Source organism: Pelophylax lessonae (assembly GCF_965119305.1).
Source record: "Pelophylax lessonae genome assembly, chromosome: 1".
Classification (NCBI taxonomy): Eukaryota; Metazoa; Chordata; class Amphibia; order Anura; family Ranidae; genus Pelophylax; species Pelophylax lessonae.
In genome coordinates, this window is record NC_138768.1 from 417065421 (window position 1) to 417137509 (window position 72089).

Sequence of the window (72089 nt, forward strand, 5' to 3'; positions counted from 1 at the left end):
GAGTGTTATCCTCAATTGGATTGGGCCCCTTGGTGTGGCAGGACACGCCGGGGAGATGTTGTGTGGGGTTTAGATCTCGGTACAAGCTTGTTTATTGCAATAAATTAACTTACGCCGTGCACTTGCTGTCCAGGGTTGACACTTGTTGGTCTGAGATGGGCGTTGTTACTCACTGGCGTATGGGCGGTCTATGGGGAGCCTGACCGTGGCTCAGGTTTAGGTCGATGTGGGGTGTCCCGATTGTGGTCCGGGCTGGCGGTTTTCTGGGTGGTTTCAACGTTGGGAGTTGGAAGTTGAATTGTGGGGGGTACTGATATGGTGATGGGTTTTACTTGGATACTGTGGGTATTAGGCGGTGGCGTTGGTGTGCAGGCTGGTTTTTCAGAGAGCCCTGCAGGTTTGTTGGGCCGTACAAACATAAGGTGTCATGTTTGTGCGGTGGTGGCGGGGTACAAGGTCCTGGTAGGTTAGTATGGTGCAAACTTATACTTGGTAGGGACCCGTCTGAGGTACAGCTCCCAGATGGTGCAAACTTATACTTGGTAGGGACCCGTCTGAGGTACAGCTCCCAGATGGTGCTGTGGGGGCTGGAGGCCTAATTAAGTCGGACGCAGGTACCTCCTTCTTTGATGCCTACCGGGACCTTGAGGCTCCAGTAAAAAACTGGGTTTAACGTGTTATTTACCTGTTATGTATACAGTTTGTTAATAAAAGGCTGCTATGGCCATTTAACTCCAACCTGTGGTCATGTGGTTATTTATAATGGAGGAGGAGAGTGATGGTCAGAGCAGTATGGAGACAAATCATCTTTAATCCCCTAGTCAAGTGACAAATCTTAATCTTCACAGTGCTTCTGGTGAACTTCCACCTTCAGGTGCAATGCTTGCTCGCCTCCAATATCTAACCCCACTACAGAGTCAAATATACCTTTGACCAACTCCTCCTATAGGGGATGCAGCAAGACCTCCTTTTCTTCCCATTCAAAGATGTAACCACTACCTTTTCCTCTTCACTCTGCAGTCATCAGCATATTAAATTATAAAACAAGGCAGAAACACCATAGTGCTGTTTCCCTCATTTCCTAAAATTAATACAGGATTAAAAACACTCGCAAGAAAAACTGGTAAAACCATCAGCTCACCATGCTGACATTGGTAATTGGTGTGCGACGTCACGGGCTTCGGCTCCTCCCACCCATACATGTTACGCCCTCCGATTTGGGTTTTCTTCATTAGGTGGGGAGCCGACCTCAAGCAAGCCATTTTGTAGCATAACTTATATACTGTAACTCTATAGCCATATCTAAAATCAGGAAGTGATGAGGTAGGTATTCGTATTGGATAATAGTCTATCAATCATTACTGAATCCACTCCCATCTCTCCCTCCAACTGCCCCATATACTGTTGTAGTGGTTTATAGTGAACACACTGATAAAGTGTTAGCTGCATTTTGTGCCTGGGTGATAAGGCATATTGATTTGAGCGCTTAATAATAAGGGAGATTGCACTAATTTGTTTTATTTTCTAGTCTTTTATATCTGCCTGGAGTTAAGCTTTATGTTCAATTTTAATACAATCCGACAAAAATAATGTCACAGAGGAAAGAAAACAAAAGTATGACACTGCCTGAATTTGTTTCCATCAAATTTTATTTGTGTAAGGCCCCTTTCACACGGGCGCACCACCCGACGGAGTCCGTTCTGCTCAGCGGGGGATCGATCCGCCGATCCCCGCTGAGCAGGCGGATGAAAGCTCTGTCTCTGCTCTGTGTGCTGAGACGGAGCTGTCAGATCCCTGCTGTCCTATATGGGAAGATCGGATGAGAACGGACCGCCTGTCCGTTCTCATCCAATCTCATCCAATCCGATCCTCCAGGCGGAGGGAAAATAGGGTTTCCATGCATCCGGATTTCACGGACAGGATCGGGATCGGATCGGAGAGTAGCGCGCGTCAGCGGAGAGGTCTCTGCTGACATCCACTGCCCCATAGGGATGCATGGAGCATCCGATCAGGTCCGCCTGGAAAACTGACAGGCGGATCGGATCGCCCGTGTGAAAGGAAACTAACAGAGCTTTGGGCTCCTGGGAAGGGATGTGTAGATTTGTCTGTTTTGCCTTTATTCACAATCTGTTGCCAGTTTACAGTTTAATAAAGTGGTCCAAACTGCAGCCCGGGGGCTTGATACGACCCTTTGCTTGCCTTTATTTGGCCCTTTTTTGGCATTTTCCCCCCACTGACACTAACAATGGGGCATAATTCCTGTTACTGACATCAAAAACGGTACACTATTTACTCCATTGACATATAGAATGGGGCACTATTCCCCTGATAACATTCAACGATGGGGCAGTAATCTCCCACTGACACCAACAACGAGGCACTAGTCTTCCCACTGACCCCTACGATGGGGCACTATTCCTCCCTGTTATGCCAAAGATGCTGTTTACTCCCACTGATACCAGGACAATTTCAACTTCCAATGGCCACAGCCCCCCCCCCCCCCAAAAAAAAAGTCTGAAGGACAGTAAACTGGCCCTTTTGTTTAGAAAGTTTGGAGACCCTTGGTTTAAGGCTCGGTTCACACTGATGCGATGCGGGAAGGCTGCGAATTCGCAGCCTGTTCCCGCATCGCACACGCACCCCCGGCAGTTCACACTGCCATATGCGATCCGCTGGGGGTGTCAATGTAATCTTAACGACACCCCCAGTTTGATCGCATATCGCAGTGCGATCGTGCAGTTCGCACAGGATCGGATCGCACAAGTGTGAACCGCTGTGCGATCCGATCCTGATGCGGCAGCAAAAATGCCTCCTGTGCGTGTTTGCTGCGGGTGCGATGCGAATTTAGCCATACAAACTGTATGGCTAAACTCGCACCGCACAGCTGATCGCATGTCATGTCGGAGCAGTGCGCTCCGACATGACATGCGAACCCCGCACACGCAGTAGTGTGAACCGGGGCTAATACATAAGTACCAAAGAAAGTCATGTGTAAACAATTTTCAGCTTAATTAGTGTAATAAGGGGTAAATGGGAAGTACATAGGGCACTAAACTATTTCAGCCAATAAAATCTAGGTTTACTACAGTCAAGTGAGTTAAACAGTTGGTTGCCATGAATTTTTGCATCTTGTATATCCTTGTTACTCTTTGCACTGTATTATAGGATGAAACCCATTAACGTCAAATAGACACATATATTTTAGTTTTAAACATTTTAAATATAATTGAAGCCTCAATATATGTAAATATATACAAATCGTTTCAAATAGAGGAATACTGGAGAGACACTTTATGGTGGTGGACTGACTGAAATCCTGTTTTACCAGTGTGATAAGCTTTAGTCATTACCATATTACTCAGGTATATATTAACACCAGGATACCGTAATAGTTATTTATTTTATTGCAGAGAGTAAAGATGGTTGTGTCAAAATCATGGACTATGGTGAGACATTTTGAAGGTGCTCCAAAACTGGAAGACTTCAAGTTGATTGAGAATGAGTTGCCACCACTTAATGATGGAGGTAAGAGATCATTATTCTTGTGAAAAATACGTCTTAAGAAAATGTGTTGACACAATAGTAAGGATGTACCTAAATTATATATGGATGTGCTTTTAGATCAACTTTGCTTCTTTGTAGATTACTATGGAAGCCAAAATCTAGAGAAATTTGTTATGCATTTGGTGACAAAGATGTTATGACAAGAGCCCTGACCTTTTCTTTTCCACCTTCTGGCCCATTACTGGGCTTGCTGACTAATTGTTAGGTGCAGGTGACAGGAAAGAATAGACCTGAGGCCATGACCATAGGAAAGCTACTTTGCTATTTGAATAAAAGTACGTATTCGATTTTGTTGGCTTTCATGGCACAACAGAAGAAAGACTGGTACAACTTTACTGTGTAGACACAGGTACATGTGTGAGCTTCGAGACCCAACTGTATGTTGCACAAATATTCTGTACAGCACTGATGTATTACATTGCAGTTTGGACATCAAAGCGTTCAAAGCCAGCACTAAAGTGGTTCTAAAGGCTAGACTTTTTTTACTTTAACCCAAACAAGAGAGCTAAAAACCAGCTCAAACTCTCAATAGTGTAGTAATGAGTAAAACAAAGTACATTTTTTGAACTAATAGAATTGCTAACCTTGAACAGGTGGGTAAAGCTAACTGTAGTAGGGTCAGCAGCAGGTGGTGATGAACATCCAGCCTACATCACAGCCATGTGAGATGGATTACACTTGCCTAGTATAACTGAGAGAATTTGGACTTGTCTGTAACCAAAAAGTGCATTCAGAGCAACTGGGACCGCCTCCTTATGATGTCACTTCATGAGCATGCGTGGTCCATACGCTTTTCAAGGCACGCCGCCTCTTCATCGGGAAGCTGCTGAAGAGGTGCACATGCTTTGAAACACCTACCAGCCATGCATGCTCGTAGAGTGAGGTCAGACAGAGGAGGCTGATGAAGAGATGCGCATGCCTTAAAATGTGTATGAACTATGCATGCTCATAAAGTGATGTCTGATAGAGGAGGTCCCAGTCGCTGTGACCACACTTCCTGGTTACGAACAAGTTCCTATTCCCTCACAGCAATACCAGGCACCTGTAATCCATCTCACTTGACTGTGATGCGGGCCGCATGTCCATCACCACCTGCTGCCGTTCCCTCGACCCTACTATGGTTGCCTTTACCAGACTGTCCAGTGTTATTCTTGTGAGTGTAATTCTATTAGTTCAAAAAATTTACTGAGCTGTGCTGTGTGTCAATTTGCGCACACAGCCCGGCTGAGGATCAAGCCCACAGGTGTGTTGCCGTAGCAAGCAGCTTGCTATGGGGGCACACGAGGAAGAGGAGGAGCCAAGAGCACAGGTGGGGGACCCCAGAAGAGAAGGCTCAGGGTTGCTCTGTGCAATACCATTACACAGAGCGGGTAAGTAGAACGTGTTTGTTATTTTAGAGGGGAAAAAAGCCTTTACAAACACTTAAATGTAACTTCTACGGACAGGTTGCTACAGACATATATTAAAACATACAATGTAATGTTACATAGTTACATAGTTACATAGTAGGTGAGGTTGAATAAAGACAATAGTCCATCCAGTTCAACCTGTGTAGGTGTGTGTGGCTGTACTCATCTCACATACCCCTGAATGTTCTGATCCTTGAGATGTAAGTCTAAGAGTCTTTTGAAAGCCACCATACTACCCGCAGAAACCACCTCTTGTGGTAGAGAATTCCACAATCTTGTAGCCCTAACAGTAAAGAACCCCCCACGTTGCCTGTGGTTAAAACGCTTCTCCTCTAATCGCATTGTATGCCCCTGAGTCCTCATGCAATCCCTTCGAATGAACAGCTTTTTTTCTAAGCTGGGATCCCCATTAAGATATTTATAAATTGCTATCATGTCCCCCCTCAGACGTCTCTTCTCCAGGGAGAATAAATCGAGCGATTGTAGACGCTCTTCATAGTCAAGGTCCTCCAATCCCCTAATTAGTTTAGTTGCCCTTCTCTGGACTCTCTCCAGCTCCAACACATCCCTCCTGAGGACTGGCGACCAGAACTGGACAGAATACTCCAGATGCGGTCGGACCAGAGTTTTATAAAGTGGAAGGATTATAGTCTTATCTCTGGAATACATCCCTTTCTTTATGCATGCTAATATTCTGCTGGCTTTGGCAGCTGCCGCTTGACATTGCATGCTGTTGCCTAATCTATCATCAACCAAGACTCCCAGATCCTTCTCCATTTTTGATACCCCCAAGGGTTCCCCTCCTAACGTGTATTGTGTTTTTATGTTTTTAGTCCCCAAGTGCAAAACCTTACACTTCTCCACGTTAAACCTCATTTGCCATGTCGTTGCCCACTCTGTAATTTTGTCCAGGTCATTCTGTAGGATATCTGCTTCATGCTGTGCAGTTATTGCCCTGGCCAATTTTTTGTCATCTGCAAAAACTGATAACGCACTACTGATCCCGTCCTCAATGCTGTTTATGAATAAATTGAACAAGGTTGGTCCCAGGACTGAGCCCTGGGGCACCCCGCTTACAACCTCAGACCAGTCTGAGTATGCGCTGTTTATTACCACCCTTTGGACACGCCCTTTAAGCCAATTCCGTATCCAAGAGCAAACTCTGCTGTCGATACCTGCAGACCTTATTTTATAAATTAAGCGCTTGTGGGGAACTGTATCAAACGCCTTAGCGAAATCCAAGTACACCACATCCACTGGTCTGCCCCTATCTAGCTCACAGCTTACCTCCTCGTAGAATGCTAAGAGATTGGTTTGACAAGAACGCCCATTTGTAAACCCGTGCTGATTACTGCTGATGATGTTGTTGTCTTTAGCAAATTCTACGATATAGTCCCTTATCATCCCCTCCAGAAGTTTACATACTATTGATGTCAAACTGACAGGCCTATAATTTCCCGGGATATGCCTCTGGCCCTTTTTGAATATCGGAATCACGTTAGCTTTCTTCCAATCCCCTGGTACACCTCCTGTCCTAATACTGTCAGCAAAGATCAGGAACAGTGGTCTGGATATAACCTTACTGAGTTCCTTGAGTACTCTCGGATGTACGCCATCCGGGCCTGGTGATTTGTTTGTGTTAAGTTTATCCAGCCTTTCCCTGATTTCACCCTCTGTTAGCCATAGTGGCAAATCCTGTGTATTACTACTAACCATACAGTCATGGTCAGTGTACCCCTCCGTTTCCTGTGTAAAGACTGACGAGAAAAAAGCATTCAGCACGGTTGCTTTTTCAGTGTCCTCTGTAACCATCCCCCCATCATCGCTAATTATGTGTGCAATATGCTCTGCCCTAGTTTTTTTGCTGTTGATATATTTAAAGAATTTCTTTGGGTTTTTTTTACTATCCTCCGCTATTTGTCTCTCAAAGTTGATTTTAGCCATTTTGATTTCGTGTTTACTTTTCTTATTTGCCTCCTTGTATTGCTCGAAAGCCAATACAGTGCCCTCTGATTTATATTTCTTGAAGGCCAATTTTTTTCCCCTAATAAGTTTTTTAACGCTACGGTTTAGCCAGCCAGGTTTGGCTTTGTCTCTTCTAAATTTATTTCCCATAGGAATGCACTGCAAGATGCCTTTGCCTAATATGTTCCTAAAGCATTCCCATTTTTCCTCTGTGGTCAGGGATCCCAGGGTTTGGTCCCAGTTTACCCTTTCCATCAATGAGTACAATTTTGGAAAGTTTGCCCGTCTGAAGTTTAGGGTTCTTATGTTCCCCACTTGCCTTGTTATATTGTTATTTATACTAAATGTGATCATCCTGTGATCGCTAGAGCCCAGGTTGTCCTGAACTACTACCTCCGAGATTATGTCTGGGTCATTAGTGATCAATAGATCCAGGACTGCATTTTCTCTAGTCGGAGAATCCACCAACTGTGACATGTAATTATCCAGTAAGGTTTCTGTGAATAGGCGGGCCTTCTGTGAGTGTGCAGTCCCCTCATCCCAGTCAATGTCAGGATAATTGAAGTCCCCCAATATGATGACTGATCCCAATTTTGCCACTTTATTCATTAGTGCTAAGGATTCCAGCTCTACCTCCTCCCCTTGGTTAGGTGGCCTATAGCAAACCCCCACAATTACTTTCCCCTTTTCTCCTTCCCTATGGAGTTCAACCCACACAGATTCTAACTCCATGCTCATCCCATCCGTAATGTCACTCCTTTCTATCACCTTTATATTGTTCTTGACATAGAGACATACCCCTCCCCCTCTTTTTCCTACCCTGTCCTTCCGGTACACCGAATACCCTTGGATATTGGCCAGCCAGTCATGTGAGGGGTCGAACCAAGTCTCTGTTATTCCCACAAGGTCTATGTCCTCCTCATGTACTAACATTTCCAACTCATCCATTTTATTAGCTAGGCTCCTGGCATTAGCATATACCCCTCTTAGTTTTACGGAAGTTGAGCGCAATTGGTGGTTATGTTTATTCCTGTTTGGTCTGAGGTTTTCCCGCACAGACCTACCGATTGGCGTTGTGGACCTACTGTCGCTGCTGACCCTATAACTGCCTTCAGTCCTCTGCTCCCTCCTGACTGATTCTACTTCTGAGCCCTCCCCCCTGTCTCCTAGTTTAAAAGCCCCTCCAACTTGGTGGCCATCTTTCTCCCCAAAAGAGCTGTACCGTCCCCATTAAGGTGCAGCTCATCCTTACTAAAGAGCTGGTAGCCGACTGAGAAGTCAGCCCAGTTCTCCAGGAACCCAAACCCCTCCTTCCTACACCAATTCCTCAGCCACTTGTTAACTTCCCTAATCTCCTTCTGCCTCTCCTGTGTGGCTCGAGGTACAGGCAGTATTTCAGAGAAAACCACCTTGGAGGTCCTTTTCCTCAATCTATTACCTAAGTCCCTAAAATCGTTTTTAAGGATCCTCCACCTACCTTTAACTTTGTCATTAGTGCCCACATGCACCATGACCGCTGGGTCATCCCCAGCCCCCCACATCAATCTGACTGCCAGATCTGCGATATGCCGAACGCGGGCGCCCGGTAAACAACAAACTGTTCGGTTCACGAGATCTTTTTTACAGATTGCCCTCTCTGTCCTCTTGATAATTGAGTCCCCAACTACCACAACCTTTCTAACCTTTCCTGAGTTACGGCCCCCCTTCTTCCTGGAGCCGACCCCCCCCCCTGGCAGCTGGGGGAGGGTGCATGCTCCAGCTCTGCCACCCCTGAGTTGATATCCCCCTCAACCTGCAACTCGGCAAATTTGTTAGGGTCTATCAACTCAGGATTGGCCTCCCTGGCACTCCTCCCTCTACCCTTCCTAACAGTCACCCAGCTGCGTACCTCTGCTGCTTGCGTCTCCTCTGTTCCTCCCTCCTCTATGCTGGCCCCTACCAGCTCCTGATAGGCAATGTCCAAGCTCCTTTCCAGGTTGTTGATGCCACGCAGTGTTGCCACTGTGTTCTGTAGGTCCAGGATCTGGTCTACCAGAGCAACAAGTCGCTCACATCTTGCACAGCAGTATTCGCCCTCGATTGGTTCATCAAGGAACGCATACATGCAGCAAGAAGTGCACTGAGTGGCATCCGCAATCCTGTCGGACATTATTACCCTCTACTCTATGGGGATAATATTAACGACCTGCTCTTCCTTACCTACACTTCAGTGCTTGCGCTGCTGAAGATTTCCATAAATACAATCTTAAAGTATTGTTTGTGACCAAAGAATAAATATGTAAAATTCAATATACCACAACACAAAATAAAAACAAACAAATAAAGACATAAATTGTCTCCGCTCCCATGTGAAACAATGTTTCGCAATATTACAAAATAAGTTCAATATTAAGTGATTTCCAAAAACAAGTCCAAAATTCAGAAGATAATGTGCATGTGTTAGGGGCTCTTCACCCTCATAAATTAGGTGCTCCACCACCAAACAAGTGATCCTCCACAAGCTAAATTGCTCGCTCCCCTTGTGAGTGGATCCATAAACAAATACAGGTCAATCAAGCATATCAGGATCACATCAATGGCGCTATAATGCTCCGGCTTGGGTCATCAGCTTGGATCCCTTTAAATATAAACAGCAATCTCGACTGGCCCCATCTCCAACTATTCACGATAAATAGAGACATAAAACGGCCTTATATAGTGTAGTATGCGTCTTTATTGTTAAAAGACTTTCCAATCGCTTAAAAACTACTCGCATTGTATAAAATAAGAACAGCATAAAACTTAGCCAGTATAGGCTCTCACATATGTTCCGAGAACACACCATCCTATCTGGGAATGACGTCACTTGGGTAGTGGCGTAAAGCGTGTAGGCAGAGCTAGGTGACATAATTTCTGGATACGATCATGTGTTCTTGGAACACACAGGTACAACTCATAAAATTAGAATATCATCAAAAAGTTCATTTATTTCTGTAATTCAATTGAAAAAGTAAAATTCATATATTTTATATAGATGTTACACATAGTGGTATATTTCAAGTATTTCTTTCTTTTAAATTTTATGATTATGGCTTACAGCTAGTGAAAACCCAAAATTCCTGGTAGAGGGCTGCGCTGACTTTGGACTTGATAAAACAGAGTGGACCAACAACAGCAGATGACTTGGCTCCCTAAATCATCACAGACTGTGGACATTTTTCCATTTCATTTGAAAATCAAGGTCCCAGAGTCTTGAGGAAGAGTGGAGAGGCACAGAATCCAAGTTGCATGAGGCCCAGTGGGAAGTTTTCAGTCAGTGATGATTTGGGGAGCCATGTCATCTGCTGGTGTTGGTCCACTGTGTTTTGTCAAGTCTAAAGTCAGCGCAGCCCTCTACCAGGAAATTCTAGAGCACTTCATGCTTCCCCCTGCTGACCAGCTCTATGGAGATGCTGATTTAATTTTCCAGTAGGACTTGGCACCTGCCCACACTGCCAAAAGTACCAATACCTGGTTTAATGATCATGGTATTACTGTGTTTGATTAGCTTGATTGGTCAGCAAACTCGCCTGACCTAAACCCCATAGAGAATCTGTGGGGTATTGTCAAAAGGAAGATGATAGACACCAAACCCAACAATGCAGACAAGCTGAAGGCTGCTATCAAAGTAACATGGGCTTCCATAACACCTCAGCAGTGCCACAAGCTGATCGCCTCCATGTTACGTTGCATTGATGCAATAATTCATACAAAAGAAGCCCTGACCAAGTATTGAGTGCATATTATACTGTACATGGTCATACTTTTCAGTAAGCCAACATTTCTGTATTAAAAATTATTTTTGTTATTGGTCTTATGTAATATTAAACATTTCTGATACTGAATTGTGGGTTTTGACTAGCTGTAAGCCATAATCATCAAAATTAGAAGAAAGAAATGCTTGAAAAATATCACTCTGCATGAAAAGCATCTATATAAGATATGAGTTTCGTTTTTTTAAGAGCCTACACAGGCTAAGTTTTATGTTGTTTTTCATTTTATACAATGTGAGTAATTTTAAAGTGATTGGAAGGTCTTTTAACAATAAAGAAGCATACTACACTATATATGGCCGTTTTCTGTCTCTATTTACGGTGAATAGTTGGAGATGAGGCCAGTTGAGATTGCTGTTTATATTTAAAGGGATCCAAGCTGATGACAGAAGCCGGAGCATTATAGCACCATTGATGTGATCTGATATGCTTGATTGACCTGTATTTGTTTATGGATCCACTCACAAGGTGAGCGAGCAATTTAGCTTGTGGAGGATTACTTGTTTGTCGGTGGAGCACTTAATTTATGAGCATGAAGAGCCCCTAACACATGCACATTATCTTTTGAATTTTGGACATGCTTTTGGAAATTCCCTAATATTGAACTTATTTTGTATTATTGCTGGAGTTACACACATCGTTTCACATGGGAGTGCACACAATTTTTTATTTTGTGTTGTAATTTTGGTATATTCATTTTTACATATTTATTCTTTGGTCACAATACTTTAAGATGGTATTTATGGAAATCTTTAGCATTGCAAGCACATTACATTTTTTGTTTTAGTACTTATTACTGTGGGAACACAATGGGTGTTTGCAGCAGCTTTCTTTAGGTTTGATATATTAGAGGTTTTTATTATCTTTTGGCAGCGTGCAGCAGCACTTGGTTTATTTGTGCAGACATATATTGCTACACAATGTTCCAGAGACATTTAACAAACTGTGCTGAATGGGGTCAGGTCAATTCATATTCATAAATATGAGTGACCTATTTAATTTGGGATTTTGGGAAGAATGGTGCGTTCGGCCAATTCAAATGTTTTATTCAATTGAATACATCCATGGACATTTGTCTGATTTGAGATCTGATAGAGAATCTCACAATTCATTATTTCATTCAGGATTCATGGGCAGAAGCATTATTGCATTTGGTACAAATATGCATTTAGCAGAACGAGAGACTTTTGCCAGTTTGTGCGAATGCACATCTCTATCTATGCATATCTGCCAGAGCACAAATTTTATCCGTTTTTTTTTTTTTCTTTTTTTTTTTTCTTGCATTTTTAAAATGAATTTTAGCAACTGGCTGTATTGTATGACCTGGCGACTCTGCTGTTTGTACCCTTTGAAAAATGTAATACATTCATTTGAGAAAAATATACATTTTTTTAGTGTGAAAAATAATTCCCTCCCCAAGATGCCACTCTGACACAATAGGCATTTTTCTGGGCTCCCTTATAGCTGGCATCCACATCTAACAATCTATTTCAAGCAGAAAAAAAGTAAAATCATCCTAGGTTCCCTCCAGACGTTGATGTTAGGGCATTTAAGTGGTGGTTGGATAAGGGTCTCTATAGAATTGTACATTTTTCACCCTAACTGGACCCTTTGCCTTGGCCCACTGTATATCTAAACTTGATCTACTGTGGATCGTTTTTTTTTTTTTTTTTTTTTTATTTGAATCAATCTCTCATATTTTTTTAAATCCCTATATACCCTATGAAAATAATAAGGATGAAGGACAGAGAGGAGGAGTCTCGCTGATTTATGGTCTGTTGCTGGCCTCCTCAGATAACATATCCTATTCGGAAGACTGGGACAGGGATTTGTCTTCTGATACCACTTTGGAAACATGGCATACTCACTTCTGTACTGCTTTCCATGGTATTGTGAATGTTTCCCTCATTAAGGTGAATTCTAAAGTTATTACACAATGGTACCTTGTCCCAGCTCACCTAGCTAGGATGTACAATGGCTCCTCTCCGTGTTGCTTTTGTGGGTGCTCCATGAAGGGAACCATTTATAATATATGGTGGGAATGTCCTCGTATTAGAGGGGTATTAGAATAGGATCTTCTCATTACTTCATCAATGGGGTTGAAAAAAAATAAAAAAATAATCAGGGTTTTTTTTTTTTTTTTTTTACTGTACTGGATAATTATATTTCTAATTTATAGAGTAACAATCCTTAACTGCTTCAGTAAATCAGCCAGATTATATTATTTTTATCTAAAATTCAACAATTGTTATTAGTGTTAGTGTATTACATTTTTATTATATTCATGATTTGAACATTTTGGCTAATTTTTTTGTCTGCCTTGCGTTTAGTACCCCACATTTTTCACAAATTTTTCATTATCAGTATATTAAATTTAGTGCACATAGAATTTTTTTATATCTCTAACTAAAGGAAAAAATATATGTTTTTTTATACTTTCAGAGCTCTTACTGGAATCAGAATTTTGGAGTGTTGATCCATACATGAGGTAATATTAGAAAATTTAGCAGCAGTTTTGTAGTGAATTTATACAATATATTGAAGTAAATGATGAAAAATATATGGGCACTAGATTGGATGTTGGCAGGCTCTGTCACTGATTTGGTCTTACCACCAAGTATACCAGTCACATTACACTAAATATATACATTCAAAAAGTTATCATTGACATATGGTTTGATTTGATAAGAAATGATGATACTATTAAAACCATTTACCAACCGCCGCACGACTATTTACTGCGGCGGTCAGCCCCTCACGTCGCTCGCCTGTGAGGCTCTATGGGGGCGAGCGCGCACCGCTCCCGCCCTAACATCCCCGCGCGTGTGACCGGTGGACCCGATGTCCGCCGGTCACTCGCGATCTCCCCGTGGAGAGGGAGAAAGGAAGGTGGCTAATGTAAACAAAGCCGTCTGTCATTCTCCCCTGTTTAAGAACAGAGATCATACGGTCCTGCTATGTAGGATCGTATGTCTCTGTTGTTACATCACTAGCCCCACCCCTTTACAGTTAGAAGCACGCCCCTAGGGACACGCTTAACCCCTGCGTCACCAATAAAGTTAACCCCTTCCCTGCCAGTGTCATTTTTACAGTAACGTTGCATATGTATATCACTGATAACAGTAGTAATGTCACTGGTACCCCCAAAAGTGTCAAAAATGTCAGTCAAGGGTCCAATCTGTCTGCCGCATTGTCGCAGTCCCGCAAAAAAAAATCGCAAATCGCCACCATTACTCGTTAAAAAAAAAAAAACAAAAATGACAATCTTTCCCTTAGTTGGTAAATGCAATAACTTTTGCGCAAACCAATCAAAATATGCTTATTGCAATTTTTTTTACCAAACATGTAGCAGAGAACAAATTGGCCTAAAATGTTAAAAAATTTTGATTTTTTACATTTTTTGGGGGGGATTTCATATAAAAAAATGTGAAAAATATTGTTGTGTTTTCAAAATTTACTCTCTTTTTTTGTTTATAGCGCAAAAAGTAAAAATCGCACAGGTGATCAAATACCACCAAAAGAAAGCTCTGTTTGTGGGAAAAAAAGGACATAAATTTTGTTTACGTACAGCGTCGCACGACCGCGCAATTGTGCGTTAAATTCACGCAGTGCCGAATCGCAAAATAGGGCCTGGTCAGGAAGGGGGTAAAATCTCCCGGGGCTTAAGTGGTTTATTCATGATCATAGTTTTTATATGCATTACCTATTCTGTTGAAACGGTTCTGTCATGAATTGATCTATCAAATGTATTTTGACTTGACTTGTATTATGACTCTCTGACCTTTATTTGCTTTCTTTACTAATGTACTTGTATCATGAAACACTGATGTCTGATATCTTTCAGGCCATACAGCGTGAGAGCGCTAAAGGATGGGGATGTTATAATGGGAACCCAGGTTGCCAGGTATCACGTTTATTTTCTTTTATTATTAAGTATATATTACACACTGTGCAAACAAAGGATTGGCCAGATACAAGGTCCTAATCACAGCCTTGGACCTGGCAGTGGGGGAAAGCCTACTGGGCACTGTAGGGGTATTTACTAAAACTGGTGAACACATAATTGGGTGCAGCTGTGCATAGCAACCAATCAGCTTCTAACTTCAGCCTGTTCAAATAAACTTTGACAATAAAAAAGTTGATTGGTTTCTACGTAGAGTTGCACCAGATTTTGCACTCTCCAGTTTTAGTAAATCAACCCCTGTGTGTGTGATTGTGTGTAGTAAGAAGAGAGCTAGCACTACTAAAAGGGAACCTAACCCCAACTGTATATTTTCTGTGTGTGTGAAATATAATAAAATTTAAAAATGGGCTTTTTTTCTAGTTAGCATCAAGCATTCCTGATGATAAAAAGTAAACATCGTATTCTCAATTACTACAATGTTGTTTCTATTATAAAGTACAACAATTTGTTGTTTTTTTTTAGAATGAATAAAATGGCATTTTTTTAATTTTACACTTCTTTTCAAATGAAAAAAAAAAAAGTTAAATATTTATGGATGTATTAGCCATTATTTTGCTGCAGATTTTTTTTTTTTTTTTTTTCATCTGTAAAGATGGTAATGTATGGATCGTAATTTGGCTAGTTCCGCAGGGACTTCCGATCCATGTCGGATCCTGATCAGCGCTGTCGGCTATAGCTGGCAGTGCTGATTAGTGTATTCTGATGGTGGGGAATTTTCCCCCCTTTCAGAATACAAAGGCTGAGTGGGAGGTCTTTTTTTTTTTTTTTTTTTAGTTTAACCCACTGGTTTACCAGAAAAAAAAAATGAGTCTGAATGAGCTGCTTAAGCAGAGAGGAGAGGTAAATGAGTTAATTATGGCTAATTAGAGTTTAGTAAGGGATTAAATAGGAGAAAGGCCACAAATTGGGAACCGATGATCTAAAGGAATAGATTTCTATTAACCAGTTGGGCTCCAGAGAAATTGTTTTTCTTTTTCGTATACATGTAAAAATTCTAATTTTTGGCAATAAAATTACATAAACCCCCAGAACATTATATATTTTCTGAAAGCAGAGGCCCTGTACAATAAAAAGGTGATAGTTGCACGTTTTTTTTTCATCTGATATTTGCGCAAATTTTCCGTAAAAAATATAGTAAAATTAATTTTAGTTCAAAACCACGCCATATAATACCCATTTTTGGTTGAAATATAAAAGGTGAGGTTGCATCGAGTAAATAGATACCTAACATTCCATGTTTTAAAATTTAAATTTGAAATTGCGCCCGCGATATCGCCAAAAGCTATGATGCCCAAAAATCACCTTAGGTGACGCTTTAAAAGTAATTAAAGCACATCAATTTAGAGTTAACTAGGAGCTCTTGTGCTAGAATTATTGTTCTCACTGTAACGTTCACGGCGATATGTCACATGTGTTTTTTTTTTTACTTTTTTTACTTTTTACTTTTTTTTTGTGATTGCTATTATAAGGGGTTAATAAACCCATATGTGATAGCATTGGGCAGGTGACAGGTACTCTTTTTGGAGACAATAGGGGTCTAATAGACTCCCAATGTCTCCCTTGCCCTTCACACCATCTAATCAAGCGCAGATCGGCTTGGTTAGATGTGTCCCCTGGCTGTACTGGCCAAAAAAGGGTGCATATGAAACCGGAAGTGACATCACTTCCAGTTTTCATTGTTTGCATGTGAGATCAAGGTATGGATTTGCCTCGATCTCACTGCAGTCTCTCTTTTCCACCCCCACCTCCGCGGTCGGATTTGTTCCCGGGCATTGGTAAGCACGGGACAGCCCGGGAATCACGGGAGTTCGGGCTGCCAGCGGGAGAGGGGACGACGACCGCCCAGCTGACTGTGTGAAAGTGGTCGGCAGCTATGGAGCTGCCGTATCACTTTGCGCTTGAAGCCGGGAGCTGGCTCTACAATACCCGCACAGGCTGATGGCTGCTACTGCAACCATCAGCTTGTGATCAAAGGTTCACAAAGATAAAAAAATAAAAATAAACCTTTCATTCAACCTCTAAATTGATTGAGTTTTTAATTTAAAAAATCCAGAATAAAGGAAATGAAGTGGTGACATTAATATTACACAGGATTTATGTGGTTCCAACAGTTCCCAGTGCTTTACAAAATGGAAGGAGACAGTACAGTTAAAATACAAGAGGCCTCTGATAGCATATTCATTTTTTGTGGTCTGCATAATTGCAGGTGTGGGGGAGGTATGTTCTTTGCCAACATGTCTGTCTTTTTCATCCCAGATTGGTGAAAGGAAAAATGTAGTCAGGTTCTAATGACTTTGACGAGTATGGATGAGTTTGTCCAAGTGCCTACAATAGCCATCACTGCTTATGATGATACAGTAAAAAAATGAATTCAACATTTTTTTTTTTTTTTTTGTTCTTTACTCAGGGTTGTGGAAAGTAAGAATCCTGCGTTTGCAGTTGGTGATTATTATGTAGCACGTGCAGGCTGGACAACACACTTCATATCAGACGGTAAAGAATTGCGTGCCTTACCATCCAACTGGCCCGAATCACTGCCACGGTCATTGGCACTTGGAGCTGTTGGAATGCCTGGGTAAACTACCTTTTACGCCTAAAAACATATTTTATTATATCCCAAAACCTCTACACCTTGATATATTTACATATGTATATTTTATAAGACTATTGATACCTCATCCCCTCCATTGGGCTGCATTCACAGGGAGGAAAAACTTCAGTAAATGCTGACAATTCACTATTTTGAATGCTATATAATCAACTGGTTATTTTTTAATGTTAGAGACCTTTGCAAGCCTGTTTAGGAGCTCCAAAATCATATTGGTGACAAGTGTGCCTTTGTGCGTTTCAGAGTTAGCTAGCATTGCTGACAATGCATTTCATGACTATAAACCTGCACACGTTATCTACTTTGAATATTTACCTATAATAAAAGTGCTTCTGCAGTTGCAAAAAATATGTGGATATGTTTACTTGTGATTTATTTTACTTAAGGTTTCCTACATACTGTGTTTAAGGCTAAGTTCACATGTAGGCGCTTTGGGGCATTTTTGGGGAGTTTTTCTGCACTAGGATCAGCTCAAAAAATGCCCAACAAGACAAATCCTATTCATTTCAATGGCCCCTGTTCACATCTGAGCGTTTTGATGTTTTAAGCAAAACGCCCAACGCTCAAAAAAGTATATGAGCTTCTTTTTGGGCAGATTACAGGCGTTTTTATTTTTTTCCATAGGTCACTAGTCAACCTAAAAAAACGCCTGAAAAAACGCCCATAAAAACGCCTGAAAAAACGCCTGTAAGGCTACATTCACATGTCAGCGTATCGATCGCGGGCAGAATCACCGCGATTCTGCCCGCGATCCAAAAATCATTGCAAATCGCGGGACGCCTGTGCATTGCCCGTGATTTGCAATAGCACCCCAAACGCTGTGCGATGTTGCCGCGATTTCCGCCTGCCGAATCGCGGTAACATCGCGAAAAAAAAAAATTGCGGGGCGTATGACGCACAAAAAAGGTACAAGAGCTTCTTTGGGGCATAATGCGTCCCGCGATTTTTTTTTTTTGCGCGATGTTACCGCAATTCGGCAGGCGGAAATCGGGGCAACATCGCACAGCGTTTAGGGTGCTATTGCAAATCACGGGCAACGCACAGGTGTCCCGCGATCTGCAATGATTTCCGGATCGCGGTCAGAATCACCGTGATTCTGCCCGCGATCGCTACGCTGACATGTGAACGTAGCCTAAATAGCAACGCCAAGATGTGAACGTAGCCTTAAAGTGTAAAAACAAGAAGAAAAATGTAATAGATTAGTAGTCCTTAGATGTGGTGGCTGCATTCGTTTTCTTGCCTTGCCTGTAACAAACTTCCTGCAAGGCCGGGCAAGGAAATTAATCAGAGAAGCCGCCATGAGGCCCATGGTAACTCTAGAGGAGCTGCAGAGATCCACAAATCAGGTGGGAGAATCTGTCAACAGGACAACGATTGGTCGTGCACTCCACAAATCTGGCCTTTGTGGAAGCGTGGCAAGAAGAAAGCCATTGTTGAAAGAAAGCCATAAGAATTTCCATTTGAAGTTTGTGAGAAGCCATGTGGAGGACACAGCAAACGTGGAAGAAGTTGCTCTGGTCAGATGAGACCAAAATTGAACTTTTTGGCCTAAAAGCAAAACGCTATGTGTGGCGGAAACCTGAACACACCACCCCCACCGAGAAACATGGTGGTGGCAGCATCATGTTGTGGGGATGCTTTGCTTCAGCAGGGACAGGGAAGCTGGTCAGAGTTGATGGGAAGATGGATGGAGCCAAATAGAGTCTGCAAAAGACTCACACCTCTCTAGATGTGTAAAGCTGGTAGTGACATACCCAAAAAGACTTGCAGCTGTAATTGCAGCAAAAGGTAGCTCTACAAAGTATTGACTCAGGGGGGCTGAATACAAATGCATGCCACACTTTTCAGGTATTTATTTGTAAACAAATTTGAAACCCATTTATCATTTTCCTTCTACTTCACAATTATGTGCCACTTTGTGTTGGTCTATCACATAAAATACCAATAAAATACATTTACTTTTTGATAGTAACATGACAAAATGTGGAACATTTCAAGGGGTATGAATACTTTTTCAAGGAACTGTAACAGGAAGGAACAGAACACTTCTTCCTTTCTCCATAGCATAGGGGCAGATGTTCTGTAGTACACTGAGAGAACTGAGAACAATGCTAACTGATAACAGTGCAGCAAGGGGAGGGGGTACACAGAAAATTATCAGACAGCTAGATCCACAAGTTGTTTTTATTACAGTTATCAAACAAATATATCAAAACTCTTTCAACTGTATATTTAGCAGACCAAAAGAAAACAAATAATAGTTTATTAATATCTGCATTTACTATTTTTCTTGCACAGTGTCACAGCATACATTGGTCTTAAGCAAATCTGTGATCCAAAGCCAGGTGAAGTGCTTCTTGTAAACTCAGCGGCTGGCGCTGTGGGTACTATTGTTGGACAAATTGCCAAGATAAAGGTAAATTACATGAAACTGCTCTCACTCTGCCTAGTGCTGGACTGTAACTGATAATCAGCAGTGACTCATTTTGTACACGAAACCATATTGCAGTCAGGGCCGGTGCTAGACTTTCTGGTGCCCTAGGCAAGGCCAGCAACTTGGCAGCCCCCCAAAAAAAAATATTAAATTAAAATAAAAAATTAAAACTTCTATAATTTTAAAAACAGTAGCAAATATTAAAACCTCCTAACATGAAATATAGCAAAGAGCCAGCCAAATCAAACAAAGAAACATCCACAGAAGAGTGTGGAGGGGGGAGAGTGTGTGGGGGGGGGGGGGAGAGAGTGATTGGGGGGGGGAGAGTGATGGGGGAAGAGAGTGACAGGGGGGAGGGGGGGAAGAGTGTGACGGGGGGAGGAGTGTGATGGTGGGGAAGGGAAGAGTTTAACAGGCGGTGGGGGCCAGTGTGACAGGTGGTGGGGGGCCAGTGTGATAGGAGGGGGGCCAGTGTGACAGGTGCTGTGAGGGGCCAGTGTGACAGGTGGTGGGGGGGGGCAGTGTGACAGTTGGTGGATGGCCAGTGTGACAGGTGCTGTGGGGGGGCGGTGTGACAGGTGGTGGAGGGGGGCGGTGTGACAGGTGGTGGAGGGGGGCGGTATGACAGGTGGTGAAGGGAGCGATGTGACAGGTGGTGAGGGGCAGTGTGACGGGTGGTTGAGGGAGCGGTGTGACAGGTGGGGGGGGGCGATGTGACAGGTGGTGGGGGGGCGGTGAGACAGGTGGTGGGGGGACATTGTGACAGGTGGTGGAGGGGTGCAGTGTGATTAGTTGGTGGGGGGGCAGTGTGACAGGTGGTGGAGGGGGGCAGTGTGACAGGTGGTGGAGGGGGGTGGTGTGACAGGTGGTAGAGGGGGGCGGTGTGACAGGTGGTAGAGGGGGGCGGTGTTGCAGGTGGTGAAGGGGGGCGGTGTGACAGGTTGTGGGGGGGCATTGTGACAGGTAGTGCAGGGGGGCAGTGTGATTGATTGGTGGTAGGGGAGCAGTGTGACAGGTGGTGGTGGGGGGGGGGGCAGTGTGACAGGTGGTGGAGGGGGGGCAGTGTGATTAGTTGGCAGGGCCGGACTGGGAATAAAATTCATCCCTGGAAATAATTTCATACCAGCCCAATAACATTATTATACCAGCCCAACAGAATAACGTCTTTATTTTCTTGTTCATAATAGGGAAAATTATGCATTTTAAAACACATTTTGAAGAGTTTATAATATATAGATAAGACATATATGAAAGCAAATATGGCTTTATATATATATATATATAAAAATATAAATAGAGCAAACTCCTTTCCACAAGATGGTCAGAGGCTGCGGACAAGTTACAGGAGATGGTCAGAGGCTCCAGACAGGATACAGGAGAGAGTCAGAGGCTGCGGACAAGTTACAGGAGATGGTCAGAGGCTGCGGACAGAATACAGGAGAGAGTCCGAGGCTGCAAACATGGTACAAGAGATGTCAGAGGCTGCGGACATGTTACAGGAGCTAGTCAGAGGCTGCGGACATGTTACAGGAGCTGGTCAGAGGCTGCGGACACAGTACAGGAGATGTCAGAGACCACAGACAGGATACAGGAGATAGTCAGAGGCTGTGGACATTGTACAGGAAATGTCATAGGCTGCGGACATAGTACAGGCGATGGTCAGAGGCTGCGGACATGGTACAGGAAATGTCATGGGCTGCGGACAGGTGGTGGTGTGGGGGCAGTGTGACAGGTGGTGGTGGGGGGCAGTGTGACAGGTGATGGCGGGGGGCAGTTTGACAGGTGGTCGGGGGGGCAGTGTGACGGGTGGTGGTGGGGGGCAGTGTGACAGGTGGTGGTGGGGAGGGCAGTGTGACAGGTGGTGGTGGGGGGCAGTGTGACAGGTGATGGGGGGGGCAGTGTGACAGGTGGTGGGGGGCAGTGTGACAGGTGGTGGGGGGCAGTGTGACAGGTGGGGGGGGGGGCAGTGTGATAGGTGGTGGTGGGGGGCAGTGTGATGGGTGGTGGTGGGGGGGCAGTGTGACAGGTGGTGGGGGGGGCAGTGTGACAGATGCCAGAACTTCACTCACAAAGTTGACCGCAGTGTGACAGGTGATGGTGGGGGGCAGTGTGACAGGTAATGGTGGAGCGCAGTTTGACAGGTGGTGGGGCGGGAAGTGTGACAGGTGGTGGTGGGGGGCAGTGTGACAGGTGGTGGTGGGGGGGCAGTGTGACAGATGCCAGAACTTCACTCACAAAGTTGACCGCTTATGCCAGCTTCTGAGGGCTGCCCTTAAAAAATGAGAGCTGAGGCAGCAATGTGCTTGTTGTCCCGTGGCCAATCAATAGTAGGGGTGGTGACAGGCGGGGGGGAATGGCTGCCTGTGTGTTGTGCTCTCCCGACTCCCAGGGCTCATTGAGTGCCGATTAGAGGCAGGAGGATGACGGCTTACAAATGTATAAGGAGTGTGATCACCTGTCAAGTTTTCCCCACCATGGGGATTGGGGAGTGAGTGAGACGGCCTCCACCCGTTATCAGGAAGGGATTCCCACACTTCCCTTGATCCTCCCCTTTAAAAAACTCTGACAAACGGCCCGGGAAATGAAGGCAGACTGGGGACGGGATGGGGCGCCCACCAACACACCGCTCTTTGTGTGTGTGAGCGGAGCTGAGGTGGTAGTGTGCTGTGCGCGTCCTCTAAACCCAGAGAATTAGGCACTGACTAACTCCGGGTGGAGAATAGGAAAACTAGTGGTCCTGGCTGCACCCTAGGCTGCAGTGCACCCTAGGAGGCTGCCTAGTTCGCCCAGTGGTAGCGCCGGCCCTGATTGCAGTATGAGAATTGTTAGAATACATTGTTCACGTATATTTGTACAACAACTACAGATATATTCTCTAGCCAGTAGATGGCCGTATTTATAAGTTTGTAGCCGCTCTATGGTAAACCCTATGTCTTTTCTCTGTATAATAAAAGTTTCCTGTCTGCAGTTAGGCAGCAAAGCCCATGTGGACTGCCTGTTATGTAGGGCTATATACAGAATTTCTAACAGGAATACAGTACATCAGTCCTAATGTTTAGCATTGAATAATGCTACTTTATTTAACTGACTCTGCAGATAATGAGTGTATATACCATTTTTTACCAAAAGTATTGGGATGCCTGCCTTTACATGCACATGAACTTTAATGGCATCCTAGTCTTGGCCTGTAGGGTTCATAATTAAGTTGGCCCACCGTTTGCAGCTATAGCAGCTTTAACTCTTCCATCCCACTCATCCATGTCTTTATGGACCTTGCTTTGTGCACTGGTCCAAATCATTTGGTGGAGGGGGAATTATGGTGTGGGGTTGTTTTTCATGGGTTGGGCTTGACCCCTTAGTTCTAGTAAAGGGAACTCTTAATGTGTCAGCATAAACTTTGGGATTAATTTAGAGCAGAGACTGTGAGCCAAGTCTTCTCATCCACATCAGTGCCTGACCTCACAAATGCGCTTCTGGAAGAATGGTCAAACATTCCCATAGACACTTTTTTAAACTAGGGAATGGGGGGGAGGGTACAGATGTAGAAATGGGGGCATTAGCGGTAGGGTGTTCGGAGCTCCTAAACCCAGGGTGGGTACGGGGAAAAATCAAGAGAGCAGCCTAAAAACATCAAATGAGGATAAATGTAACCGATCTAAATTACGAGGCTTTTATACCAATGCCAGAAGCCTGGCCAACAAGATGGGAGAGCTGGAGCTGCTGATGTTTGAGGAGGACTTAGATTTTGTGGGGATAACTGAGACTTGGTTCGACAGCTCTCATGATTGGATGGCGACCATTCAGGGGTATTCCCTTTATCGCAGGGATAGAGAGGGTAAAAAAGGGGGAGGGGTATGTCTGTATATTAAGAACAGTATACAGGTAAATATGAGGGATGATATTAATAATGGAGCTATGGACGAGGCAGAATCCCTATGGGTAGAGCTTCAAAGGGAAGGCACGGTGGGGAAGGTAATATTGGGCGTTTTGAGTAATGAACCAGGCTGGGAGTTTTTAAAAGCCTCAGGAATCTTTTGCAGGTGTTTAGAGTTAATTAGTTGATTCAGATGATTAGGTTAATAGCTCGTTTAGAGAACCTTTTCATGATATGCTAATTTTTTGAGATAGGAATTTTGGTTTTTCATGAGCTGTATGCCAAAATCATCAATATTAAAACAATAAAAGGCTTGCACTACTTCAGTTGTGTGTAATGAATCTAAAATATATGAAAGTCTAATGTTTATCAGTACATTACAGAAAATAATGAACTTTATCACAATATGCTAATTTTTTGAGAGGGACCTGTATATAATATCCACAGTGAGCATTTAAGGAAGTTTTTTGGCTTTCTATAGAAAAAATTATCCGGATTGCAAACTAGATTTTCACAGAATTTTTTGTACTAACATTATTTTGTTTTTCCTTATATTGAACAGGGCTGTAAAGTGGTCGGATCTGCTGGCTCAGATGAAAAAGTTGCGTATTTAAAAGAAATCGGTTTTGATGCAGCTTTCAACTATAAGACTGTAAGCTCTTTGGAGGAAGCACTGAAGGCAGCATCTCCAGAGGGCTACGACTGTTACTTTGAGAATGTAAGTAACTGTGAGTTTGTGGCTAATTTCAACAAGGAGTTTTAAGCCTCGTACACGCGCAACGATTATCGGCCGACCGATCGTCCGACTTTTGTCCAAGTTGTTTTGTTGGTTGGAATGTGCCTAGACTGCACACAAATTTTCTCAGCCAACAAAATTCTACTTCAGAAGTGATGTCATGTGTTGGTTTGTTTCCTTTGTGTCTGTTCTTCACTGAGCATGCCCAGACTTGCTCATCAGATTTTTCCCTGTCGAAATCTTTACTGACTGCACGAAAATCGGCCGTTGTGTTGACGGCCAACAAAAATTTTATAGTCTGCACACCAGATATTTTTCGGCCGAAAAGTCGGAGTTGGTTGTCGGAAGCATCATACTAACAAGCCGAAAAACGGCAGATCGGACGTTGGCCGAAAATTCCCTGCCAATTTTCGATGCGTGTGTACGGGGCTTTAGTTATCAGTGTGAAGTTTATTTGCACATGGATAAATATTTGACTTCTGGGAAAACTGAAGTAGCTTATGCGCAAGTACAAATAGTCAAATTGTCAGAAAGCAAAAATTTGTGAATACTAGAACCTTGACTGGAGGAATTCGGCCAATAGTGAATGTACCAATATATATGTAAAGCACTGCGTAAATTAACAGCTCTATAAAAGTACCTGTAGTAATAATAATAATTAATTACAGACCAGTTATAAGACGGAGCTCCTCCTAAAAGCCTATGTACAATGTGCTTAACCACTTAAGCCCCGGAAGATTTTACCCCCATTCCGACCAGGGGGTATTTTGCGATTCGGCACTGCGTGACTTTAACGGACAATTGCGCGGTCGTGCGACGATGTACCTAAACAAATTTGGCGTCCTTTTTTTCCCACAAACAGCTTTCTTTTGGTGGTATTTGATCACCTGTGCGATTTTTTGATCACGCGCTATAAACAAAAAAAGAGCGTTGATTTTTCAAAAATAGCAATATTTTTCACATTTTTTTTTTATATAAATTTCCCCCAAAAAAAATGTAAAAATCAAAATTTTTTAACATTTTCGGCCAATTTGTTTTATGCTACCTATGTTTGGTAAAAAAAATCGCAAAAAGCGTATTTTGATTGGTTTGCGCAAAAGTTATCGCGTTTACTAACAAAGGGAAAGATTTTTGTCATTTTTGTTGTTTTGTTTTTTTTACGCGTAATGGCGGCGATCTGCGATTTTTTTTTTTTTTTTTTTCCGGTACTGCGGCATTGGGCCGGACAGATCGGACCCTTGACTGACATTTTTGACACTTTTGGGGTTACCAGTGACATTTCTACAGTAATCAGTGCTATGCATATGCACTGTTACTGTAAAAATACACTGGTAGTGAAGGGGTTAACTTTATTTGGGAGGGAGGGGCTGTGTGTGTCCCTAGGGGTGTGCTTTCTACTGTGATTGGCTGTGGCTTGAGCTGTAAGGACACTGATCAACGGATCTACATAGTAGATCCGTGTGATCAGTGTTTTTACACCAAGGAGAATGACAGGTGGCTTGTTTACACAAGCCGCCTGACTTTCTCCCTCTCCCCCGCCGATCGCCGAGTGACCGGCGGACATCGGGTCCGCTGGTCACACGCGCGGGGGGGTCCGTGACCACGCGGGAGCGCGCGCTCGCTCCCTAGACCCTCACAAGCTAGTGACATAGCCCTACGTCACTTTGCCTGTGAGGGGCTGACTGCCGACGTAGATCGGCGTTAGGCAGTCGGCAAGTGGTTAAAATGCAATGAACAAACAATATTTTGGATCAGTCAGGCATTTTTTTTTACATCCAGCCCTTGAGGAAATAAATGGGTGGAGGGATTTTTGACTAAAGAGAGTAACAATTCTGGCTAAGGGTTAATAGGCTGAGTGGTAGTATATGAACAGGAAGTTGCTGCTGGGAAGTCGCAAAAAGAACCCTCATTGGCTGTGGCTGATCAGCAAACTGTGCTTGGGTGGTTGTTTTTCTTGTCATGGTAGCTTGGGGGTTAGGTGTAATCTTTGGGGTCTGTGAAAGACTTGAAACAGTTACACTAGGGGCCGATATGGTGGTATGGTGCTTCTCTGTTGGCTAGGTGTTCTACCAGGAGCTTGGTTTCTTTGTGGAAGGCAGTATATAGGCTCAATTTGGAATTGTCCTCAAGCCAGCAGTGTGCAGCTGAGGTCAGGGGTAGAACTTAGTTAAGACTTTGGTTAATGGACTCCCAAAGGGCCTCCTCCTGGCAATACTTGACTATTTATTTTGGTACATTTTACTGTTTTTTTTAATTGTTAATGGGTGTTAAATAAAAGGCTGTTGAGGCCAATTTAAAACCCACGTCGGTGTCAATATTTGGGGGGTTAGATGTCAGGGACAGAACTGACATACCCATCAGTAAAAGGTATATTTGTTTAACCACTTGCCGACCGCTTACTATATATATACGGCGGCAGAGTGGCTCCTACAGGCAAAAAACGTATCGGTATGTCGCTCGCCTGGTGGCAGCTAGAGGGTGAGCGCGCGCTGCCGTCAGTGCGCTCCCGCCCCCAATAGTCAGCGGGGAAGCCGATGCATGTGTCAGGTGGCTCCGATTGCCGCCTGACACCCGCGATCGCTCACCGCTGAGAGAGAAGGATGGTCGGCTGTTGTAAACACAGCTGACCGTTCTTCTCCCTGGAATGGTCATAGAGCCCATGTGATCCTTCTATATAGGATCACATGTCTCTATGGTCATTTCAGAAGCCACGACCCCCACAGTTAGAATCACTCCCCTAGGCTCACATTTAATCCCTTGATCACCGTTCTTCTCCCTGGAATGGTCATAGAGCCCATGTGATCCTTCTATATAGGATCACATGTCTCTATGGTCATTTCAGAAACCACGCCCCCCCACAGTTAGAATCACTCCCCTAGGCTCACATTTAACCCCTTGATCACCCACTGGGTTAACCCCTTCCCTGCCAGTGTCATTATTACAGTAACAGTGCATATTTTTAGGGATAGGTCTAAGCCTGTCTGGAGGAACCCCAGAACATGATGAATTTTAGGATTAGAGATGGAACCAGACTCATTAGTGTCAGGGTCCGGACTGGTAGCAGGAGCGGTGCAGGGAGTTGATCCGCTGTGTCAGTGAGGGATTGGCGTGGACCGTACCGGAAGATCGGTTCTAAGTAGTTACTGGTTTTCACCAGAGCCCGCGGCAAGGCGGGATGGGCTTGCTGCGGCGGTAACTACCAGGTCGTGTCCTCTGGTAGCGGCTCAACCTCACCGACTGCTGATATAGGCGTAGTACAAAAGGGACAGGCAGAGGCGTAGTCAGACGTAGCAAAGGTCAGGGCAGGCAGCACAGGTTCAGAGGCGATAGTCGTTAGCAAAGGGTTCGGCAACAGGCAAAGGATTACACAAATAACGCTTTCACTAAGGCAATAAGGCAACAAAGATCCGGCAAGGGCTGGAAGGGGCAGATCACTTGTATAAGAAACAGGAAACAGGTCACAGGAAACAGGTCACAGGAAACAGGTCACAGGAAACAGGTCACAGGAAACCGGTCACAGGAAACAGGAAACAGGTCACAGGAAACAGGAAGGGAGGTTTGGACCAGGCACCAATTACTGGTGCACAGGCCCCTTAAATTTCAAACAACCGGTGCGTGTGCGCCCTATGGTGCAGGGGCGCGCACGTTGGGAACCATGTGAGCGGGGAGCGGAGGAGGGACCTGGAGCAGGCACAGGTGAGTGGATCTGGAACGAACGCCGCGAGCGCTCCGGTCCAGAAGCAGGGACCGGAGCGCTCAGCGTTACAATTAGTCATGTAATCCTCAAACTTAGACCAGATCCTCTCGTAGACTTTATTGGTGCCCGGTCTCCTGGCACTCATCATTGTGGACATTGCCGCACTTGGACAGTCAAGAGCTTTTAGTCTTTCCCTCTCAAGGACCATGCCATGAGATGTAACTGCGCTGGGCAGGGATGCAGCACTGGACCCTGAGATAGAAGGTCCGGCCTGAATGGCAGGGGAACAGGATCCCGGAAGCTTAGTTGAAACAGGGGAAACCAGGGCCTCCTTGGCCAAAACGGAAGGATTGCTATGACCTTCTCTCTCTCTCTCTCTTTCTCTCTCTCTCTCTTTCTCTCTTTCTCTCTTTCTCTCTTTCTCTCTTTCTCTCTTTCTCTTTTTTTTCTCTCTTTCTCTCTTTCTCTTTTTTTTCTCTCTTTCTCTCTTTCTCTTTTTTTTCTCTCTTTCTCTTTTTTTTTCTCTCTTTCTCTTTTTTTTCTCTCTTTCTCTTTTTTTTCTCTCTTTCTCTTTTTTTTCTCTCTTTCTCTTTTTTTTCTCTCTTTCTCTTTTTTTTCTCTTTCTCTTTTTTTTCTCTTTCTCTTTTTTTTCTCTTTCTCTTTTTTTTCTCTCTTTCTCTTTTTTTTTCTCTTTTTTTTCTCTCTTTCTCTTTTTTTTCTCTCTTTCTCTTTTTTTTCTCTCTTTCTCTTTTTTTTTCTCTCTTTCTCTTTTTTTTTCTCTTTCTCTTTTTTTTTCTCTCTTTCTCTTTTTTTTTCTCTCTTTCTCTTTTTTTTCTCTCTTTTTTTTTCTCTCTTTTTTTTCTCTCTCTCTCTCTCTCCATGGCAAACAAGTCTACCTCCAGAAGAATCCCCAGAGAGGTGACCCACTTGAAGGTTTCTGGATGAAGGGACCATTCGTTGTTGTCTAGATCGGTTCTTGACAGAAAATCTGCCTGAATGTTCTGGACACCTGGAAGATAGGCAGCTGACAGGTTGGAAAGATTCCGCTGGGCCCATGCCATGATTGGTTTCACTTCTTCCAGAAAGGAGGAACTGCGGGTGCCCCCTTGTCTCTTGATATATGCGACTGCCGTCATATTGTCTAGCCGCAGGAGAACCGAGGACCCTGTCACCAAGTGACGGAAAGCCTGGATGGCACGAAAAGCCGCCCGAAGCTCCAGGACATTTGAGACCAACCGAGAGTGGGAAAGTCCCACCTGCCCTGGGCCACCTCTGACAGGCAGTGCGCGCCCCAGCCCGTCCGGCTGGCATCCGATGTTACAACGATCCAAGGAACGGGAACGATCGAATGACAATTCAGGAGATTTTCCCGTTGCAGCCACCAAGACAGACTCGCCCTCATGGAGGATGTTATCCGAACAGGAGTGTCTGGGTTCCCGGAACTCCATTGACGGAGGAATCCGATTTGAAAGGGCCTCATCCTCCACTGCGCCCATTTGACCATGGGGGCCGTGGAGACCATAGTCCCTATTATTCTTAGACACTGGGAGGCCCAAAGATAAGAGGTTGACATTGCCGGTTGTATTCTGCTGCGGATCACTGGAATCTTCTCCACTGGAAGAGAGATGGTGCCTCTGGAGGTGTTGAAGAGTGCCCCTAGGAAAATCAAGGATTTTGTAGAATCCAGATGGCTTTTCTCCAGGTTCAAGAGCCACCCGAATTCCTGAAGGGTGGAGATTACCTGAGACCTGTGTTGTAGAATTTGAGCTTGGTCTTGAGAAAGAAGAAGTAGATCGTCTAAGTAATGAAACAGTCGGATCCCTTTCGATCTGATCAGGGCTACAATAGTCAGTAAGATCTTTGAAAAGACCCGAGGTGAGGTGGTAAGCCCGAAAGACAGGTAAACTAGAGATGCACTTGACCCACGGCAAAGCGAAGAAATTTTTGTAGCTCTGCTGCCACTGGGACATGGAAGTAGGCATCTTTTAGATCTATGGAGATCATCCAATCCTCTGGTTGCACCACTTGACGGATAGTGAAGAGCGTTTCCATCCTGAACCTCTCTTTCCTTATGAAGGAGTTTAGATGAGTCAGATCTATGACCGGCCTCCAGGTGCCGCTTTTCTTTAGTACCATGAACAGGGGTGAATAAAGGCCTTGAAACCTTTCTTCGGCCGGGACTGGAATGACAGCACCTTGAGAGATCAGGGAATCTACGTATGACAGAAGAATTGACTTTTTCTTCCACACGAGGTAGAGCCGTAGGAATAAACTGCAGAATTGGAGTTTCTTCGAAAAACCAAACGTGACCATGAGACACGGTCTTGACGGTCCACTGGTCTGTAATCGAGGCTGCCCAAACGTGCGCAAACTGACGTAGGCGAGCGCCCACTCGCAACGCCTGGGCAGGCCTGATATCAAAAGGACTTTGTGGCCTCCCGACCACCTGAAGGTGTCCCTTTGTTGAACTTCTGACCTGTAGGTTGAGATCTTTTCCAATTCTTCCTGAACTCACGCCCAGGCCTGTAAGAGCGGGCTTCTCTGGATCGATCCGAGCTCTGTTTGTGCTGAAATCTTCTGCAGTCTAGCAAACGGCGATCCTGAGGGAGGAAACCCGATTTACCACCAGTGGCACGGGTAATGGCACTGTCCAGCTAATTGCCAAAAAGGGACGTACCCTCGAACGGAATCCTGCACCAAGCTTGCTTGGAAGCAGGGTCGGCCAGCTAGGGACGTAACCACAAAGCACGTTTGGCCGTGACAGAGGAGAGCATGACCCGTGCCACCAGGTGAATGATATCAATGGAAGCCTCTCCCGAAAAGGCCGTTGCTAACCTTAACTCTTGAACAGCCGAGTTTCTGGCTACTTCCTCTGAGACACTTTGCAGTGTGGCCTCCACATTATCTACCCAAGCCTCCATAGCTTTAGATGTGGCTGCTAGAGCCAGGGCTGGCTTGCAGGTCATACCAGCTGACAGGTAGATCTTTTTAAGATCTGTATCCATTCGTCTATCCAGACCATCTTTAAATGAGACGGAATCTTCCAAAGGCAGGGTAATGTGTTTAACCAGCCTCATTAAGGCTGCGTCTATTGTAGGTGCAGAATCAAGATGCTTCACCTTTTCGGTCTTAAAAAGATACAACCTGGAGAACTTGGACGATAAGGAATTCTTTCTTTCAACTCCTTGCCATTCGTCTGTGATGATTTCTCCCAGTTCACTCAGAAAAGGGAAATGATCCCGTTCTTTTTTGAGGTGTTAAAATATTTCCTCTGTTTTGCTGGGGAATCTGCTGGCTCTTCCCATTTTAACGCCTCTTTTACCGCTCTCACTAGCGGTGGGACCATGACCAAATCAAAACCTGTATTTTGGTCCTCTAGGTCATCCTCACTTCCAGAGGAATCCTCCGAGAAGCGACTCGGCTGGGAAGTGCCTGGCTCTAAGTCTTCCCTCTGAGGGGGAACTGGTGTGTCAGATGCATGACCAGACAGCCGGCTAGGATCCCAATCCCTTAGGGATTCTTGAACGATCCGCCTGACCAGAGCTTCCACTGGTTGATCTGGGACCTGTTTTTCCTTGATCGCCCGAGAATAGCAGGCATCACACAAGGATCTATCTTCAGGGACTACAGCCCTACAGCCCCAGCAGGATTTGCGTGTGGGGCGGTCAGCATGGCGGGAAGACAGGCTTGGATAATCTTCATGGCGCCTAGATCTAGACCTGGATCTACGGTGCCTGGATTTGGATGATGCATGATGATGGCCTGAAGGTGATCTATCCTTTTGATCCTGATGCAGGACGTTGGTCAGACCTAAATGGGCTGAAAAACAAAAGAAAGCTCAGGCTACAGTAAGCCAGCTGGCAGACAAGCGAGAATTTAAAACCAAAACTCACCTGTTGCGCAGGGACTGGCCCCCGGGGGGCGGTGAGGCATCTATTGCAGATCACAGCGAAATAACCTGCAATAGGAAGAGTGTAAGAACTCAATCTTACCTCCCCATAGCCGCCCTTCCCCCTTCCCCATTCGTGCAGGACTAACCTAGCACAGGACTTACCCAACACAGGCAGAGACACAGCGTTGGGAGGCCGCCGCAAAAGCCCACAGACATCCCAAGAATGACAGCTCCATCAGCTGTTTAAATTTCCCGGGAGCCGTAAAGCCACACCCCCCTGACGCCGCCGCGTCATCGAGGACCGGAAGTAGCGTGTGCTCATGCGCAGACCACTTGGAAACCAAGCCTCACACTGAACACCCAATCGGGAATCAGGGAAGCAGGGGGAGAAGCCGAGAGCGACGGTCTGGAACGCAGAAGCGCTCCAGCCGCCATACTAACCAGGAAGCAAAAAACACAAGATATATAGAAAGTAAGCAATACATTACCACCGATACCGTCAGAAGGACCTGGAACGCTCCTCAACCGGAGACTGGCGTGTGCATCGGGCATAAGGGCCTCCTGCTAGTAGCAAGGACGTTTGGCCAAGCGATGCAGCCCACCTCTCATTCAGGATTTACGGCATCTTCCGGCATCATTTTAAATTGCCTGGGTCCACCCAGATAATACTGAGATTGCTGGACTAAGGTAGAAAAGGCATCATCCAGGAAAGCCACACGCCACCAGGTATGTAAGAAAACGCATCCTACAAGGTAAGACTTCTCTTGCAGGAGGAGGACAAAAAAGGAACACGGCTCCTGGCTTGGAGCAAAAATTTATGGGAGTGGGGTCCTATAGGGTAGGAGAGGAGGCGGAGCCTACCCATAAGTGTGCTGCCATGGAATCTGTCAGGAAATTTTGATTTTTACATTTTTTTTTATTTTTTTTTTGAGAATGTCCTATAGCAGAATGTGAAAAATATTGTTTTTGTTTTTTTTTTCAAAATTGTCGCTCTTTTTCTGTTTATAGTGCAAAAAATAAAAATAGCACATGTGATCAAGTACCACCAAAAGAAAGCTCTATTTGAGGGGAAAAAAGGACATCAATTTTATTTGGATACAGTATCGCACGACCGTGCAATTGTCCGTTAAATTAACGCAGTGCCGAATAGTAAAATAGGGCCTGGTCATTAAGGGGGCAAATCCTTCCGGTCTAAAAGTAGTTAAAAATGAGCACTTATGCACACAATTCTGCAGAGCTGACAATATACCAATTGTCAAAAGTGAATGTGTTTTCTTTCTTTGTTTTGCATATATAGGTTGGAGGAAAGTTTGCTGATGTAACTCTTCAACAAATGAAGACTTTTGGAAGAATTGCAGTGTGTGGTTGCATCTCTATGTACAATGATTCTTTTCCGCAAACAGGTAATAACACTTTATTTGAATATTACCATAGGAAAGAAACCACATAAAAGAGACGTTTTACCATTTAGGTGGCCAAACCAGCGGCAAAGGCATTAATTAAAGGGATACTAAACACACAATAAAAAAAAATTGAAGTACCTTTTTCCTAATCGATATACAGCTGTCACATGACCCAGATCTTGCCCAGACTGTCTGCTGGGAAACATAAGCAAGAGGGGCTTCTAGTCCTCTGCTGCTGGTCAAACAAAAAATAACAGTCTTTGGAATACAGACTAAAAATAATTTAGATCAATAAAATGTTTTAAATTGTCATACAATTACATATTTAAAATCAAATCTTTATTAATATTTTTTGGCAATAACATGGTGTGGGTGGATTTCTGCCAGTCCCAAGCTCTAGCCTGTGTCTTAGAATAAGAGGGAGGGGAATCCTCCATCAAACTACATGTAATATTCTGCCCCCATTGTGTTTAGCTGGTTAGTGGGCATGGAAGAGGAGGGAGGGAATGGGCTGCCCTTTACCACTGTATACACCCACATGTGTGACTCTATAGTCATATGGGCTGCTCAGATGTGATAGGGAGGAAATGCTTAGCATAGAAACCCACTGAAAACTGATTGCTCTGCAAAATCCCTAGCTGCATTGGGGATTTGGACAGAATGGGGAGATAGAGAACAGCAGGATCAACCAGGTTTTTTTTGCAGAATACAGAAAATAATTCTCATAGTGACTGAGTGAGTATTAACAGCATGTAATACAGCATTTATTGATAGTTTTTTATGATATGGGGTTATTTTTAACAGAAAAAGTTCTATTGAACAAATCAGCATAACAAAAGTATCATATACAGACATAAAGGAAATGCACGACAGCGTTCAGATGTCACATATACAATCTGACAACAGTAATGGTTAAAAGAATCTCAAAAAAAAATAGGGGTACCCCCCCCCCCCCTATCCATCTCATACCCCAGAGAAGCACAGTCCCCTAACACTCAGTATATTGCTAGCAGTGCCACAAGTAGCATCGCTTAACCCTACCACCCACCCTCCCCCTCACCAAGTAAGGAGGATAAATGTTCCAGAGACCCAACCAAACAGTAGGGAGAGGAAGAGGCCACATCTAACTCTCCACGTCAATCCACCGGGACCAGATTTTGTTAAATTTCCTCGGACATTGTCGGCTCTCGTATGTAATTCTGTACCGAGGCAAAGCCGAGTTGACTGCACTCCGCCAGGAGCCATGGGTTGGAGGATCCCCAGACTTCCATTTCAGTAGGATATCTCATCTAGCATAGAACAGGGTGAAGGTCAGGAAGAGTTTGAGATATCTACCCCCCTCTATATCTTCAAAATGACTCAGTAAAAGAATCAGAGGGTTCAGGGGGATCACCAAATCCCACAGCCAAGGGTGGACGCAACCGCCTCCCAAAAGGAACGCAGCCTTGTTCAGGACCAGACCATGTGCCAAAAAGGCTCCTCCTCTAAACCCCATCTTTTGCAGCTAGGATTCAGCTGGGGATATATACGGGACAGCCTGTGCGGGGTGTAGTAAACCCTGTGGAGAAACTTAAGTTGTATAAATCTATCCTTAGCGGCTATCAAAGAAGGGATAAAGGCAGTAACACAATCCTCCCACCTCTCCTCAGTGAGCTCAGGAATGTCTTCCCTCCATTTGTCAAAGGATCTAGTTAGTTTAGTGTCATAAGCTATAGTCAGTTACAAATAAATGGTAGACAGTGGTTTATTTAACACCCCGGAGATAAGACGCCGCTCCACCGAGTCTGACTTCAGGATCACAGACCCCGGGAACTGGTCCCCGATGGAATGCTTTAGCTGCCATAATCTGAATTCAAGAGATCCCAGAAGCTGATATAATCACCTTGAGGTCCCGAAAGGGCATAAGTCTCCCATCTTTGATCACATGCCTCAGGGTAGTGATCCCCCTTCTGGCCCAAACCGAGGGATCCGGGACCGAGTTCAAATGGGGGAGCATAGGGTTATTCCACAAGGGAGTATGCGTAGAGACATGGAGAGGCCTCCTATAAATCGCTCTAGCACACTGCCAGACCCGTATAGTAGTTCTCATAGGGGTAGTCACCCTGGGATGCGCTTTATGCCCCCGAAACACCAATGGGGCAATGTGAGAGTGCAAGCGCCTAATGTCCGTTCCCCGCCCGGCAGTAACCCTGCCTGATCAGGGTGAATCAAAGCCGTAATTAACCCATTCAGCCGAATAGCAAGGATTTTGGTGAGTAGCTTTGCGTCGACATTTAGGAGAGAAATAGGATGATATGAGGAGAATAAAGACGGGTTTTTCCCCGACTTAGGGATCACAACAATGACCGTCTCCCCCATAGAGTCCGAAAGTGAACCCCCCCTCAATCGACCCCTTTAGGATGTGATGCAATCTCGGAACCAGAACCTCAGCATAGGCCCTGTAGAACTCGACCAGGATACCATCAGGCCAAAGCTAACGTAATACCGATATTCAAAAAAGGACAGAGGCATGTCCAGGGAAATTATAGGCTGGTCAGCCTGACATCGATAGTATGTAAACTTCTGGAGGGGATTATAAGGGACTATATCGTAGAGTTTGCTAAAGACAACAACATCACCAGCAGTAATCAGCACAGGTTTACAAATGGGCGTTTTTGTCAAACCAATCTGTTAACATTCTATGAGGAGGTGAGCTAGATAGGGGGAGACCAGTGGATGTGGTGTACCTGGATTTCGCTAAGGCGTTTGATACAGTTCCCCACAAACACTTAATTTATAACATAAGGTCTGCAGGCATCGACCACAAGGTTCGCTCTTGGATACGGAACTGGCTAAAAGGGAGTGTCCAAAGGGTGGTAATAAATAGCGCATACCCAGACTGGTCTGGGGTGGTAAGTGGGGTCCCCCAAGGCTCAGTCCTGGGACCAACCTTGTTCAATTTATTCATAAACAGCATTGAGGACGGGATCATTAGTTCTATATCAGTTTTTGCAGATGACACAAAATTGGGCAGGGCAATAACTTCACAACATGAGGCAGATATCTTACAGAATGACCTGAACAAAATAACAGAGTGGGCAATGACATGGCAAATGAGGTTTGATGTGGAGAAGTGTAAGGTTTTGCACTTGGGAACTAAAAACATAAAAGCACAATACACTTTAGAGGGGGGGGGGGGGAACCTTTGGGGAATCAAAAATGGAGAAAGATCTGGGAGTCTTGGTAGAGGATAGACTAGGCAATAGCATGCAATATCAAGCGGCAGCTGCCAAAGCTGGCAGAATATTGGCGTGCATAAAGAAGGGGATGTATTCCAGAGATAGGGCTGTGATCCTACCACTTTATAAAACTGGTCCGACCGCATCTGGAGTATTCTGTCCAGTTCTGGTCGCCAGTCCTCAGGAGGGATGTGTTGGAGCTGGAGAGAGTCCAGAGAAGGGCAACTAAACTAATTTGGCGATTTGAAAGACCTTAATTATGAAGAACGTCTACAATCGCTTAATTTATTCTCCCTGGAGAAGAGACGCCTGAGAGAGGACATGATAAGAATTTACAAATACCTCAATGGGGATCTAAGCATAGAAAAAAAGCTATTCAGTCGCAAGGATTGCATGAGGACGCGAGGACATACAAAGCGATTAGAGGAGAAGCGTTTTAACCTCAGGCAATGCAGGGGGTTCTTTACTGTTAGGGCTACAAGATTGTGGAATTCTCTACCACAAGAGGTAGTTTCTGCAGGTAGTATGGCTACTTTCAAAAGACTCTTGGACATACATCTCAAGGATCAGAACATTAAGGGGTATGAGAGATGATTACGGCCACATACACCTACACAGGTTGAACTGGATGGACTATTGTCTTTATTCAACCTCAAACCAGGAGTCTTCCCCAGCTGGAGCAACTTCAAAGCCATTCGTATCTCCTCGAATGAAATTGGGGCATCTAATCTGTTACGGTAAGTGGGAATAAGGGTCGGAATATCTATCTGCTCTAGGTAGGAGAGTAGCTCAGTAGAAGTATAAGAGACCCGGGAGGTGTAGAGAGTAGAGATGTCGCGAACATAAAATTTTATGTTTGCGAACGCGAACTTCCGCAAATGTTCGCGAATGGGCGAACTGGGCGAAACGCCATAGACTTTAATAGGCAGGCGAATTTTAAAACCCACAGGGACTCTTTCTGGCCACAATAGTGATGGAAAAGTTGTTTCAAGGGGACTAACACCTGGACTGTGGCATGCCGGAGGGGGATCCATGGCAAAACTCCCATGGAAAATTACGTAGTTGACGCAGAGTCGGGTTTTAATCCATAAAGGGCATAAATCACCTAACATTCCTAAATTGTTTGGAATAACATGCTTTAAAACATCCAGTGTGTGTATACGATCAGGTATGATGTTGTATCGATCAGGTAGTGTAAGGGTTACGCCCGCTTCACAGTGACAGACAAACTCTGACAGACCAAACTCCCAGTTTAACGCACCGCAAACAACTGCAAACAGTCCATTTGCAGTGGGCACAGTACAGTCTGTGGGCCTGACACTCACTGGCAGGCAACTGCAATTATATTACAGAGGAAAAATTAAATATATAAATTTTACTACTTGTACTAAATTAATAGACAATGTTGTAATCCACTGCGCTTTAGGAAATACAGGTAACACAAACCTGACAGAATAACACAAATAACACAAATTGCTGCTACTTAAATGAGTAAATATAATAAAAAATAAAATTCATCCAGAAAAAAACAGGAACTGGCTTTTTTCGAATTTCAGTAGCGCAGGGATGGTGATAACCTCTTACCAAATAAATAGGATGATAACATATGCCAAAATATATGAATCAGATGTGATAAATATAAGCATAAAATCATAAATAGTGCACTATAAATTTACCAGGAAATCTTCCAGAGGAGTCTTTGCAGCACAAATCAGAGATCTGGAGGAAACCTGATTTTACTATATGTTGTTGTTGCCCAGTCCATGAGAGTGGTTAGGCATAGGAGTCTGGCGAGTCTGAATTTCAGATACTTCTCCCAGCACTGTGTGGTGGTGGCAAGCAAGGGTGGTCCCCATAAGTCGCACCTGTGATCCTTCATGTTTGCACTTTCATTGCTCTATGCACTTTATACCTATGGACTTTATGGCCTCCTATTGATGTGATTTCATTCTTTTATGTATTTATGATTTTATGATTATACTTATCACATCTGATTCATATATTTTGGTATATGTTGTCATCCTATTTATTTGGAGGTTATCACCATCCCTGCGCTACTGAAATTCGAATGAAAAAGCCATTTCCTGTTTTTTCTGGATGAATTTTATTTTTTATTATAGGAAAAATTAAATGAGTTTATCTGCAAGGTGCTGTGCCACCCTATATGAGTGGTGGGCAGTGGGCACAGTACAGTCTGTGGACCTGACGCTCACTGGCAGGCAACTGAAATTATATTACAGAGGAAAAATGTAATGAATTTTTTATCTGCAAGGTGCTGTGCCACCCTATATGAGTGGTGGGCACTGGAAGTGGGCACAGTTCAGTCAGTGGGCCTGACACACACTGGCAGGCAACTGCAATTATATTAAAGGGTAAAAATGAAATGACTTTTTTATCTGCAATGTACTGTGCCAGCCGATATGAGTGGTGTGCACACAGTACAGTCTGTATATGTATGTATATATATATAATATATAATCAGACTGATATACCAGCCCTAAAAAGGGCTTTTTGGGGTGCTGTCCTTACAGCAGGAGTGTACACAGAACCCTGGCCTAGCTAATGATTTCCCTATTAATTCAGCAGCAGCAGCACTCTCCCTGCTCTAACTAACTCTGCAGCTTCAGAATGAATCTAAGATGGATGCTGCCCTTGCTTTTTTATAGGAGGTGGGAGGGTCTGGGAGGGAGGGTATGCTGATTGGCTGGAATGTGCCTGCTGACTGTGAGGTACAGGGTCAAAGTTTGCTCAATGATGATGTATAGGGGGCGGACCGAACATCGCATATGTTCGCCCGCCGAGGAGAACGCGAACAAGCGATGTTCGCCAGGAACTGTTCGCTGGCGAATAGTTCGGGACATCTCTAGTAGAGAGTCTGGTAGAAGGAAGCAAAACAAGAATTTATTACGTCAGGAGTGGACACTAGAGAACCATCAGAGTCAAGTATATGAGGAACTGCAACTATCCCCATCTGCTCCCTGGACAGCCAAGCCTGTCATTTACCGTTCCTCTCGCCCTGCTCAAAAATAAGTGGAGATGGGTACAAGAGTTTTTTTCTGCATGAGAGATGTACAGATGCAAATTACCTCCGCAGTTAGGGTTCTAAACCGAGCATAGTGATGGGGATCCCTGGTTCTAATGTACAAGGCTTCCTGAATGCCCACTGCCTCCTCCGCCCTAGTAAGGTCAGCCCTCCTCTCCCTACGCAACCTAGTGATAATGAGTTGGTGTTGACCTCGAGTAAAGGCCTTGAAAGCATCCCATACAGTACTCTTCCCCCCCCCCCGCCGTGCTGGGGTTCCCAACCCAGTAATCCCGCATGGCCACCCCAAACCTCGCCATCAACTCTGTATCTGACACCCAAAACCTAGAAAGTCTCCATAAGGTAATAGATGGTCCATCCGAACGAGAAGAACCGGAGCATGATCCGAGATACCCTTCGGCAGGAATTTAATGTCCCTGACCCTAGGAAAAACAGACCCACCCACGTATGCCAGAGAAAAGGTTTTGTACGTTGTGGAGTGGCAGGTGTAAGCCCTGGACTGAGAATGTCTCCACCTCCACAAATCCGTAAGGCCATAGGTATCCGCCCAGACCTAGGCCCTGGGCTCCTCCCACTGACATTCTGTCCATACCTGGGTCAGGGACCATAAGGACCACATTGTCCGCCCCATACTCTATCTTGGCCGTTATTTTGTTTAACAGGACCAAGGAAGCTGGGGGGGGGTGGAGGTACAGACCCACAATAAGCCATATCACACTCTGTATCTTAGCATGAACTATAACATAGTGGCCATCTGGGTCCAGGGTCAGATCCAGGAGCACAAATGGGAGTGTCTTGTGCACCAGTACACTTACTCTTCTCGCAAAGTTGGAGCAAGTGGAGTGGTAATGATGTGCAACCCACGGTTTTTTAAGACTAAAGGTGTAATCCCCCACCAGATGAGTCCCCTGAAATATACATATGTGGGGATTGTATGTTCTCAGGAATTGGAACACCAGTGATCTCTTAACCGAGGAGTTCAGCCCCCTGGTGTTCCAGGACAAAATCTCAAGAGAAGACATTGCAGCCTCAAAAAAATATAGAGAAGGGATCAATGGAAACCGTGGATCCCAGAAGTCCCCCCCAGACCCATGACAACGCATACAAATATACGTATTAGTAATCAACCAATATCGGTTTTTTTTCAATACTTAATAATAATCCTTTTGGAATAAAGTTCACCGGCAACTGGAACCAAGAATCGAGCAATTTTTTAGATCTGCAAATTTTTAAGGAGGAACATGTTTTAAAAAGTAGAACTTTTTTTAAGAGCACAGACAGAAACGGATATATACCTATTAATAGTTGCCACCATCCCAATTGGAAAGGGAATATACCTAAAGGCCAGTTCATAAGAATGAGACGGAATTGTGATAAACACGAAGATTTTCTAACACAATCAGAAATCCTATTGGATAGATTTGTAGAAAAAGGATACGACAAAGAGAAATTATACAAAACTAGAGAAATAATATCCAAAATGAATAGGGACGATTTGCTAAACAAAAAGAATCGTACAAACAAGAGAGGAGAAATGGCTTTCATTACAGGATTTCATAAAAATTTCAGAGAGACTGAACGCATCATCAAGAGATACTGGCCTATACTTAAATCCGACAGGACCCTTTCCAAATTGCTACCCAATAAACCTGCGTTTATATACAGAAAGGCACCTTCACTTCGAAATCAATTGGTGCACAACGTGGTGGATCCACCTAAACCAGTGAAAATGTTCAAAGACCTTAAGGGGTTCATTAGGTGCAAAAGATGCTTGGCCTGTAAGACTAACCCAAAACAACCGAGGAAAACATTACAATTTAAATCGAGAACAACAGGGGAAAATTTCAATATTAATAAACTTATTACTTGCCAGACAGATCATGTTACATATTTGGTGGAATGTCCCTGCCGTTTACAATATGTGGGTAGGACCACCAGACCGTTATATATCAGAATTAGAGAGCATATTAAAAATATCCGTTTAGGTTTTCCTAAGCACAGCCTGTCTAGGCATTTTGCGGAGAAGCATAATAAGGACCCTAGAGGCCTCACTTTCTGTGGCATCGATTGTATATCCGCACATTGGCGAGGAGACAACAAAACAAGAAAGATCTCCAAAAATGAAACTTTATGGATCTATAGATTACATACACTACAGCCCAAAGGCCTAAATTTAGATATCGATTTAAATTGTTTTATTTCTAATTTTTAGTATTCATTTTTATCTGTGCAACTTAGGATTATTCAACACTCTTGTTTTTAGATCTAGTTAACATCTGTGACATATTGGGACATGACACATACATGTGAGATGTCCTAGTGTAACTTCATTTAAATTATGTGTGCCATACGGAAATAAATCCCATATATGATTATTACATTTATTAGATTTAACACTAGATATTTGCAACACTTTTACCCTCACGCCGTTCCTATCCGCCTCTTAGTTAAACATTTTAATATATTTTAATATCCTTTTTAAAATATTCAAAATATATTTTTAAATTCATGTGAATTCAATATATGTATTTATTGACATTATTTCGTGTAGTTCTGCCCATGTCCACTAGATGTCTCCCGGAAAATTCCCCCATCGTAAACACAGTTTAAAATTACATATACCCGTCTTCTATACTTCCCCCCCCCCCCCCCCCCATTTTTATATTTTCATATTTTTTATATTTTCATATTTTTTATATTCTTTACATTTATCTTCTTCCTATGTATATATTTTTATATTTTTTATTTCATATTTCTTTATTTTTTATGTTTTACTGACAGTTACTTTTATCGACATGTATTGATGTTTATATATAAACTTTTTTATGTATTCGAATACCGAATGTATATTATTCTTCCGGAAATATGTATGCGCATGACCAGGAACCATTTTACACTGATATTTATATATACCGCCTCGCTAAGAGTTTTTTAATATATTCGGACGGAGTCATCTCTGCTTTATATATAGCTTTTTTCATTCTAGCAGGCGCCATGTTTCCGTAGTCCGCTCGGACCGCACAACAAATCAGGAAGCTCTATCAGGGTTGCCTGGTTACCGCATACATATTTAAGGGAAGCTTGCCGGACGTGACTTGACGCTGCTGATGACGTACAAGCTACGAAACGCGTACAGCGTGTCAAGTCATTTCCGGTAAACCTATATGGGAACGAGGCTTGGATCGCAAGCGCTCGGACAATACAGTCACGCTCGTTTTTTTCCTGTTCAATGTGAGTACCTTTTCATTTTTTTGCTCAATAAAGCATATTGCGGAATTACACTATGTCCACCATTTATTTTCTGGTTTAAATATCGGGAGTGGAGCTGAGTGGATCCCTCGGAACATACCTAGGCAGGAAGGCACACAGGGGACCATCCTAGGGTACATCCACATCAGGACCAGCCTGATCCTCGGCACACGCCCTCCACCCAGGGATAGGAGGATACCGCTAGGTTGCCAGACCCATAAATACACCCGCTCTATACCCCTGTGTGGGGTGGGTGTCTCTGGTAAGTGTGCAATTTTATCAAAGGAATCCCAGCACCTTACCACCCACCACGGGGTCACCTTTTCACCTGAGTGTCGGGTTGTTCCGAGTGCTGTCACCTTTATTGCCTTTGAAGTCACCGCACATGATATAGACTTTTCTACTGGATCTTTCCTTATTGGACATTGCAAGCTGTATTTTTTAAAATAATAACTTTTTTCTATTTTTGCTCTGTTGGCACTTTTTTATTCCCCATATCAACACGTGGTATGAGTGGAACAGCTCACTTTATATAGCACCATATTTTTTAGCACATTAATATTGCATGTTAAATATTATTTATTGCTCATACAATTATTGCACCAGTCACTTTCCAATCTTTCTGCAGGCACTTTTATACCTTGCACTTAATTGAAGTTTTTATGGAATATATTATTGTTTGAATATTACACATTATTGTTTTTAGCTTAAGGCACTTTGCATCACAGCTTATTACATTTTTATTATATCTAAATTATATAGGCAGCGCCATCACCCCTATTCCTTTTATATCCAGTGCATAGTCTCCGGACTATCATCCAGGGAGGCTGCAGCCTATTTTTAGATATATCTATATATATATATATATATTTTATATTTTATACATTTACTACATATTTTTTATTTATTTATTTATACACATTTTTTTCACTTAATTATTCACTTATCTATCCATTTAGTCCATAGCGCGGAAGTTCTTATTTTTCTAATATCGTTTTTTCGTTGCCGATACTGATATTTTGGCTATTGCATATCGGTATCGGCCGATACGGGCCGATATTTTCGTACATTTAAAAAAAAACATTTTTTTTATTTTTATCACTTGACAGGTACTCTTGTGGAGGAATCTGGGGGTCTAAAAGACCCCAAACCCCTCCTCTGCACTTAAAAGCATTAAAAACGCCAAGATTGGCTGTTTTGAATGCTGTCAATTTTTTTTAGTATGGCGCCAGTACCTGTAAGTGATGTCATGACATCACTACTGGGTTTTTACATGGAGACCCGATCAGATTGTGACCCCTGAGATCGTATGCTGGACGGAGCTGTATCACCCGGGTGTCACTTACGGCAAGTGGGTGAGAGACGGATCGGTAACGGGTGGGTGGGAGATGGAGTGGGTGAGAAAGGGAGCGGTATTGAGTGGATGCCGAATGGAGCGGTATCACCCGGGTATCAGTTACAGCAAGTGGGTGAGAGATACCGATCTGCCAGCAGATCTGCTAATGTTGAATTGCTTATATCTTTAATTTGTACATATGTGAGTGGCATATTCAATAACATTTGTAAACGGAATTATGCTATGTCACATCATTTTAGCCTTACATGAGCAATATTTAGAATATCAGCAATATCAGCCAGTTCAGGGGCCGATACAGATACTGTATATCGGCAAAAGTCAATATCGGCCCTAGATATATTGGCCTTGCCAATAATCGGTCGATCCCTAATACGTATCCCATAATCTGCAACAAGTAGAGTAGCATATATAAGCAAAGTCGTGCATAAAGTAAAATTGAAAGCAATGAAAAAAAACAGCCCAACGAGGCCAACATTACCCCCCATCCCACCCCACCCATCCCTGTGAAACTGAGGAAGATTTTCATCCAAAAGAACCAAAATCAGAAAGATAGCTGCAAAAAAGGTCTAATGTGCAAGCGGTAATCCGCTCCCCTGATTGTCCAAGCACCGAGGGGGCATAGCAGTGGACCATCTCTCCCCGTTCAAGATTCCACCTGGCTGATAGGAAGGTGCTGAGGGAGTCTAGGATGGTACTTCAGTCAGGATGAGGAGCAGCAAAAATATGAACAACTGTACTGCAGAACAATCCCCCAGCATGTATCCCATTGAAAAAAGAAATGCAAAGGGTTTCCCTAATTCCTTCATCCACGCGACAGGAACCAACAGGCTTTCTCCTGACCAAGTCAGGGGCTCCATCTCCGTTACCGATGAACAGTACAGGTCGCATAACAGGTGCCAACTGTCAACTTGAAGTCTAGAGTAGCTTAACAACCGCTACCACAGACAGGGTAGGCCTTGGGCAGAGTCTCCACTGGCTATGTGCCAAACGCTGCCGTTTCCTCTGCTATTTGCGCATCTAGGTGTCCAGGGAGAGAATGTCCTCCCGGGAGGTAAGTATATAGCGGATTTATGATCCTGGCCCAGCCGAGCTCAGGAAGATGCAGTCGCTCCCATCTTGGACACGCCCCCAATGATATAGGTCTAGTGACACTTTAAAACTTCAAAGTTCCTAAATGGGGTTTCAAAAGGCTAAAATAGTCAATACCTGTTTGAGAGGGAAGATAGCAGTGTCCAGAAGAGGAATAACTCTGTTTTTGGGTACTAACTGGAACAGACTTTTCATACATGGATTGTTAGTAGGTTAGTCTATCCTGTAATTGTCATCTGCTGTCCTTACCACCTGTTACCATACTCGATTACTAACCTATCTGCATTCTACCTACTACCATCTAATACTCTCCTGAACATTTCTATCAAGTGCTTGCCATCTCTGTCACTGTTCACACCTGTCCCTTCAGCACATCATCTTCATACTGTTATATACATCCTATCACTCCAGGAACATCTTATTGAGTGTGTATATCTGTATGCTGAAGCTGACAAGCCCACAGTGATGAGTCTGGAGAGTTGGATCTGGTTATTCAACACATCTCTACATGACTACTGAGTGGAGATTCTGCAGCTGCAAATCCAGCCTACTACAAAAACGCAGGAGCGTTACAACCGCTAGGGGGGTTAAAGAAATTAAATTATATTATTGACATGATGCCTGCCATACCTGGGGGCAGAGGAGAGTAGGTGGAGCATTAGGCTGCAGTGCCACACTTATTAGCATTGGGGGCCGTCAGGCAAGTTGTATCAAGTGTGGTTGGCGGCATGCGGTCTGTCCGAATGTCCTCACCCACCGGTATTATCATACCAGCAGGTAGCAGTGTGACTGCTTTATGTGGGTGCCAGACTGATTTGGCTCCTGGACCCTGCCCTCTTGCCCAATTCGCCTCGTAAGACTGGCACTATACTAAAAGTGTAGCGCAAGCTGTCGGGGACCCTTTTCGTGCGGGACCAGGGGGGAGGCTTTTTTTTTTTTTTTGTGCGGGGTGCAGATTTTTTGCTGCCCCCCCCCTGCAAAGTGCCACCCTAGGCCTGGGCTTGTTCGGCCTAGGCCAAGATACAGCACTGTACATACAGTATATACTGTATATATGGCCCCGAGTTTAATAAGCCTATATTTTCAGCACCCAGGAGCCATGGCTGCTGCATAATTCTGTGTTTGGACATATATTAGTTTTTGTGTTTGAAGAAATATGCCCATATTTGTGCGTGTTTAAATGCAAGTACCAGCATTTATAAGCATACAGCCACGTACAGCATATTCTGAAATGCATGTCTATGACCAGAAATATGCAGCAATAACACATACTAAAAATAATACAAAACGAAACATACAAAATTATTGTTTTTTTTTTTTTCAGCTACAGGGCCATATGTTCAGCCAACAATTCTCTTTAAACAACTTCGTATGGAAGGGTTTCTAATATTCAGTTATGAGGATAAGCCCATCTATGAAGAAGGACAGAAGCAGCTCTTAGAATGGATTTTAGAGGTAAATAATGGACAACATTTTAAATTATAGTGCTAACAGTGATGTTAAAGGTAAAATTTGTTTGTTTAAAAAAAATAACAAACTTCTTATACTTACCTGCTTTGTGGTTTTGCAGAGAGCAGCCCCGATCTTCCTTTTCTTGGGTCCCCCCAGCGCTCCTGGCTTCTCCTCTTCTCTGAGTGTCTCCCTAGTAAGACGCTTGCTACGGGGGCACTTATGTGTGTTCGCTCCCAAACCCCGTTTTGTGCCCTACTCCTTCCTTACTGGCTGTGATTGACAGCAGGGTGAGCCAATGGCCAGCCAATCCCGTCAGTGAGTGGGCCACAGTCATGAGAACCAGGGAAAGCCATGATCTGAGATCTGAGGGGGGGGGGGTTGGGGTTAAGGGTGCTTTTTTGAAGCAGTCACTTAAAAGTAAAGTTATCTGTTAAATTAATATAATTGTTTGCATGTGAAAAATGTACAGAATATAAATATATATATATATATATATATATATATATATATACCATTTAATATCTATTCTATTTTTCAGGGCAAGTTGAAATATAATGAACATATCACCAATGGGTTTGAAAACATGCCGGCAGGATTCATTGGAATGCTCAATGGAGAAAACACTGGAAAAGCCATTATCAAAGCGTGAAATTTGAATAAATACAAAATATTTTTTAAAATTCAAATCTCCTACTTGGCTGTGAAATATTTTTTTTCAAATGCCATGAGCATATATAAATAAATATGATCTATTTCTAATCATTGCCTGGTAGTGATCTGATAGTGATGTTGCCAGATGCAGCTTTTACCCTGCTTACAGCTCTGGCTTTGCACACAGCAGAACGTTCTATCGAGGAGTTTCCTTTGTTTTCACACTAAACTGCAAGGCATAGATGTAAACCAGCCACGGAGAAAGGAATATGATTTCTACCGAATATGCATTTTTTTATTATTTTTTCAAAGAGTTAAAGCAGAGTTCCGCCTTCCCCTCCAAAAATTAAAAGTCAGCAGATACACATACTGTAGCTACTGACTTTTAATATTAGGACACTTACCTGTCCTGGAGTCCAGCGATGTCGGCACCGCAGCTGATGTTTCTGTCGGCTGTCAGGTGCTGCCGCCGCCGCCATTGCCAATAAGGGTCCCTACTGCACGTGCGTGAAGCGCACTGAGCATTTCTATTGGCTCGGCGGCGGGGGAAGGAGGAGGGGGCCGAACTTCCTGGACGGCCGCGGCACGGTGTCCCGGAAGTGGGGAAGGGTACCTGTTTTTTACAGATGACAGAACGGGTCATAAACAGGAAGGGGTGTGGCCTTTGCAGGAAGGGGTGGGTCATATTTTAATTAGGGGGTGCACAAGTTTAGTCAGGACTAGGGCAGCACAAAACCTAAATAGACCACTGTGTGTGTGTGTGTATGTATGTATGTATATATATATATATATATATATATATATATATATATATATATATATATATATATATACTCATTTGCAAGAGCCCTTAGTATGCTCAGGTAGGTGTTTTAGAGAGCTAAGCTATTGACTGTGTGTTAGAACAGCAATCCAACTCTCCTAGTGCCCAGCACAGCTTTTTTTAACCCATGCCACGGCATAGGTAAAAAAAAAGTAAAGAAATTTGAATATGCAGTCTGACTGCATTACAACAATGGAGTAAGAGGGTTCAACTGAGCTTTATGGACCTTGTTATTATGCATTGGTTGTATGTACATAAGGGCAGACATGATTCCCCCCCCCCCCCCCGTGTACATGATGTACCCCCTGGACAGGGGTTTAGACACTGCTGCTTTCTGCAACAGTTCTCTTACTTAGTTATTGGTAAGCATAGCAGATAGATGCAATAAGAACACCAGCAGAAACAGCCAGGCAACTAGTGAGGAAGCTGAGGAGCTGATAATGAGCAAATGGAGCTAACCAAGAATTGCTGGACCCAGCCTCCAGACTTTGCAGGAGTTTGGCAAATGGAGCACTCCTGAAGTGATTGTACCCATTAGTGAGGACTTGGAGGAGCAGAGTTGGCAAACAGAGCATGTCAGGAATAGTGTCCAGGAGCAAAAGGTGGAACCAGGAGTGACAAATGGACCATACCAGGTATATTGCTGTGGCTAAGTGCAACTGAAGGAATTTATCAGAAACTATGCCAGTGGCTAGCAGCAACTGTCAGAGCATAGCAGGAGCAGTGCCAGAGGCCAGGAGAGGCAGGTGGAAAATTACCAGAGTAGAGGCTACAGACAGTGTGGACCAGGTAATAGCACCGGGAGCTCAGGAATAGAAGAAAACCAGCAGAGCCTTGGTAAACTAGTAGGGGGCTTGGCGTCACAATGAAAAATGTTGCATGGGAGTCTGTCCACTATGTATTGTAGTCCGGCCATTGATATATTAGAAGCATACCTGATTGGCAATGGCTGCAACACTTAGGGTAAACCCAGAAGAGAGCATGCCTGCAAGCCCTAGTAGACTCACCATTGGAACAGCGAATGATTGTTCTTACTAATCTCTCTGTGCGTTCATATACAGTTAAGTGAACAACCATTTCCTTTTCCAATGTTTAGAGAAAACACTGGAAAATATATATTTTCAGCTCTTAAACAACTCACCTACTAACTCTACTAAGCTCATCCCTACTCTCTAGTCTCATACTGGCCAAATCTCTGCCCTTAACGGCCGCTTATAGAAGATTTTCTGTCTTCCACAGGATTCTAGATCCTTCTCTTTCTAAACGCTTCCATCCCTGCTCACAGACTAACAAAATCAGCAAGATCTAAAAATCTACATTACCCAAGATTTAAAGCTGTTTTAAATAAATAAAAAACCTTGTCAATATCAAATAGGACAATATAGTCTTCTGATAATTTTCAAGACCCTCCCAAAAGTTGTCCCAGATACTTCCCTCTGGCAATTAACCTCTTTATTACCATTAAGTTACTATTACTTTTACACTTCTTAAGACTTGCCCTTGTCTTGTGTTTCTCTTTACGTCTTTCTTCTCTTTTCTTTTCTTCCTCTTCTTGACTTCCTATGGTCTTCCTCTTCATTCTCGTCTCTTCCTTTCCCCCCTTCCTATAATTATAAGTCTTGACATTCTATATCTTACCGCTTTTATTTACCCTATGACCTATGTGTGCAATAATTGCATTACCATTCATTTTCTTTTTTCTTTTTTCTAAGCCTTTTATTAGTATTTCTCATTGCTTTTAACCACTGAAGCCCCAGAGGATTTGGCTTCTCAAAGACCAGGGCCTATTTTGCGATTCGGCACTGCGTGAATTTAACGGACAATTGCGCGGTCGTGCGACGCTGTACCCAAATAAAATTGACGTCCTTTTTTTCCCACAAACAGAGCTTTCTTTTGGTGGTATTTGATCACCAGTGCGATTTTTATTTTTTGCGCTATAAACAAAAAAACAAAATAAAAATATTTTTCACATTTTTTTATATGAAATCCCCCCAAAAAAATGTAAAAATCTAAATTTTTTAACATTTTAGGCCAATTTGTTTTCTGCTACATATTTTTGGTAAAAAAAAAAAAAACGCAATAAGCGTATTTTGATTGGTTTGCGCAAAAGTTATTGCATTTACTAACTACGAGAAAGATTTACGTCCATTTTTATTTTTTTATTTTTTTGCGGGACTGCGACATTGCAGCAGACAAATTGGACCCCTGACTGACATTTTTGACACTTTTGGGAGTACCAGTGACATTACTACAGTAATCAGTGCTATAAATATGCATGGAAGGGGTTAACTTTATTGGTGATCAGTGGGTTAAATGTATCCCTAGGGGCGTGATTCTAACTGTGGGGGGGGGGGCATAGCTTGTGATGTAACCACAGAGACATACGATCCTACATAGCAGGATCGTATAGTCTCTGCAGTTACTTCAGGGAGAATGACAGACGGCTGTGTTTACATCAGCCGTCTGCCTTTCTCCCTCTCCAGCGGGAGATCGTGAGTGGCTGGCGGACATCAGAGCCGCCGGTCACTCACGCAGGGATGTCAGGGAACAAGTGGGGGCAGGATTGCGCCTCCGGCGGCGTGCGCTCGCCCCCTGCAGGCTCCTGGGCGAGCGACGTAGTCCTACGTCGGTTTGCCCAGGAGCGGCTGACCGCCGCTGTAAATATTTACTGAGGTGGACGGCAAGTGGTTAATGATATATCTTGTTTGCTTTATTTGCACATTATGTTCCCAACCCTCCCATAGTGACCTTGTTTCTCATTTTTCGATATTTCCTTGTTATATTGTAACACAATAAAAATATATTTGCCTCTAAATAAATAAAACAAACCAAACAGTTCCTATATTGCATTTCCCCCCTTTGTAACCATTGTAGTCCTCTACAATGACTGTTAAAACCTGGCTTTCACCCATTCCAGCCAGTGTTGCCAATCCCCTGAAGTGAAATTTACTGACACGACGTCCAAAAATTTACAAACAGCACCAATTTCCTACTGGCAAAAATCATGAAATTTACTGACAGTGCTACATTGTTTACTGACACTGCAAAAAAGTACATAAAATTTGTCCATTTAGAGTGCAAATATCAATATTTAAACTATAAACATCTAGCTAGTGCTATTAGCAATGTGTTCAAGTTCAAACAAAAGTCAGAAACCATATTTCTCCATTTACATGAAGGTCAGGTTAATATAACCCAGCCAGCGCAGAGTTCCCCTATACATCAGAGTCTGCAGAATTCTCCCTTACAGTGCAAGGGGAACTCTGATGTAAAGGGGAACACTGCAGATCATGATCTAATTGGAAATGCTGGTGTAAGGATGGGGAGGGGTCTAGTGACCACAGACCACCTTATATCAGAGTCCGCTGCATTCCCCTTTACATCAAATTTTCCAATAACATCAGGGTCTGCAGCATTGTCCTTTACATCTGAGTCCCTTTTTACATCTTGGTCCAGTTTCTCCTTGCACTCTAAGAAGGAATCCTGCAGACTCTGATGTAAAGGGGAACTCTGACGTGGCTTTCTCCGGGCTCCAGCTTAGCAGCTCTGGTTTTATCCTATAGTCTCCACTCCACAGTCCACACATGTCTGACTCCTCCCGTGACCCCCATCCGGGGGCGCTCTCACTCTTAACTCCTCTCGAGGCTCCCCCTCAGACACTGCAGACAAAATACAAGACAAAAGATGGTCAGAGATGGCAGACATGATACAAGAGATTGTTAAACGCTGAGGACATGATACAAGGAGATATTTAGAGATTGCAGACATGATGCAAGAAATGATTCAAGGCTGTGGACATGATAGGAGGTGATTAGACAATGCGGACATGAAACAAGAGGTGGTTAGAGGATGCGGACATGGTACAGGTGGTGGTTAGAGGAGGCGGACATGGTACAGGAGGTGGTTAGAGGACGGACATGGTACAGGAGGTGGTTAGAGGATGTGGACATGATACGAGTGGTGGTTAGAGGCTGCAGACATGATACAGGAGGTGGTTAGACAATGCAGACTTGATACAGGAGGTGATTAGAGGATGCAGACATGGTATAGGAGGTGGTTAGAGGACGCGGACATGGTACAGGAAGTGGTTGGAGAATGCTGATATAATACAGGAGGTGGTTAGAGGATGCGGGTGTGGTACAGGAGGTGGTTAGAAGATGTGGGCATGGTACAGGAGGTGGTTAGAGGATGCGGACATGGTACAAGAGGTGGTTAGAGGATGTGGATATAAGACTGAATAATGAGTAACACTGAGTAACGCTGAGTAGCACTGTGTAACGCTGAGTAGAACTGACTGCGGCTAAGCCGCTGCTTCACCTTGTCATTAGTAGTGAAGTAGAATTAAGTGGACTGTCTGAGGTAAACTGTACTGTACTGCAGAACAATCTTTAGGGCCCTTACTGGCACCCCATTTGTTCCTATTTCTCAGGATCAACTACACGGCACCACCTTTACTGTTTAATGTTACTTTATCCCCTGACTTCCCTGGAGTGGTTCCCTCTCCTAGGCAGACCCTTGGATCCTCTGCATCTCAGCTCCAAACCTGGTTCCCTAGGCCGACTGCCTGAACCACCTTTCTCACACCTGCAGGAGGAGAGACAGCCGTACACCTCCTCCTGGGACCTGGCTTCCCGCCCAAAGAAGCCCTGTCACATGTCCCCTCAGTATTTGTGGTCAATGCCAGGATGCATTGAAGGAATGCCCTCCCACTGGGACTGCAATAAAACCTGATGTGTCACTGGCTGGGTTTCCTCCACTTTCCAACAAGCTCCCTCATTGGATACAGTGGGGACACTCCCTCAGACCTAGTAAATCACACCTGGAAACATGTGACAGGCAAACTAATAAATCAGAAACCCCTGATAAGCAGAAGGAGCAATTAGATGCTTTTTCCTAGCACCTACCTAGGAGGGTGCTACATAGGGATTATAACCCTCCCTTACTCTATCCAAAAGGAAAAAAAAAAGTTTTGCCTATAGTTCTACTTTATTATTGTTCTGTGTATTCAGGAACAAGGTTTTAGAACATAGAAGAGCTGTGTTCTGGAAACTTGTCCCTGAATGCACAGGGCCCTAAACACCGGTACCACTTGGTACATCGTTTAGTCCCGTCCCACCATAGACTTTGACAGGCTGTCTCATATGCAAGGGGCCTTATATTAAAACCTATAATACGGGGTGTTTTAGCAAACTATATGTCTTTCAGTTAGGCTCCATTCGCACCTGAGCGTATTATTTTCAGATGTTTTTTTCAGTCGTTTTCCAGGCATTTTTTGCAGGTGTTTGGAGGCAGGCATTGACATCTAACAAAAACATCTAACAATCTGCCAAAGAAGAAACTCATGTACTTTTTTGAGCTTTAGGCGCTTTGCTTCAGGTGACAAAAGGCTCATACGTGAACAGGGGCTATTGGAATGTGGGGAAAAGGGAAGCAATATATAGCACCCCCTTTTCTCATGGGTTGGCGGCAGGAATAGAGTAGTTTATTAACATTTATTTGAGGGGATTGGGTTCATGGCCTCTGAGGTAAGGTTTATTTGACCTTTTCCTTAAGAGGTCAATTAGCCTTCCTTCCTGTTCGAAATTCTTGCCCAAAGCTACCCTGTATCCAGGGAGAATTGGCAAGTTGACCCTTCCCTGGGGTCAAGTGGCTCCTTCCCGCTAATTTATCCCGCCTAAATAGCCCGCCAGAACCCCGTTTTAGGGTATTTAAGGGGCGCCTCGGCGGATGAAAAGCAATCACTTCAGAAACGGAGCTGTGCTGTTCCCCTCCCTCCTTCCCCTTGTTTGTCGCGGCTAAATTTTTATGTGGTAGTGTCACCTTTGCTTATTGCTTAGGGGGACTAGACTTGTTGAAGTGTATGGTTGTTGATTTTTCATTTATTTATTGCTGGAAAAATCTTTTTGATCAAATTTGTTATTTATACAACCTGAGCCGTAGTGGCTAGGTTGTTTTGAGTGTTATGAATATTTATTATTAAAGTTGTTTATTTATTATTTGAAAACCAATAATAAACGGCCGCGGCCTTATTTATTCCAAGCCAATGTCTGGTTGTCTTTTTTATTTGACATTCTTGAACTGTTTATCGTTGGTTGTGTGTTTTAATATCGTATTGTTTAATTCCTGCCTGCCATCCCATGAATAGGATTTTGCTTTTTGGGCGTTTTGAGACTTCAGAGATGATCATTTTACGAGCTGAAAAATGCTCAGGTGTGAATAGGGTCTTAGGGTTTACATGTACACCAGAAGAGCAGAAAACAGATTAATATCACTCTAGTAAAGGATAGAAAGCGGCCTCTATGCTCTGTGTTAGTGTCAGAGGAGGAGATAGAGAAGGGGAGTGAATACTGGTGACGGTGAGCAATGAGGGGGTGGGGAGGACATTCTCAGGCTTGTATAATAATGGGCTAAACTCTCACTCCTGTTTTCTTACTTGATCAGTGAATGACCAACAAGGAAACAGATTTACCATACAGAAGCTTCTAGCAAGTAAGTGTCATGGTTTCTTTCCTGAAAAGTTGCCTCTGCAGGGAACATAATGTGCACATTGTGCTTGTTCCCTCTCTGCCAGCACAAGCCTATCTGCTGTGCAATCATGAGAAATTAATCCTTCTTAGCTGCTAAATACCTCTCATTTCTAGGGACACTCCCTGAATCTTTCCCTGAAATTGATCTGTTTTTGTGCCTTGTTACAGCTTATAATAATAGATAATATTAATAGCATTAAAGAATTGTAGGCAGACTGCATGCACTTTCTAATCCAGGTTTGTCTTCATGCCAGCAGGTAATTGCAATCTGAGATATGATCACAACATGCTAATTATACAACTTTACAAAAAAAACATTGTGCAAATTGTTTTCAACTGTCGGCAGCACTAACGTCTTATTTACACTTCTAGCTGAGAGGAAAAAAATAGGTATTAGGCTCGCTTCACGATGGAGCGATGCAGGAACCCTGTGACTCCACTGCGGGTTCTCGCATCGCACCCGAATAGCAGGCAGTTCAAGTTCACACTGCTATATACGAACTGCTGGGAGTGTCAATACAAAGTTAATGACACCCCCAAAACAGTTCGCATATCACCATGCGAACTGTCAATTTGGACAGAAGTCAGATTGCATGGATTGTCACCTCGTTTCTTTAACCACTTCAGCTCTGGAAGGTTTGCCCCCTTAATGAAAAGAGAAAAAAGCCGCGCTAGTCCCAAAGTAAACAGATGGATAGGATCACTGACCAGTTCTGAGCATATGAGTGCTCAGCAAATAGCAGATAAATGAAAAGAAAATGACGCCAGCCAGCACAAAAGATGCTAAATAAATAAAAAGTGCAGCGCCTGATGTTGATGATAGAAACTTAATACATAAATGCACATAGGTAATATAAAGGATATAAATCAATAATCCAATACAAAATCATGAATGATCATGGCTAGTGTGCATATAAATAGTGAAACAAAACAATCCTGATGATAGACAGTCTCTGTAACTGGTGAAAGTGATGATAGGAAGCCGCTCCCACTGTAGAGTAATAATCCACCACCGTGATGTAAACAAACGGGGTACTATTACCAGACAAGGTGGACCTTCAAATTAATGAAAGGTCAAACGGGCATATATTGAGTGTCCGGTGTCAGCTTTGTAGATAACCGGTCATCAACCTCCTTAAACTCTTAAAACGGAATGGATATATACTTATCAGATGTAAACATCCCCAACTCCTCCCCAAGTACCTTCTGCTTTCATAGACAAATGTTGTCTGATTTCCCAGGCTGAGAGAGCCATGATCATTCATGATTTTGTATTGGATTATTGATTTATATCTTATATATTACCTATGTGCATTTATGTATTAAGTTTCTATCATCATCATCAGGCACTGCACTTTTTATTTATTTGCCCCCTTAATGACCAGGCCATTTTTTGTGATTCGGCACAGTGTTATTTTAACTAAAAATTGCACGGTCATGCAACGCTGCACCCAAATACAATTGATGTCCCTTCTTCCTCACAAATAGTGCTTTCTTTTGGTGGTATTTGATGGTTTTTAGATTTTATAAACAAAAAAAGAGTGACGATTTTGAAAAAAAAAACAATATTTTTTACTTTCTGCTATAAAACATTCCCAATAAAAAAAATTAAGAAATTAATTTTTTTTAGCAGTTTAGGCCAATTTGTATTCTGCTACATATCTTTGTTAAAAAAAATCCCAAAAAGTGTATTTTTAATTGGTTTACTCAAAAGGTATAGTGTTTACAAACTATGGGATAGATTTTTGGACTTTTTATATATTTTTTTTGTTTTTATTAGTAATGGTGGAGATCAGCATTTTTTTGCAGGACTGCGACATTGCGGCAGACAAATCTGACACTAGTGACACTTTTTGGGGACCAGTGACATTAATACAGTGATCAGTGCTAAATAATATGCACTGTTACTGTATAAATTACACTGGCAGGGAAGGGGTTAATACTTAGGTGATCAAGGGGTTAAATGTAAACCAAATTGTGCTTACTAACTGTGGGGGGGAGGGCTCTGTGACAGGCACACAGAGATCGGTGGTTCAGCTTGGCTGAAACACATGATCTCACTCTGCCTGTCTGACAGGAGAGCCGTCTGTCTTGTTTAAATAGGCAGGTGGCTCTCCTGTCAGTTTGAAAAGTGTAAAAGTGTCAGCGCTGCTGTGTATACAATACAAAAAATATATAAATAAATGAACAATCATCAAATTACATAAATTATTATAAAGTGCTCAGTGCAAACAGTGCACATGATATATAGTGATATCCAGTCTTCCAATGTAATAAAAAATAACTGTCCTCCAAAATCAATATCATGTTTTTATGTGCAAATGGTGCTGGAAAAGTGCTTCAGTGCTCCAATCACAAAATAGTGCTCGTGCTCCCCTTCAGCTTTCCTACTCACCAGAACACTATGAAGTAATAGCCTGTAACACCAAAGACTGTGTGGGGCTGACCTGCCCTCCCCAGGATAAGCTTGCATCCAAAGCCTGTGTTCAAAACGCTGTATTCGGATTGGTAAGCGAACGGCTGCTGAGTGTAAACCGCTGGACAAGTTCCTCCTCAGTGACATGTAGAAATAAAGCCTGACATGGTGAAGTATATCAAGCAAACTTTATTGATAAAAAATATCGACTTACATTTAAAATAGTAACGATAAACTAGCTGAGGCGCGGTGGTTCCTGCTTCCCGCAGCGTGCATTCCACCGACAGGATATGATGTTGTACGCTCTGCTTTGCTAGGTGTGTTTCGCCCTCCTCCTGGGCGTCATCTGTAGCTAGCGTCTAGACTGTACGATAGGTTTATATAGCAGTGTGCTCCTCCTACTACACCCTGCGCCTTTGAGTACACCTTTTACATGACCGGAAGTATATAGTAAACTGCCGTGTAATGTGTACTGCTTAATACATCAATATTATACTGAAAATATTGCTAAAATAATATTAGATTCCTATTACAAATATATAATGACAACAGTTATTGCAATGTAAAACGTAAAACATGTCTTGGGATAAAAGGTGACCCCTAGTGGGGACTTACTAAATAGATCTGAACTTTATCCTTGATCTAGTACATTGTATGTATACATCTTATCACACCATATGATGTGTATATATATTCTCATAAATATTATCAATTATGCTAAAAAGTTAATGCCACAATTTTCATATTTACTCATAAATTACATAGACATATATATTTCTTAAAAACTAAAATTTATAAATATATGAATATAAAAACATTGTTAAAAATCATTAATAAAACAATGAATGTCTAAATCTACGTTCAAACCTGAGGGTGTCATACTACGCAATTTTTAGATCCATCTTGTCTCGTTTTGGGAGATGGCTTTCTTCATGTTAGTGCCTCTCCATTGTTTTTCTACTTTATCTATTCCGCAGAATTTTAATTTACTTGGATACCTATTATGATGAAGTCTGTAGTGATTAGACAAGCAAAGCTTATAAAAGCCTTTTTTAATATTACTGATATGTTCTTTTATTGTAACCCTAAATTCTCTTGTGGTCCTACCCACGTACTGAAGGCCACATTCACATTCTAAGAGATAAGTAACGTGGGTGGTGCCACAAGTAATACATTTATCTATTTGGTACCGTCACTGTGTGGTGTTAGACTGAAAGTACATTACTTTCTTAGTTGTATTATTTGTTTTACAGGTGTGACAAATGAGACATCTGCCGCATCTGAAGAAACCTGTCTGATCCAAAAATGTTACTGTTTTTTTAGGGGGATCTGGTATGCTTTAACAATTTTATCTTTCAAAATAGGTGGGCATCTGTAAATTAACTTAGGTTTGTTGGGTAGTATTTGAATAAACGTGGAGTCCCTTAATAGGATAGGCCAATGTTTTTTAAAAAATTCCTTCCAGTTGTTTGAATTGTTAATTGAACTCCGTACAGAAGGCCAATTCATATTCTTTCTTGATTTTCAGTTTTGGTTTCAATAAGTCTCGTCTGTTAATTTTATTGACCTTTTGTTGTATCTGATTAAGTTGGGCGGGTTTATACCCTTTATCAATAAACTTGTCAATCAGCAATTGAGATTGTATGAGATAATCCTTCTCTGAATGGCAATTTCTTTTTATCCTTAACAATTGTCCCTTGGGGACTGCTTAAAGCCATCTGGGGTGATGTCCACTACTGACAGGGATGTAACTATTCCTGTCAGTGGTTTTAAAATACGTTTTTGTGGCCATGTGCTCATTATGCTTGAAAATAGTAAGATCTAAATAATTTATTTCATCTTTACTAAAATTGGCTGTAAAAGAAATGTCATAAATATTATTATTCATATGATTAATAAAATCTTTAAGGGTATTTGTTGGACCTTCCCATACAATTAAAATATCATCGATATATCGTTTAAAAGCTTTAAGGTGTGGATGGAGGTGTCTAAAAATGTACTCTGACTCCCATATATTCATAAATATATTAGCTACCGTGGGAGCGTACTTCGCTCCCATGGCTACCCTTCTTATTTGTCTGTAGAAATTGTTAACAATGCCAAAAATAATTATTGCCCATAGCTGTTTCCAATATATCAAACGTGAATTCTATTTCAGGTAGAGGTAATTTATTATCATCTTTTAATGCCCACTCTACCGCTGGTAGGGCATCTTTCTGTTTAATATTGGTATAAAGGGAGTTGACATCCACACTCGTTAATATGGTATGTTCAGTCACTGTTAACCCTTCAATGTAATTTAGCAGATCCTTGCTGTCTTTCAGGTACAATACTGACTTTTGGGCTAGAGATTGTAAAAAATAATCTAAATATTCCCCAGTCCTATAATATAACGATTCAACCCCATTAATAATGGGTCTTCCTGGTGGTTTAATGGGGTTTTTATGTATTTTTGGTACCTGATATATTATGGACATATTTGGGGCGTCCAGAATCAAATACCTCATTTCTTTCTTATCCAATATGTTATTCTTATGAGCTTTTTTTATTTTTCTGGTTAACATGGCCTTCAGTTTATTTAAAGGGCCCCCTTTTAATTTTGCATACGTATTGTGATCATTAACCAAACGGTTCAGTTCCGTCATATAATCCTTTTTGTTCTTGATTACAATCCCCCCTCCCTTATCGGCCAGTCTACTCACAGCATCTTTCTTTTTTTCTAATGCCTTAATGCCCTGTTGAATATGTTTATTCCCCCTAACAGGGTGTATACTAATATGTTCTATGTCTTGTTCTACCATCATCTTGAATACATCTAGGCATTAGTTATTTCTTGTTTGTGGGTTGAACATAGATTTGTTTTTGAGGCCACTATGAATGCAGGGCAATGTTTCCTTATCTATATTTTGTTCATTTGCTGCTATCTGATTGCGCATTCAATCCAAACCTTTTGTTCATTTGTAAGTCTTATGGCATAATGTTTTTTTTAAATTAAGTTTATTTACGAACTTCTATACATCTATGAAGGCCTGAAACGTATTAATATTTTTAGGTGGTGCGAATTTTAATCCCAAGTCTAAAATGTTAAGTTCCTCCTCATTAAATACTGTGTTACTCAAGTTAAATATCAATGCTCCTAGTTTTCACTCAGCAGTGGACATCACTCCAGATGGCTTTCGGCAGTCCCCAAGGACAATTGTTAAGGATAAAAAGAAATTGCCATTCAGAGAAGGATTATCTCACACAATCTCAATTGCTGATTGACAGATAAAGGGTAAAGTATAAACCCGCCCAACTTAATCAGATACAACAAAAGGTCAATAAAATTAACAGACGAGACTTATTGAAACCAAAACCAAAAATCAAGAAAGAATATGAATTGGCCTTCTGTACGGAGTTTAATCAACAATTCAAACAACTGGAAGGAATTATCAAAAAACATTGGCCTATCCTATTAAGGGACTCCGCGTTTATTCAAATACTACCCAACAAACCTAAGTTCATTTACAGATGCCCACCTATTTTGAAAGATAAAATTGTTAAAGCATACTAGAACCCCCTAAATAACAGTAACATTTTTGGATCAGACAGGTTTCTTCAGATGCGGCAGATGTCTCATTTGTCGCAGCTGTAAAACAAACAATACAACCAAGAAAGTAACGCACTTTCAGTCTAACACCACACAGCGACAGTACCAAATAGATACATTTATCACTAGTGGCACCACCCACGTTACTTATCTCTTAGAATGTGAAAGTGGCCTTCACTACGTGGGTAGGACCACAAGAGAATTACGGGTTAGACTGAAAGAACATGTCAGTAATATTAAAAAAGGCTTTTATAAGCTTTGCTTGTCTAATCACTACAGACTTCATCATAATAGGGATCCAAGTAAATTAAAATTCTGTGGAATAGATAAAGTAGAAAAACACTGGAGAGGCACTAACATGAAGAAAGCCATCTCCCAAAACGAGACAAGATGGATCTATAAATTGCGTAGTATGACACCCACAGGTTTGAACGTAGATTTAGACATTAATTGTCTTATTAATGATTTTTAACAATGTTTTTATATTCATATATTTATAAATTTTAGTTTTTAAGAAATATATATGTCTATGTAATTTATAAGTAAATATGCAAATTGTGGCATTAACTTTTTAGCATAATTGATAATATTTATGGGAATATATATACAAACCCGATTCCAGAAAAGTTGGGACACTGTACAAATTGTGAATAAAAACAGAATGAAATGATGTGGAAGTTTCAATTTTCAATATTTTATTCAGAATAAATCATAGATGACATATCAAATGTTTAAACTGAGAAAAAGTTGATTTTAAATTTCATGGCATCAACACATCTCAAAACAGTTGGGACAATGCCATGTTTACCCCTGTGTGGCATCCCCTCTTCTTTTTATAACAGTCTGCAAATGTCTGGGGACTGAGGAGACAATTTGCTGAAGTTTAGGAATAGGAATGTTATCCCATTCTTGTCTAATACAGGCTTCTAGTTACTCAGCTGTCATAGGTCTTCTTTGTCACATCTTCTGCTTTATGATGCGCCAAATGTTTTCTATGGGTGAAAGATCTGGACTGCAGGCTGGCCATTTCAGTACCCAGGTCCTTCTTCTACGCAGCCATGATGTTGTAATTGATGCAGTATGTGGTCTCGCATTATCATGTTGGAAAATGCAAGGTCTTCCCTGAAAGAGACGACGTCTGGATGGGAGCATATGTTGTTCTAGAACTACCTTTCAGCATTGATGGTGCCTTTCCAGATGTGTAAGCTGTCCATGCCACACACACTCATGCAACCTCATACCATCAGAGATGCAGGCTTCTGTACTGAGCGATGATAACAACTTGGGTTGTCCTTGTCCTCTTTAGTCCGGATGACATGGCGTCCCAGTTTTCCAAAAAGAACTTCAAATTTTGATTCGTCTGACCACAGAACAGTTTTCCACTTTGCCACAGTCCATTTTAAATGAGCCTTGGCCCAGAGAAAACGCCTGCGCCTCTTGATCATGTTTAGATATGGCTTCTTTTTTTGCCAATAAAGTTTTAGCTGGCAACAGCGAATGGCACGGTGGATTGTGTGCACCGACAATGTTTTCTGGAAGTATTCCTGAGCCCATGTTGTGATTTCCATTACAGTAGCATTCCTGTATGTGATGCAGTGCCGTCTAAGGGCCCGAAGATCACAGGCATCCAGTATGGTTTTCTGGCCTTGACCCTTATGCACAGAGATTGTTCCAGATTCTCTGAATCTTTGGATGATATTATGCACTGTAGATGATGATAACTTCAAACTCTTTGCAATTTTGCTCTGAGAAGCTCCTTTCTGATATTGCTCCACTATTTTTCACTGCAGCATTGGGGGAAATGGTGATCCTCTGCACATCTTGACTTCTGAGATACACTGCCACTCTGAGAGGCTCTTTTTTACCCAATCATGTTGCCAATTGACCTAATAAGTTGCAAATTGGTCCTCCAGCTGTTCCTTATATGTACATTTAACTTTTTCGACCTCTTATTGCTACCTGTCCCAACTTTTTTGGAATGTGTAGCTCTCATGAAATCCAAAAGGAGCCAATATTTGGCATGACATTTCAAAATGTCTCACTTTCAACATTTGATATGTTATCTATATTATATTGTGAATAAAATATGAGTTTATGAGATTTGTAAATTAGTCCATTCCTTTTTTACTCACAATTTGTACAGTGTCCCAACTTTTTTGGAATTGGGTTTGTACATCACATGGTGTGATAAGATGTATACATACAATGTACTAGAATAGATGAAGGATAAGGTTCAGATCTATTTAGTAAGTCTCCACTAGGGATCACCTTTTATCCCAAGACATGTTTTACGTTTTACATTGCAGTAACTGTTGTCATTATATATATGTAATAGGAATCTAATATTATTTTTGCAATATTTTCAGTATAATATCGATGTATTAAGCAGTACACATTACACGGCAGTTTTGTATACTTCCGGTCATGTAAAAGGTGTACTCAAAGGGGCAGGGTGTAGTAGGAGGAGCGGACTGCTATATAAACCTATCGTACGGTCTAGACGCTAGCTACAGATGACGCCCAGGGGGAGGGCGAAACGCATCTAGCAAAGCAGAGCGTACAACGCCATATTTGGTCGGTGGAACGCACGCTGCGAGAAGCAGAAACCACCGCGCCGCAGCTAGTTGATCATTACAATTTTAAATGTAAGTGGATATTTTTTATCAATAAAGTTTGCTTGATATACTTCACCATGGCGGGCTTTATTTCTACATGTCACTGAGGAGGAACTTGTCCAGCGGTTTACACTCAGCAGCCGTTCGCTTACCAATCCGAATACAGCACTTTGAACACAGGCTTTGGATGCAAGCTTATCCTGGGGAGGGCACGTCAGCCCCACACAGTCTTTGGTGTTATACAGGCTATTACTTCATAGTGTCCTGGTGAGTAGGAAAGCTGAAGGGGAGCACGAGCACTATTTTGTGATTGGAGCACTGAAGCACTTTTCCGGCACCATTTGCACATAAAAACATTATATTGATTTTGGAGGACAGTTATTTTTTATTACGTTGGAAGACTGGCTGTCACTATACTGTATATAATGTGCACTGTTTGCACTGAGCACTTTATAATACTTGATGTCATTTGATGATTGTTCATTTATTTATATATTTTTTGTATTGTATACACAGCAGCGCTGACACTTTTACACTTTTCACTTTAAAGGCACATTTACCTTAATTGTCAGCAGCAGCTTTAATTATTGCTGATTCACAATATTATTTAAACACACCACCTAACCCATAAGTGCGAGGAACTTCCTTGTCTCTCCTGTCAGTTTCCCCAAAGATCGCGGGAGGCCGGCGGCAATCGAGCCGGCACCTCCCACAGTCTGGCTCCCGCTGTGTCTAACCACAGCGGGAGTGTGGCGTGCGCACATAATCCCATAGATCTACGTTATTATGTGCAGCCGAGCCGCCCTGCCGCAGTAAATATGCGTGTCGGCAAGTGGTTATACCAGGACACATGTTAATTACACATGTTCTGTGGCTTATTAAGGTAATTAAACTCCCTAAGTGCCAGTTCACACATATGCGATGTCAGACGTCGCATGTGATTCGCACCACACTGCTGTGCAAATCACATTCAAAGTCTGTGCGATGTGAATTCAGCCATACAGATTGCATTGCTGAATTCGCATCGCATTCAGACCAAAGTCACACAGGACACTTTTTTGGTCCGCACCAGAATCGGATCGCATGGGTATTCACTCTAGGGTTGCCACCTCATCCCTTTTAAACCAGGACCTATGCGATCTGATTTCTGTCCAAACTGACAGTTTACACTGCGATATGTGAACTAATTTGGGGGGTGTCACTGACTTTGTATTGACACTTGCAGCAGTTTGCATATGGCAGTGTGAACTGCCTGCGTGTTCGATGCGATGTGGGAACCCTCAGTGGATTTGCAGGGTTCTCACATAGCACCAATGTGAACCAGGTACTTAGTGCCTTATCTGCGTCAAATTAGCCACAGAACCTGTGAAATTCATAAAATGCTGCAGCACAGATGGAAGATGAACATATCACAAACATGTAGAAACTATGGGCCAGTTCACGCCACATGCAGTCCAGTGCATTTTTTTTTTCTGCATCAAAAAAGCATGGAAAGTATCGGGGGCGCATGCGCGGCGCGGAACGGGATGGACGCGTGAATTAACAGCTCCCTCCAGCACGGCTTTTAAACACCGCCCTGGGGCCCAAGAAATTAGATTTTATACACCCCCAGTGCCAAGCGGATGCTGTGCATGTCTTCCGCCAGGAAAAAGCACTGCAAATCTCCTCAGAAGTCTCTGACCCACTACCTCCTTAGAGCAAGGGAGCGCTTCAGCATGGAGCAAGATGGTGCCGGCTCCACTCCTGCTTCTAAGAAGAGCGCTGCGACTGCCTCTCAGCCAAAACTCTCCTCAGACCGGCTCCACAAACTGTGAGTACAACACTCCCCTCACAAAAAACGAGCTAGAAAACAGCTTGGAAGCCATGTACACTAAATTAGCCTCAAAATTTCAATCTGAGCTGCATAAGACGGCAAATGCACTCACAGGAGATCTCAGCTTTGGACAACAGGACAGACAGACTAGAGACCAAGCATGATGAACTATGTCTGGCTTACAAGGAACTTGGTAGAGATCATGAAACCTTAAATAATGCCTTTACTCAGCTCCTTTCTCATGTAGAGGATTTGGACAACAGGGATAGGAGAAATAAATTGAGACTGAGGGGTATTCCTTAATCCTATACTGACCTTATACCAATGGTCAATCGCCTGTTTAAATCCCTGCTGCCAGAACAGGAGGAATCACAATTTGCTTGTGACCGCATTTCCAGAGCACTCAGGCCCAAACCTCCAGCAGACAAACCACCCAGAGATATCATCCTCTGTATGAAGGATTTCATTATAAAGGAAGAAATTCTCAGAGCTGTTAGAAACTCCCCAAACATCCTGATAGATGGTCATAAACATCAGATATACCATGATATCTCACAGGCGACTTTAGAGAGAAGACGCAATATGAGAGCGATAACTTCCGTTTTACAATCTGCTCATCTGAGATATCGTTGGGGATTCCCCTTCAAACTGATAATTCCCCAAAATGGTTCCACATATATTGCCACCAACATACAGTAAGGTCGAGAGATACTGATCAAACTTGGAATGCTAGATCCTGCTGCTGTTCCACACCCCTCTCCATCCCCACAACTTTCCCCACTATGGCGGACACCTGCAAAAATAAGAGGTTGTTGCAGAATTTGCAACGAAATTGGATAGAAGATCCATTTTTATCCCCAAGCAATTTATTAAAGGTTGTAATCGCTAATTTTTTCTATAAGAGTTAATAAGACTTCTGAGGGCTACTCCGAATATCCTGTGTCTTATGACACGTTCTCTCTCAAGCTGAAACAGGAAGGAAAACTCTATATAATTGCTCCCTTTTTTTCTTTTATATGTATTTCTTAAATTTTTGTAAAGTAGGGGGAAATGATGTAAGGGTCTCTCAAATAGACTTTGCACTACTTTATGCTTGACATGCGGCTAAGAGACTCCATCTTTCAACTTACCTTGCAAGCAAAATATTTTCAATTACAAGTTATTAACCAATGTAACAGCGACATCTGGTGGCAGGTTCAGATTTTCCTCCCATTTGATTTTCTAATATTATTAAGCCTGCACCTTTCATCGTAATAGTGACATCTTGTGACCATTATTGATATTGCCACAGAAAATATTCACCTCTCTGATGTTAATACAGGCTCTGCAACCTCACTTGAACTCACACGTCTTTCTCAACAGTGCCTTGTGTATTACATTGCTGGTGGCTATAATAATTCAGACGCATGGGAAATGCACATGGTATAAACCCCCCAAAAGGAGGGGGGAGGAGAAGAAAGAAGAGAGAAATATCCCCCCCCTTTTTTTTTTTCTCTCCCCCCTCCAATCATACATGTAAAATTTCCTTGCCTCACTCCTGCTCCAGGACTTTCCGGATTAGACTGCTCAGTTTTCTGCATCTGTTTAATGTTCCTGAATATAAATTGAGTTCCGTGCAAGTACATGCACTACCCACTCAGCTAACTAGGCAATAGTTGGTTCCCCACGGTGAAATCTCCTATTTGTTTTCCTCTAGTTTTACACTTTCTTTTTTTCAGTACCCTTAGGGTATACTGATCTCATTCAATTGCGCCTCAATGTTTTATATCTACCTAGATTTTCTTTATTATTTACTTGTACTGTCTAACATCTTTGTCGTACTTTGTCGACATATCTATATATATATATATATATATATATATATATATATATATATATATTTTATTTTTTACTTTTCAAGTTCAAGAGGTATGTAGAGATAAGGAAAGCAAATACCTAATCATTAAAGGATGCATTTTGGGCAAGGAATTAACTATTGCAAACATTTATGCTCCAAACGGTGCCTCAACACAATTCTATCTTGACTTTCCTAATATTTTAGACAAATATCACTCCTCCCATATGATATTAGGCGGTGACTTTAATATGGTTGCACACCCGACAATGGATCAAAGCAATCCATCTATTTCAAAGACATTCCCAAAGGCTCTCAACAAAAGGTTGAAGGACATGCAACTTACGCATACATGGCGTTGTCTCAACATTGGGGCTAAAGAGTATACATTTTACTCTAACCCTCATAACTCCTCAGCCAGATTAGATTACATTTTTTGCTTACAGGTCATACTGGCAAACTTGTTCTCAGCCGACATATACCACTGTGTCTGGTCGGATCATCATCTGGTGTCATTTGTCATAAAATTCATTGGCCTTTCTCCTACACCATTTTCATGTAGATTGAATGAATCTTTGATTGCTGACACCATTGCAATACAAGAACTTTCAGAAACGAAAACAGAGTTCTTTTCCCTCAATCCGTGTATTGACACCTCAATTCCTAATACTTGGGTTACGCACAAAGCATATGTGCGAGGGAAACAAATTGCTCTAGCAGTTAAGAAAAATAAAGAGCGCATGAATAAAATTGAAACCCTCACAAGGGAGCTGGACAATTTACATAGAGACCCTAATACACTGCACGACAATGATGTTAGACAACAAATAGATCAAAAACTTTCTGAATTAAATACTATCCTATCAGAGATAATGTTGAAAAATCTATAAGATATTCTAGAGCAAAATTCCTTCTTTATGGAAATGCTGCCTCTGCAATGTTTGCCAGAAAGCTTAAAGCGGCAGTATTCTCCACCATTAAACTTCTACCTACAGGTAAGCCTATGGTAAGGCTTACCTGTAGGTAAAATGAATATCTCCTAAACCTGCACGGTTTAGGAGATTTTCGCCCTGCATGCAGCCACTGACAACAGCGGCACATGCGCTCTGAAGGTCCGGCAGACCTTCAGAGCTCTTTGCCGGCTCCTTGCGACAAGTGACGTAATCGCGGCTCCGGCCACTCACAGTGCCGGAGCCATCCCACCTGGAAGAGACACAGAGGGAACATAATGGCTCCCTCAGCAGTGTCCCGGCGACTGTGTTGGGGCTTCAGTTTAAGGTAAGTATTTCATAATGAGCTAGTATGCGATGCATACTAGCTCATTATGCCTTTCTCCTGCAGGGTTTTTTTTTTTTTGAGTATACAACCACTTTAACCAATTGATCAAGCCTCCCCACGTTTACAAATTAAATACACCCTCGGGTTTTACTACCTCTCACCATAAAGAAGTTTCATAGATATTCGAGAGATTCTATTCCACTCTCCTGTCCCCCCCCCCCCCCCCACAACTGAGGTATCGTCATCTTCCCAAAAGTGACTAGAGGAGCTACCCATCCCCAAATTGTCCTCCTCACAATACTAGAAATACTGAATGCCCCCATTACAGAAGAGGAAATAAAATTAGGCATCAAGAATCTAAGAAACTCTTCTGTCCCAGGCCCAGATGAAAATGCCGCGATTTATTATAAAAAGGTCTCCTCTCTTTTGTCCCCAAAACTCATACAATTATTTAATCACATATTGCAGGGCAACCAATTCATAGAGGAGATGTTGTTGGCTAACTTGTCACTCATCCCTAAACCTAATAAAGACCTATCCCATCCACAAAATTACAGGCCAATATCAGTCATTAACAATGACCTAAACATTTTTAGCAAAATACTCGCGTCAAGGCTATCCTCTATTATTTCTAGTATTATGTCAACCAACCAATCAGGATTTATCCCAAATCGTCATATAACAGACAACATTAGACTCGCCAGCAACCAGGGCCGGATTAAGAGCATCGTGGGCTTGGTGCTGAGGATTTTGAAGGGCCTTAAGGGCCGTGCCTTGGCATGCACCCAGAGGAGGAAGGGTGCAGCCATGCATGCCTAATTCAACATGGGATGCTGTCTCTGAAGCCCATAAACACATCCGTGCATCGGCAACTGTCCCTCCTTGTCCGGCCTTCGTGCTGTGTGGGGAGGTTCTGAGGGAGCTGCCTGGGGAAGCGAGCATAGAAGCCAGACTTCTGTGTTTACAAGTGACAGAAGAGCGGTAACAGTGAATATGGCCAACCCGGGGCCTATATTAAGGTAGGGGCCTGGAGCTGCAGCTCCAATAGCCCCTATGTTAATCTGGCCCTGCCAGCAACATTATTCAAGATGCTAATAAATTTAAGAAGAAACTATTACTATTAGGCCTAGACATTCATAAAGCCTTCGATAGTGTCTCATGGCAATATTACAACTGATACTTTCCAGATATGGTATCGAAAAAGAGTTCCTGAATGGTTACTTAGCACTATTTAATAACTCCAAAACCAGGATCAGGATTCCGGGATGCAACGCTGCATTTTTTTCCACTGGGGAGGGGAAGGAGACAGGGTTGTCCCCTATCCCCACTTTTATTTGCCCTGAGCCACTCTCTATAGCAATTATAACCAATGATACCTGGATGTTGTATAACAAAGGTGATGCCGATTTAAACTTAGTTTATATGCTGATGATGCCTTACTGTTTCTTCCTAAACCTTTAAACTCAATCCCCAACCTTTTAAACGTATTAGAAACATTTGCGAATATCTCTGGTCTAAGTGTGAATGTATATAAATCTATGGCATTTCCCATCAACTTCACTATATCTGAATTGTCTATCTTAAAAAATAATTTCTCATTCTCCTGGTCTGAGAACAAGGTCTCCTATTTGGGCATTCAACGAACTAATGATTATGATTTATTGTTTCGCTATAACTTCCCCCCCACGAATAATACTTTAAAAATCTGGTCCACATTCTTCCTCTCGTTTCTTGGTAGAATCACCGCAATTAAGATGAACACACTTCCTAAACGTATCTATCTCTTTAGATGACTCCCAATCACGCTTACAAAAGCATACTTATCCAAAGTTCAATCACTCATCAACAAATTTATTTGGAATGGGGAAAAAACCCAGATATGCTCAGAATAACCTTGATCAATCGATTGGGTCCACCACAAATTTGGACGTATTACGTATCTAGTAGGTTAGTACAAATCGCTCAATGGCATGTCCATAATCCCACTGTTCCATGAATAATTTTTGGAAAGAGACTGTAGTCCCATTCCTTCAAATGCTTAATAGGATGGAAGAGATCAGAACTATGGAATACCTCCGCCATACTATCAATGATACTAAACAGTTATATGACCTTAAATGGACCCCATGGTTTTTATATAAATGCACACTTGCAACTTAATCACAAATTTTACTCTGTTTGCAATACCGGACTTTAATGTTTCTAATACCATTTCTATCTGTTGGATTTGCAGTATGGTATATTGTAATGATTGTCGCCAATCTCACTCCAAGAGGCCGGAGGGAGACCGAAAAGACTCTTCTCTCTATACTTTGAGTGAATTGCTCTTTCCTTTTCCTTTTCTTTTTACTTTATGACTATGTAACCTTGTTTACATTTATACAACAGTTTAATATGTTGTGATTTAAATTTGATATCACAAGTTTATACTTGTAATCCAGCTGGGTATACTTATAATCCAGTTGGAATTTCCATCCAGGAACAAACAGTGTAAACTCTAGGGTAGAATATAGAGCTTCTCCGCATCGGTATGGTCATTTGAAATGCAGATAGTTGATGAAGATGAGATCCTTTTGTTTCCGCCTGTTCATTTTGGAAATGCAGAGGGATGATGTTAGAAGAGATAAAAAATCCAAGGCAAGTTATGGCTGCTGTGGGGTGGTCAAAAAAGTGGACCTCACCCTGGGCCACTACACGTAGGCCTGCTGGATACAGCATGGCGTATTGCAGGTTCAGGTCCCATAATATTTTTGATGTCCATCTATGAATTTTGCGCGTTGCTTTTGCAATTCTGCAGAGAAATGTGGAAACAGGGATATTTTGGCATTGTCTGTAGATAAGGTGTTACTCAGTGTGTGAGCCCTGGAGAGAATGACATCTCTAGCTTTATAGTTCAACAATTTGAACAGAAATGGGCGTGGCTGGTTTCCTGGCGGCAAAGGGTGTGCTGGAACCCTATGTGCCCGCTCCGCTGCAAATATGGAGAGAAAACATCTTTTCCAAAGACAGATAACAGCCATTGTTCAATAAATTGCACAGGGTTTTTGCCCTCCACCCTCTCAGAAATACCTATGGCTCGCACATTGTTGCGCCGTATCCTGTTTTCAAGGTCATCTAGTCACGCAGCGTGTTGTGCTGTAAGATGACTGTGGTATTTTAACATCTCTTTTGCATGGGTGCCATGTCTTCCTCAATTATGCTTACTCTCCCTTCTACCACTTTAAATCATGCTGCACAAATGTAATGTCAGCTTTGACCCCCTTATCTCATTAGTAAGGGCCGTAATGGAAGATTGCAGGAGGTAACTGCCGAAAATATGTCTCTCGCATGGGCTCCGAGTCCTCTGAGGCTTTTGTTGTAATGGATGGCATATTGAATAAATCAGCAGGTGTACTCACTGTGGCCCAGTGTGGAGAGGATCTGAGTCCATCCTCTAAGGGGACGGTGTCATCCGCCTCAGATTGGCCCCTCGAGGAATCCTCCGGCACCTTATAAATGGGGGGCTCTTTGGATGGTGCCAAGGAGAAGAATTTTTGTGCGGCCGCCCTGTACTGTGTCTCCAGGATACTTGTACGGATTCTCGGCGGAGAGGACTCAGGACACGTCCGACTACATCCGCTGCTCAGCCACATGCCCAAATCAGTGATTTTTAGTAGGATTGGGACATTGCAGTGGACAGATCAGACACCTCACTGACATTTTTTTACACTTTTGGAGGGGGACCAGTGACATTACTACAGTAATCAGTGCTAAAAATATGCACTGTTACTGTACTAATGGCACTGGCAGGGAAGGGGT

General features: G+C 42.7%; 1 protein-coding gene across 1 annotated transcript; it reads left to right on the top strand.

The window, feature by feature from the left end:
* The first annotated feature begins 3382 nt into the window (after positions 1-3382).
* LOC309545021 (prostaglandin reductase 1-like) lies at positions 3383-47509 on the top strand. The gene is made up of 9 exons (XM_082244124.1): positions 3383-3525; positions 13172-13217; positions 14574-14633; positions 17101-17268; positions 19600-19717; positions 24172-24327; positions 33232-33337; positions 46624-46748; positions 47284-47509. Exons 1-9 carry the CDS (start codon positions 3420-3422, stop codon positions 47392-47394), a joined length of 996 nt encoding a protein of 331 aa, XP_082100250.1. The 5' UTR covers positions 3383-3419; the 3' UTR covers positions 47395-47509.
* The last annotated feature ends 24580 nt before the right edge of the window (positions 47510-72089 follow it).

Bases quoted from the DNA above. Each gene is read 5' to 3' on its own strand.
- LOC309545021 (XM_082244124.1), top strand. From the start codon at position 3,420: ATGGTTGTGTCAAAATCATGGACTATGGTGAGACATTTTGAAGGTGCT. The intron at 3,526-13,171 runs GTAAGAGATCAT...TTATACTTTCAG, and splicing joins GCCACCACTTAATGATGGAG to AGCTCTTACTGGAATCAGAA. The intron at 46,749-47,283 runs GTAAATAATGGA...TCTATTTTTCAG, and splicing joins TCTTAGAATGGATTTTAGAG to GGCAAGTTGAAATATAATGA.